The 70,905-nt window shown below is 37.9% G+C and overlaps 5 protein-coding genes across 8 annotated transcripts in view; 2 read left to right on the top strand and 3 right to left on the bottom strand.

Annotated features, from left to right (window-relative positions):
* Positions 1–19,602, bottom strand: part of tlk1a (tousled-like kinase 1a) — a 20,311-nt gene extending 709 nt beyond the window's left edge. Inside the window, exons 1-24 of the mRNA XM_056755058.1 lie at positions 19,528–19,602; positions 17,807–17,825; positions 17,247–17,368; positions 15,887–15,957; positions 13,078–13,096; positions 11,279–11,317; positions 10,391–10,466; positions 10,236–10,279; positions 9,034–9,129; positions 8,863–8,949; positions 8,344–8,436; positions 7,989–8,099; positions 7,690–7,826; positions 7,191–7,379; positions 6,233–6,299; positions 5,428–5,525; positions 5,162–5,243; positions 4,985–5,076; positions 4,746–4,835; positions 4,485–4,654; positions 3,983–4,118; positions 3,787–3,898; positions 1,098–1,205; positions 1–302 (exon numbers count right to left, since the gene is read on the bottom strand). The exon at positions 1–302 is cut by the window's left edge and continues 709 nt beyond it. Of these exons, the coding sequence (XP_056611036.1) occupies positions 159–302; positions 1,098–1,205; positions 3,787–3,898; positions 3,983–4,118; positions 4,485–4,654; positions 4,746–4,835; positions 4,985–5,076; positions 5,162–5,243; positions 5,428–5,525; positions 6,233–6,299; positions 7,191–7,379; positions 7,690–7,826; positions 7,989–8,099; positions 8,344–8,436; positions 8,863–8,949; positions 9,034–9,129; positions 10,236–10,279; positions 10,391–10,466; positions 11,279–11,317; positions 13,078–13,096; positions 15,887–15,957; positions 17,247–17,368; positions 17,807–17,825; positions 19,528–19,602 (2,277 nt within the window). The 3' untranslated portion in view covers positions 1–158. The remainder of the gene's footprint in view (positions 303–1,097; positions 1,206–3,786; positions 3,899–3,982; positions 4,119–4,484; positions 4,655–4,745; positions 4,836–4,984; positions 5,077–5,161; positions 5,244–5,427; positions 5,526–6,232; positions 6,300–7,190; positions 7,380–7,689; positions 7,827–7,988; positions 8,100–8,343; positions 8,437–8,862; positions 8,950–9,033; positions 9,130–10,235; positions 10,280–10,390; positions 10,467–11,278; positions 11,318–13,077; positions 13,097–15,886; positions 15,958–17,246; positions 17,369–17,806; positions 17,826–19,527) is intronic.
* Positions 19,603–27,274: 7,672 nt separating this feature from the next.
* mettl8 (methyltransferase 8, methylcytidine) lies at positions 27,275–33,172 on the bottom strand. The gene is made up of 10 exons (XM_056755829.1): positions 33,046–33,172; positions 32,389–32,544; positions 31,429–31,520; positions 31,127–31,338; positions 30,955–31,004; positions 30,726–30,786; positions 29,693–29,832; positions 28,406–28,512; positions 28,195–28,260; positions 27,275–28,108 (listed from the first exon to the last, which is right to left on the bottom strand). The coding sequence occupies exons 2-10, from the start codon at positions 32,523–32,525 to the stop codon at positions 27,951–27,953; spliced, it is 1,023 nt and encodes a 340-aa protein (XP_056611807.1). The 5' UTR covers positions 32,526–32,544; positions 33,046–33,172; the 3' UTR covers positions 27,275–27,950.
* dcaf17 (ddb1 and cul4 associated factor 17) lies at positions 32,214–38,470 on the top strand. 3 transcript variants are annotated; one of them, XM_056755827.1, is made up of 15 exons: positions 32,214–32,322; positions 33,162–33,296; positions 33,381–33,484; positions 33,619–33,700; positions 33,892–34,025; positions 35,125–35,203; positions 35,287–35,376; positions 35,460–35,567; positions 35,679–35,784; positions 35,933–36,075; positions 36,415–36,524; positions 36,687–36,774; positions 37,244–37,324; positions 37,706–37,861; positions 37,942–38,470. In XM_056755827.1, the coding sequence occupies exons 1-15, from the start codon at positions 32,305–32,307 to the stop codon at positions 38,056–38,058; spliced, it is 1,551 nt and encodes a 516-aa protein (XP_056611805.1). In that variant the 5' UTR covers positions 32,214–32,304; the 3' UTR covers positions 38,059–38,470. The 3 variants fall into 3 exon arrangements, with proteins under 3 accessions (XP_056611805.1, XP_056611804.1, XP_056611806.1); XM_056755828.1 differs by lacking the exon at positions 32,214–32,322 and adding an exon at positions 32,721–32,739; XM_056755826.1 differs by lacking the exon at positions 32,214–32,322 and having other exon boundaries at positions 32,582–33,296.
* Positions 38,471–38,971: 501 nt separating this feature from the next.
* LOC130427329 (plasma membrane ascorbate-dependent reductase CYBRD1) lies at positions 38,972–44,119 on the top strand. Its single transcript, XM_056754706.1, has 4 exons — positions 38,972–39,421; positions 41,239–41,447; positions 42,967–43,121; positions 43,264–44,119. The coding sequence occupies exons 1-4, from the start codon at positions 39,235–39,237 to the stop codon at positions 43,523–43,525; spliced, it is 813 nt and encodes a 270-aa protein (XP_056610684.1). The 5' UTR covers positions 38,972–39,234; the 3' UTR covers positions 43,526–44,119.
* On the bottom strand, positions 43,840–68,185 carry itga6a (integrin, alpha 6a). Of its 2 annotated transcripts, XM_056754705.1 has the most exons (26): positions 67,913–68,185; positions 57,792–57,919; positions 57,394–57,473; positions 56,954–57,215; positions 55,400–55,531; positions 54,734–54,947; positions 54,431–54,624; positions 53,663–53,757; positions 53,199–53,326; positions 53,039–53,128; positions 52,886–52,947; positions 52,401–52,570; positions 51,108–51,251; positions 50,888–51,003; positions 50,621–50,780; positions 50,226–50,309; positions 50,071–50,150; positions 49,630–49,707; positions 47,698–47,800; positions 47,417–47,593; positions 47,229–47,330; positions 46,983–47,093; positions 46,804–46,902; positions 46,384–46,509; positions 45,326–45,447; positions 44,881–45,021 (listed from the first exon to the last, which is right to left on the bottom strand). In XM_056754705.1, exons 1-25 carry the CDS (start codon positions 68,092–68,094, stop codon positions 45,340–45,342), a joined length of 3,225 nt encoding a protein of 1,074 aa, XP_056610683.1. In that variant the 5' UTR covers positions 68,095–68,185; the 3' UTR covers positions 44,881–45,021; positions 45,326–45,339. The 2 variants fall into 2 exon arrangements, with proteins under 2 accessions (XP_056610682.1, XP_056610683.1); XM_056754704.1 differs by lacking the exon at positions 45,326–45,447 and having other exon boundaries at positions 43,840–45,021.
* Between the last annotated feature and the right edge of the window lie 2,720 nt (positions 68,186–70,905).

The raw sequence follows: 70,905 nt of genomic DNA, 5'->3' as shown, positions 1-70,905 counted from the left end.
ACCCAAATCTGTGCTGCAGAAGCACAATAATGCAGACACAATCTTCATCCAGCAGCTTCTCTTCTTAATGGCCGCCTGAAGACAGTCGTGCCTTGCTTTAGGGAAGAGGGATCAGATAGCGGTGGGCTGCTTTCGGTTGGAGCGTTCAGTGCCGGCTGTCAGTAGGAGGCGTTGGAGTTTGGTGCCAGGGTTCCTGATGAACTGGCCCGTCTAATATGAGGCAGCAGGTAGGAGTCGCTGCCCAGCTGGTGCACATCAAACCGATCTTCTTTCCTATAGGCTAGACAACGGCGAATGAATCCCTGCAAAGAACAGAAATATGCCAACATTACAAACAACTTTACAAAACTAAACACAAGGTCATCCACAGGTTTCAGATAATACCACATACAGAGGTTTCAGCATCAGTTTTCACACTAAATCATATGAAGGTGATGCTTTAGCCAAAAATGAAAATTCTTCCATTGTTCTTTCATTTAAAAAATGTATGACTTTCTTTCTTCCGCAGAACACAAAAGAAGATATTTTGAAGAAAGTTGATAACCGAACAGCCCTGGACCCAATTCACTTCTATTGTATGGACACAAAGCCAACGCAAGAGAATGAGTGAACAACATTCTTCAAAATATCTTTGTTTAAAGATATTCATTTCTTTTTTTAGGGCAAGTAAATGTTGACAGAATTTTTATTTTTGGGTGAAGTAGTTGAAAGTTTAACAGAAAAAAGATGCACAAATTCTTTATATCAATAAAAAACAACTGTGCCAGTATTAACTAGTTTGACTTGATCTTTCAGTCGTTAACAATGAAAAGCTTAAAAGTGTTCAATGAAAACCACTTCTTGTGTTCTATACTAGAGGCGTTGTCTTCATCCTTAATGCAGATTACAATGTGACTTAATAAGGCTAATAAACATGTCTGTTTGTCAAACCACAGATCTTCAGATCAAAAGATTTTTAAGATAGGAAATACTTTATGGATGTGACCCTGAACTTTTGGACAGTTGTTCATGTTCGTAGTTGATGAACGACATGAACTGTTTTCTTCAAAGCGGTATCATCAAACATCTTTGACAAGTAAAATATATTGTAAAATGACCTTGGCTTCATTGCTGGCAACTGGTTTGGAAGGGAACTGAACCTCTGTAGCTTTTAGGATGGTGTTCTCCTGCAAGATGTCCTGTTGGGACTGGTTATGGCCAAATGGCTGGAGAAACACAAATCACAATCCTGACATCAAATCCAATGACATCAACTATTTTAATTTGACCAGTTTACACATTAACAGCGATCCCTCTGTAGCCATTGAAACTACTACAAAGTGTACGGAATAAACAATAGTACCAGTATATACACTAGGAATGCACCGATAGGATTTTTTGGGCCGATATCCATAGCAATTTGACAAACAATTATCGGCCGATATTGGTCAATTGCATACAGTAATTGATTGCAGAAAAACGATCTAGTATTGTATAGTAATTTCACTGAACATGAATTGGATCCATTTAATATTTTAAGAGAGGTGCAAGTGTAAATGTGCCTAAATGTAAATGTAAGTTAAGATGAAAATACAATAAGACAATATGACATTTATGCATTTGGCAGACGCTTTTATCCTTTACATTAATACTTAGGTATGTGCAATCCCCTGGGATGGAACCCACAACATTAAAAACATTAAACTTGAAACTTGAACAACTTGAACAGACATCCAATTCATTAACCACGATGTAGTGAATTAATAAACTAGGGCCCTTTGAAATCAGTTTTGTTTTTATATTTGATTTCATTTAATTTTTTCACAAATTCCATTTTTCCCGTCTGTATTTTCTGGATTCTGTGTTTTCTTTTATTTGTGACGTACAACTCTGTTAAAATGAACTAGTCTTACATCTTATGTTTTATTCTTTTGCTGTTTTAAGTCTTTTTAGTAGCCGTTTTGTTATGTGGTTAACTGGACTTTTATTTTGACGGCTTGCTGCAATATTTGACAGCAGCTTCTCTCAAATGAAACTGTAAAATGCGCCTGAGATCAACTCTTTTAGAGCGTCGCCGATTCAGGTTTTGTTTGCGTCCACCAGATGCTAAAAACTCCATTACAGTACACAAAACCACACCACTCATTCACACATAGAACAAGCAGATTGCATATTTAAACAGCAGCTGAATGATTATTAGCCCTATTCCTAGCACAATTTGAATTTCAAAAGCTGTTCAGGGCTACTTTCTGGGGTGTTTTCTACTTTACATCTGTGTTTTCCGCTTCACAGAAATCTTAGGGCCATAATAGACCATCCGTATCGGCCTTTTTCATGCAATTGCTGATATGCTGATGGTGTTATATTAATCTAATATCGGCTGATAAATATCGGTGGCACATACATCGGTGCATCCCTAGTACAGTCCTGCTCACCATTATTGGCTCCCTTGGTAAATATGAGCAGAGAAAATACAGCCTTATCCATTGTGATGAATTGGGCTTTGTGTTACTAATATTTATTCTCCTGTGCAACAAGAAATCATAACTGGACAACGTCGTGTTTCAAGTCCTTTGTGTGCCAAGAAAATGTAAATATCATTAGGATTATAGTTGGGAGGTATTTCACTTATAAGAACTTCTGGGGTACCAGAAATTGTGGTCAGGGTGTATTAGAGAAAAGAGGGAAAAACAAATTCTCAATGTGATATTCCCTCTACTTAAAATTGATTTACTTTAACGAAATGTTGGAATTTTGTACATTTTTTGAATAAAAGTTTAAAAGGATAATGGTGAATAATGGTGAGCAGGACTATTTATATACACACAATACAGTTCTTTAAAGCGATAGTTCATTTACTCACGCTCATGTAATTTCATACCTGTATAAATGACTTTGTTTCCAATGAACACAAACAAAGATATATGGAAGAATGTTAGTAATTTTCAGATCCGGGACATCATTGACAACCATAGTAGGAAGAATTAAATGGTAGTCAAAAGTGGACGAGAACTCTTTGCTTTCCAACATTTTTCAAAATATCCCATTATGTGCTCAACAGAACAAAACACATATTTTTCCCCCTACTGTGGTAGTGAATGATGTCCCAGAACTGAAAAATGATAACAATCTTCCAAATATCTTTCTCCGTGTTCATTTGAACAAAGAAATTGAAACCGATTTGAAACAACCTGAGGGTGAGTGAATGATTACAGATTTTTCATTTTTGGATGAACTAACCCTTTAAGATAGTTTTCCGAGTGAAGGTTTTAAACACCTGCAAATGGAGAGTGGAATGCACTTAACAGTGTAGACAGCATGTGCAACTCACTTTTGTTGTGGCTAACAAGTGAACATTAGGGAGTTGCAATCATCTCTGTGGGTGTTGTGTGCACACTGGGGGGTATATTTTTATTGGCAGTGATATAAACTGAACCAGGCTCTCGTTTTACAGACACACTAAATAATGCATTATTAAAGCCCTCAAAGAAACCACACATTAAGAGACACCGAGGACACTCTTTAATCTGGTATGAACATCTGTCTCTGACATCGTGTCTACACCGGATGTGACGCGACAAAAGACAATTAAACACATTAGAATTAAATTTGACCAAACTGGATGCGCATCCGATGTAGACACTGTGTCAGTCTACCTCTCAACCAACCGAGAAATCCCATGAAGGTTTGTGATTAAAAATTAATAATTTCTATATTCTGTGACATACAATGTGACACTGAGATGGATCTTAATTTCCAGAACAAGCACGGCCCCGATCACAGACCTTTCTAGGAATTCCTTCTCACCTTTCTTCCATAGAGGCACTGGAAAAATATGACCCCGACAGACCAAACGTCCACCTTATTGGAGATCTTTGGAGGTTCTTTGCCCACCACAAAACACTCGGGGGGTAGGTACCTTACAGCCACAAGATGATACAATTAATCTACACATGTGACTGGAAATCACTTGATAAAATGTGTGTTTGTATGTCTGTGTTACCAGTAAGTGCCCGCCCCCTGTGATGTCAGGTCCATTCCATCTACTCCATAGTTGTCATCATCCATGATTTTAGAAAGCCCAAAATCTGTGATCTTGATCTCTCCACATGCTGTTCCATCAACCAGTAAAATATTCCCTACGCACAATCACACAGACAGACATCATGACACAAACTCAACATGCTAAAAATGAGTTCTACAAACCATCAGAGTAGAGAGTGTGTGTGTGTGTGTGTTAAGGCCATTGCACATTGAGTCTGGAAATTTCCGCACGTAAAATAATAAATATGACCTCATGTTGTGTCAATCACATTTACACACTGCCTCCAAAATTTACATCCGGACTGGGCTTGATTTTCTGTGTTTTTCGCATCTGTACCAAGCATTTTGAGAGAGGTTCTGAAAATTTTAGAGACATTGTACAAACGAGTGCCAAATAAAAAAAAACGAATGCGAAAATTTCAGACTTTATGTGCAACGACCTTTAGAACGTGTGTATTCACCGGGTTTGAGGTCGTAGTGTATTATGGGGGGCTTGATCTCGTTCAGGTATCGTAAAGCGTTAACGATCTGCATAACGATCGACCGAGCTTCTTTCTCAGACATGAGCTTGTTTTGCTTCAAGTAGAAATCCAAATCGTTTCCTTCACAGTATTCCAAAACTGTACAAAACCTGCGGGGGAAAAAAAACATCACGTCATTCTAACTGTTGGCACGGAAATGTTTTGACGTTTTGTGGGTAAAACTAAAGCGGATGAACTCACGTGTCTGTGTCCAGTGAAAAGTAATCGTAGAGTTTTACTATTCTGGGATGATCCAGCTGTTTATGTATTCGGTATTCCCGACAGGCGTGTCTGTGCAGAAGAGAGATGCAGAGGTTACCATGGGCAACAGAGGTGAGACCCAGGCACCCAGCCTCATGAGAGACGGATGGACTAGATTTCCAGACATTTCTACTTCTGTGCAGAATATCAATCGACACGGAAACACTCTCACGACATACTTGTGATAATTCTCTTTCTTCTCCTCTCTCCAGTTTTTGTTGAGCTGATGAATTTTCACAGCAGCGTACCGTTGCTCGATTAAGTCAAATGCCTGAAGAGCAGAATGGTGAATGAGTCATACACCCGAGGGTCAGCATTCACTCCTCTCTGTTATGAATGTGGTGGATTTAAGATACCTTGTAGACCTCACTGAAGCCTCCTCTGCCCAGCAGGTGTAACAGCAGATAACGTTCATTCAAGGTGGGGTGGTCCTTAAACCTAAAAAACAATCAGATTACATGAAAAAATTACTGAATACTCCAACTAAAACTGAATTTATTTTAATTTTATGAAGTCACTATAGAACAACAATATATATATGTAACGGCTGTTACCTATATAAAACTGAACTAAACAAACAAAAAGGGGTCAAAGGTGATGTCATCATAGTGTCAGTACATACTGTGAACTGTCTTCATTGTTTATTCTCTTCAGCTCTCGAATGTGAAGATTTCGCACCCTTTCCAACCTCTCCAGCTCAGCCTGAATCTCTGCCTCCTCCTACAAACACAGGAACAAAACCAAAACGTTAAAACTTGTTTCACTCTGCAATTCTTAAAGGGATACTTCACCCAAAAAAGTTGTTCCGTATCTGTATGCATTTCTTCGTTCTGATGAACACAGAGGAAGATATTTGGAAGAATGCTTATAACCAAAGAGATTTTGCCCCCCATTGACTCCCATAGTAGGAAAATTACTTTATCATTTGTTGGTTCTGTTGAACACAAATGAAGACATTTCGAAGAATGTTGGCCAGCAAACAGTTCTGGTGAACTTTTGACTCCCTTTGTTTTTTCCTACTAAAAAAAAATCTGTCTGGATAAATGACTATTCCACAAACAAAATAGAAATTGATACAGATTTGGAACAACTCGAAGGCAAGGAAATGATGACAGAATTTTCATGTTTGGGTGAAGTATCCCTTTAATAGAGAGAGAAACGATGGAGAAGAGGCTGCAAAAATATAAAAGTCGAAGTGGTAAAAATATCAGGAGGTATTTCATTAAAAGGGTTTCATGGAACAAAATCATATTACAACTATATGCATATTACAACACTATATGCAAAATGTAAGTATAACTAATATTGGATACATGTTTTACTGCCAAATCAAAACTAGTAGTCCGTTACTAAAACAGGAAGTAGTATCATAGAAACACCCAACTTTTCATTTCAAATAAAATATGAAATCTTCGCTTTCAACTGACCTTTTTGAGATGTCCGAGTCTGAGTTTGAAGATCTCCTCCTGCTCATGATATTCAGCTAATGTTAACCTGCAGGACAGTCACGACAACAAGATAGGGTCAGGACTGCATTCTGAAATCACTTTGTCAACTGGACTTTCTTCCACCGTCAATTTAAAAAACATTATGTTTCATTTTTTTTGTTTTGGTAAGAAATTCACATGCAAGCAGAAAATCTGAAGGGAAGATGGGCTAAAGTTCCTCAAAATGAAGTGCTGGACTGATCAGATGTTACCAGAAAGGTTTAAACACAGTTACTGCTGCACAAGTTCTTTTCTGCCAAATTTATTTTAGTTTACTAAAATTAAATCTTTGAAAACTAATCTGATCGTTGAACTAAAAAAACATTGGCCTAAAAATGATTGGAAAAACGGAAACTAGATGAATAATTGAAGTGTTGCCTCTGAAATATGTTTAAGGCACTAAGATTATAATAATAAAAAACTAAAATAAAAACCGTAAAACAAAATAAATAAAATGAACATAAAAATAAAAGCTAATTTATAATATTAATAAAACTAAAATATAATAACTCTGCATATGCATAATATTATAAAATGGGTTTCTTTTTGTTTATTTTTCGGATTTGTGAAAATCTGATATTCTGGTTTTATTTATACAAGATAATAGAAAACTGTGCACACGTGTTCACAAACTTATTAGCACCACTGTTCATTTCTAATACGGCTAGTTAAAGAATTTTCATTAACAGACAGAAAGTTTTCATCGCATTCTGTCATGTGGATGCCAGCTTTACCTATAAAGACAAAAAATCATAACAGATGTGGTACCTTTACCGGTAAATTAATCTGGAAATTGTACAGCAAATTAATGTGATTTATGTATGGATATAGCTCATGTCTTGGAACAGTTCCACAAACAGCCAATAAAGGCCCGTGAAACAGTGCTGCAGGTACTCACAGCTGAGGAAGGCTGGGCTTGACAAACGGGTCGTTCTCAGAGCCGTTCACAGCTTTAGTCTTGCGTTGTTTTGGCTCAGAGTTTGTGCTGGGAGACTGTGAGCTACTGGCTGATGAAGGTTTTCTCTTGGCTAACAGTTTACGCTGCCTCTCGATTTCTTCACGCTGTTGAATGATCCATTCCTGCTGTCTATATACACACACAACAACAACAACATCAGTTTATATGTGCGAGAAACCAACTTAAAGAGTCCGTTCACCCACAAAATAAAAGCCCTGTCATCATTCACTCATTCTCACGCCTATCAAACTCATGTGACTTTACGCCGTAGAAAACACGTCTAAGGTTGAGGGTGAATGAGGATGTACAATAACATTAAAAACTCTAGTCCAGTCAACTTGTGCATCATATTAAAGCACTATATTCCCACAATAAATCAATTAAAAACATCCACACGAGACAGTATCAGATGCACACTGTGTTTCAGTTAGTGTCTTACTTGACAAGGTTCTGGAAGGCGTAGCCGTCTGTCCACTGTTCTGTAAATGAGGCTCCATGTCTCACAGTGGTGAAGTGACCCAAACGTAGTCGATCCTGCATGCTCTTCTCTCGACACGCTTGCTTCTCCTGCGTGCTCTGGACAAACAAACACATACCTTCACAAACAGCTTCATACTCTTTTAAAAGAGGTAAAAGATGAAATGCCTGTGGGTTAGTGTTTAAACGACACGCAATCGTTTTGAACAATGAGGTAAAACCCAAGTACGAGATCACATGTACAGGCACAGATTTCTTCACCTTCTCAATCAGCAGTTTCTTGCTCATGGTGATGCACTTGTTTAAACGCTCTTTGTACTTTTCTAGAAGCTTCTGTTGTTCGTCGATCTGTCTTCTAAGATCACAGTTTGCCTGCAGAGAAGAGGAGAAATTACTTTGGTAAAACCATTTGTGAAAAGCCAAGAAAAAGTCCCTGACATGTAAACAGTAACAGTGATCGGCTCTGGGTGTGGCACATGATTATAATAATATTGGCCAGGTAACGTTTGTTATGGTTTACTACGAATAAACGGCAACAGACTAAACAGAATTAAAGGCCAAACTATTTTTATAACATATCGTCAGTATTCCTCGACATCTTTTACTTTGATCTTACCCTCAAAAGGTCGTCTATCCTGCCCTCCTTCTTCTCCAGGTCCAGGTTCTTATTGCTCTCTATAGTGGCCAGTTTTACCAGTGTCATCTCGGTCTGGAGGAAACAAACCAGTATTCAAATACAAATGGGACAAAACTGGTAAAGCAAAGGTGGAATTTATATTTTTGTTCATAGTTCACACAAAAACAAAGAAAAACACAGCAGATAAACGTTCTTGCACTCAAGTAGAGAAACAAAACAAAGTTCTTAACTTATGTGAAAGCACAGTACATAGTTGAGCAGTAGTATGTGTAATATACTGTCACTGAATGTTTACTTTAAAGGTGTAGCAGTTTTAAAGTCACTGCTGTGTACCGATTCATTACACTGAACAGTGTGTAGCAATCTTGCCTTATTTCTCATCAAACCACTTTTCAGTGCAAATATCTTTCCTGTTTGTTGCCAGTGCTGTTTACAGATGCATTTGTGATCACTTCAGTAACAGTCTGGACTAGTGTGTTCTCGCTCATGGGTTCTCACCTGAACACTCTTGACTGCCATCTGTTTACAGGACATCACAGAGTCTCCAAAACACAGACTGGTGGGTGATGAGCTGCTTTGCCGCGTCTGAAACCAACGGTTAAAGAAAAACAACGTCATCAAAACAAAGTGTGAAGAAAAGGGAGACACAGAGGCGTGTGTGTGTCGTACACTGGATCCTGGTGTAGAATGGGAATGTGAGTTCTGGGGTGAACGGATGACAGGTGGTACACCTCTTACTGGACTGGACCCGTTACCACCCTGAAACTATACACACAGAACATGAATCATTAGGAATAATGAGACCGAACAAACCTGACAGAAGCTTATTTTCTTTATGTGACGGTTAACCCAGTGATACCTTGTATTTTATTCGTTAAAATTATGATATACAATATACACTAGAGATGCACCGAAGAACATTTCTCCACTGATACCTGATTATTTAAAGTGATATTTGCCGAAATCGATCCTTAACATTAATTCATAATTTATTTCTTGAATGTTATTAATTCATATAATGACTAATAATATTGAACATTAACTTACTTGGTCATTTAAAGCGGCAGTTCACCCACAAATGAAAATTCTGTCATCATTTACTCAACCTCTTGTTATTTCAAACCTGTACGACTTTCTTTCTTCTGCAGAACACAAAGAAGATATTTTGAAGAAAGTTGATGACCGGACACCCATTCACTTCCATTGTATGGACACAATGGGGGTCAGTTTACAACATTTTTCGAAATATCTTTTTTTGTGTTCTGCGGAGGAAAGAAAGTCATACAGATTCTACATGACACGAGGATTAAACGATGACAGATTTGCCATTTTTGGGTGAACTATAACATTTTCTATATACAGAGCACAAATTAATTGCATATTTTTTTTTAATGACAAGATATATCGACCGTAATCATTGGCTGTTTGAAAACTATCATACATGTGAAAAATTACTTTTGTCATCAGACACCGATTATTTGCCGATAAATCAGTCCATCTCTAATATAAACAGCACATTTTTATTTTTATATAGCCTGGATGGCAATATTACTTGTTTATTAAAGTCATTGATTTAAAAAAAATCATATATACATCATATATTTTCCCAGTGAATTTCAAGGGCTAATTATATTGTATTTGCATATTTCTCCTAAATAGGTGTTGAACCAAACTAAAGGTTTACGAAAACACAGATTTAAAGACAAGATAAAGGAGATGTATGCGGACAGTTTGTTCATTATGTTTTAAAAAAAAATGGGGGGGTCAGTTTTACCCTAACCATCATTTGTAGTGCCATTTTTATTTTCATAAATTTTAATACCACCGTCCACGTCAATGTGTAGGAGCAGCATACACTGACAGATACTCACGTCAAAATAATCACTAATTTTGGGTCCCCGAACGATAGTTTTCCCTGCAATAAAAGAGAAAATAAAAATATACAAAATGGTTAGATCATAAGATAAACTAAAGAACAATCCAGAAAGTGAAAGAGAGGGAGAGAATGGAAGAGAAGAGTATTTACCCTGACTGCTTTCTGATTGGTTGTCCGCTTTCCTCTTCCTGCTCCGTGATGATTCAGAGTGCTTCTTTTCGGGAGTCTACAAGAGAGAGATTACGAAAGGTTTATGAATTTATTCACGTCTTATTCTGCGCTCCGTGCAATGATGCTGGTCTCAGCAAGCAGCGAGCAGCAGATTTAAATTCATAGTCTTCGTACCATCTTTCAATATCAGACCGGAGTAAGACGATACACATTGTGTCCTCAACACTATTTAATGACTCTTCAGTGTAAATGACCGGCCTAATGTCACTGTGAGTGGATAATCTGGGGCCATAATCACGCTCTATTCTCTCTCTCGCTCTCACTAGGGAAAGGATGCAGAAATATCCTGCTCGCTTGCGCTCAGACAAAGAGAGCTGTGCTGCCAAGGGCATCTTTGCATTCTGATCAGACAGAACTTCTCCCGCTCACTTGCTTGGTTTGAAACCTCCACGTCTGCCAGCAAACTACAGATTTTCAATACAGTATAGAGTGTGTGAGATCAATGGTGTCCTACATACCAGCATCAGAACTTGCATGCGTGTTCTGATAACGTGTTCATTAACATGCAAATTTCTTTAAAACTTTGAAACACAATGTCAGGAAATAGATCGCTGGTCCAACCGCATCTCATATACAGTCTCTTCATATTCATTTCTTATATGTAAAGATTCGTGGGAAGCCACAAATGATAAAGTCTCATTTGGGCTCGACCAGTGTGTTTCTGGAAGCACATCACGTCTCTTATAATAGAGGACAGATGATGTGCCCGACCCGAGAGCCTCAGACATTATCATTATGTCTTATTTCATGACATGAGAGGCACAGAAAAAGAGACAGACAGAGACGGAGACAGACAGACAGACTTACTGAATACGCGGGAGAGCTTCCTCTTTTCCCATCTGATCCCTGCAACAGAGAGAGATGGACGAGAAAGGAAAAGGAAAAAGAAGAGAAGATGCTTTTAGATGCGAGTTGGCCAGGAGCCGAGGCGGCTGGTGTTTATAATTAGCCCTCGGTGACAATGACAGAATGACACAGCGGTCCAAACGTGTCGGCACGGGCTGATATTGATGCTTTGCGTGCTCCGATCTGGCACTATTGGGTCGCGATGACCAAGAGCTCAGAAAAAGCAACCCAAATGAAAGAGAACATCTACCACCGATGTGATGTAATTACTCGCAGCTAAAACTCTAGCTGCTACAAAAGAAAATATTCCAATGCAGAGATAAATAAATAAGCCACACAGACATCTGAATTTGCTGTTAGCATTTACTAAATGAAAAAAAAAGTTTCATATTCTCAGGGCTGTACGTTAACTTTTTTTGCACACAGCACCGGTGCTACAGAGGTTTCAATTATGTTGCACAAGTATACGTCTGTTATCATCTTTAAAAAGCACAAGTGCAGGTCATCACATAGATAGACAGGTAACTGAAAAAGTACATAAATTAGGGCCATATAACTTTTAATTTTCCCCAATTCGTTGTTTATTTTTCCGAGTACTGTATTTTCAATGCTTAAGTATATGACTTTATTTTGACGGGTTGCCGCAAAGGGGTGTTTGACGGAAGCTTCCTCGTTGTGAAACGCGGACGCTGAAAGCTCCACAAGCGCAACCATGCCACTCTTTCCCTCATAAACACACAAAACAAGCAGATTACAAATACATGTGGCCCTAGATCTCACATATGTCGAGCAAACTTCGGGCATTCGGTCATCATTCAGGCCAGGGATAGAAAATGACAGGCAGCAGCCTCTAATTCGCCATTTAACACCCGGATACACAGAGATAAAACAACGCAAGTATTGATAATAGTATTGTATGTCATGAAGCATATCGATACTTTGGTATCGACCGAATTATGTGCCGGTCCAAAAACAACCGGTTCTCGGTACCCATCCCTAGTCAAATTCCAGTGTACTATAATATTTACTATGGTAAGGTTAAAATTTATGAAGTATACTATAGTGTTTACTAGCGATGCATAAAAACAGCTCAGCCACGGTTCAATACGGACCTCTGTTTATGGCCCATGGATTTTGGTTCGGTTCTGATGGTTTCGTTACATTAATGTATTTTACTGAAATTCTCTTTATTTTTACTCTACTTATTTTATAATCTTTAAGCAAAAGACAACTTGTACAAATGACTGGTGTATTTAATAAATGTAAAGACTTACACTGGCAGCTCACAGCCGTTTTTGGTTTACTGTTCATAAACGCCAGTAAGTTTCTTGAAGAGGTTTTGTGCATCAGTGTAAAAGAAAATAACATAATGCAAAACTTGCGATTGCTGTAATCGAAGTAAACATGTGCTCAATGGGAAAGGCCAAAGATAATATATTAACAAGGTGCATCACTGCCATTGCAATAAATTAGAAGAAATGCAATGCTAAATAGCTGATTGGAGGCGCTCTTGCTAAGACGTTAATAGCTGTCCAAAAGGCCACAGAGTGGCATGACTTTCGTTAAACAGACTTTGGCATGGAGCTATAAGAGACCCCCGTGCCGAATATTTTTTTTTAAGGCAAACCGGAAAACCGCAATTCACTTGGACGTATTTAACCGTAGAGGTCGTACCAAAAGGTTAAATATTATATTGAGTATTGTGGCATCCCTAGTCTTTACTACAGTTCATACATTTACAAAGTTAGTTATTTTATCACCTGGTTCAAATTAAGCAGACTTTATTTTGGCAGATCCTCGCGAATTCTGCTTTCATCATTCCCTCCATGTTTTCCCACATCGTGCAGATCATACGACTCTAGATCAATGGACTCGATGCAGCCGGAGAACAAGTTTTAATTGCAAAAACTAAACAAAAACAAAAATAAATAGTAGTGCGGCATTAATTAACCTCACACATGAACAAGAACAAACGCACTTCACACAAACAAGCGGCACTGTCAAATGCACCTGCCAAACTGTATCGCACTCATGCTACACTATTACATTTATTCTCAGCACTTATTTAACCGTTTTTATTAGCATTTACCTTTTTTTTTTCGCAGCATGTGCGACATATGCACATATACAGCCCTGCGTATTCCCAATCTGCTATTCCTAAACATGTAGTATATTCGACATATAGATTCAAATCTACAACAGATATGCAGATGGTAATGCATCCAGTGAGTCCCATGCTTAAGGCTGCAGGTTTGTTGGGCTATGATTAATGTGCCGGGGATTATGGGCAATGTAGTTAATGCAGCCTGAGGAGCTGTTATAGAGGTTTTGCTGAGAGTCTGTTGTAATGGGAGTGTGTGAGTGTGTACGTTCTGATGCAGTGCAAGTATGTGTGTGACAGATGCGTGCATGTGTCTGAGGCATCTAGGAGTCTGACATGTGCCATAATAAGCAGCTCACAGCCACATGAAAGGAGTTTATTTGCAACCACCTCCTTCACTTCCTCTAAGTCGCTCCTTTGGCTTTCTCCTCCCGTGGTCTGATTTATGGCACAGCAGGTGTGTTGTGCAGGGGGAGGGGAGGACAATGTTCTTTACTATGACTCTTAACGAATGTGTGCACGTGCCCGTTGATGGTTTTACTATCGGGGATCACAACAGATGCCAACCCAGCTTGAGTCTGCTACTAAACCTGAACACACACACGGGTGACACAGCATCCTCTGTGAGGCAGACCCACAGCCTCCAGCACACGCGCACAATCACAGCTTCATTACAGAGAACATTTCCCATCGGCCTGAGTCACACTGACACTCCAGCATCGATTTCTTTATAACGCTTAGATTCAAAGGAAGCACAGCAGAATGTCGAAGCCCTCCGCTGAACTACGAACAGAGTTATTAACAGCTGGCATTAGGACTGAACCGTGAGCAGTTAGAAAGGTCACAGTCCATTACACATCTCAGTTTGGAGCTAATACTTCAGTCCATCTGCAGCAAGTCTTTATTTTATAATTAACCCTGCAGCCGCTTATTTAAACTTGGTTTTAATGTTTTAAGCTACAGAAGCTCAGTGTAGAAGCAGCAAAGCCAAAACTGTACGCATACAATGCAAACGAATGAACCAGAGATAAAATATCTATGTGGAAATGAGTCTAAACAGCGAGCATACATTTTGTGTGGGAGCAATCTGAATTTGCATCTTCTATTTGGTGAGAAAGTGCAAACTTACAGCGAGACAGAGAAATTGATTCTGCTAAAAAGAGGCTTTCCTTCTTTCATGTGTATTGTTTATTGGACTCTTTGTTTTTAAGCGGAGCCATTACATTCATTATACTTGTCCTTTAAGTCCCAGTAAAAAAACATTACAATGCATGTTTATTCATGAAATATTGCAGCGTTTATTGTAAATAGTTTATCAATGTGGATCATTGTCTTTTTAAAATTAGCGTAACATCATTATTTTCATAAAATCCTTATAAAATCTGAAAATGCATCTTCTTAAAAGACATATGTGAGAGGGCTTCTGTGTCACTCTGCTGCCAGTTCCATTTAAAAATGTTACGGCTGTTTTATACATCCTATCAAAATCGCAGAGAAAGATGAAAGCCCTGTCCACTGTTTTTCGCATTCAAAATTATATATATATTTAAATGATAAATAAAAATAAATCAAAAGGGTTAAAACGGTGACAATATGCTGCTGAGTTTGCTTCAGTTTGTGATGACAGAGCGCATTCTGAATGTGTTCTTTATATTGCAAAATCGCAATGTTCTGTTTTAGTGCCAGTGTGTAGACGATTAGCTAAAAGTAGGATAGTTAACTTTGCAATATTTAATGACATTTCGTAATCATATCTGTTTGACCATAAATCATCACAAAGTTTTTATATTGTTTCTACCGTAACAGCTCAAGCATTGGGCCTTAAAATAATTATTCGCAATATAATTATTATATGTTCTTTTAATGAAATATATGGACGCATCAGGTCAGCAAGAACGTTTTCAATTAGCGCTTGAGGAGCGGCATCTGCCAAATGAGGTGCCGGATCGGATTTCGGAGGTGCGGCCGCAATTTAAGACAATTAACCATGATGTGAACTGTTCATACCATAACATCTCTAGTGTGATCTTTGTTATTTGAAAAAATAAAAATACTTCCATTAATACGACTTCAGATTTTAAATGACTTAATTTCAGTGGCTAGTCAAGTTATCTCCACTGCTGATAATCTTAAACAGTCAAATAAACCGCACCACTAACCTGCCTGATTAATATACTCCTCTAAACTTATAGTGATGCAACATGATGTAAGAAACAGAAACAAACAACCGTGATGTGTATCATACTATCAGGAACTTGCTAATCCAGCTCTTTGTTTTACTTTGAACGTTCTATCTGAAGATGTTACATTATAGCATTGAAATGCAAGGTACCTCGATCAAGTCTTCAATTATAAAGTCTGTAATAACACAACAAGACCTCTTCTATGGTAAAGGCTGATTTAATGTTTCCAATTACGTCCGATTCTAATGAAAGTGCTTTAGAAAAGAGAACTGAGCGTTAACTCACCTCGACTCTTTATCACTGGAGGAGCCCAGACTGCCAAAACTGTGATTGGAGCATTCGTTGTTTGTCAAGGTCTGCACAGAAGACAGACATAACATTGCTTACACATTCATTTACATGAATCAATGCAAATGAGTAAAGACAGAAAAATACAAGCAATAATTAAGGCACCAGGTGCTAAATATGAATGAATTATTTGACAACTTAAAGGCCGTTTGTATAATCACAAAAACCTCACATCGCCGATGACCACTGACTTCATCAGAATGTCAAATCTGACTCGGAATGTAAAAGCAAATGTGTAAATTGCTGTTCAAGACTAAACTTACAATTAGGGCTGTCACGATAAACCTCAAAAAATATCACACGATTTATGCACAGCTTTTAAAATGCGGCTTCATCCGAAAGCCAGAGGGCACTCTTGTGTGGAATACTCCAAATAAACACTGCAGAACAAGACCATAACACGTCGAGAATCTAGGGCCGTGTCAGAAATCGCCCACTATACCCTCATTCATTATTCCTTACATTAGTTCACTAATATAGTCCACTTTAAGGAGCAGGTGAAAACGAGTGAGTAAATTCGGACACTCTGTGCACTGGAAATGCTTCGAGCACCATTTTTTGTCAAGACGTGGGTATTCATTTAGCGCGAGCATCACGATAGACGGCTTCCAGCTAGCTGTGAATGTACATCGGTTGTACACCCGTTATTATGACGCATCATTGGATTGGATGCATACACTCAATAATGTCCGCTATGAGTTCTATGAATTCGAACACCAATAAAAAAGGATGTCCCCTCAAATAGTGCACTATATTAGGGTACAGGGGGCTATTTCGGACACAGCCTAGGAAATGCCTATGGACATCTTTTTATCACTGTTACTTAAGCCTAATCGGGTATTTTTATGATAATAAAGAATTTATAATGATCATGTTTGACGGGTGTTACTTTTTCAAATGCACATCATAAGTGACTCAAATTCGCACTGCTTTTAGATCGAGCAGCATTTCCTATTGATCCTAGAGCCGTACAGACAAGCTATGCATTAAAAAAATATCGGCAAATTGCGTATCGCAGCCAGCTAGATTTCAACAGGATTTAGTGGTGTCGCGATAATTTATCGTGCAGCCCTACTTACAATGTTAAATTCTTGGGTAAATGGTGCTTTGAATGTTATGGGGTTTTGCTCTTAAAACTTTAGTGCTCCACTGACTGTACACCTGCCCCATAGACTTCTGCTAAAGACACGTTTTTTGTTTTAACAAACTAAAACACACTGAAATTCTTTTCTGCTGCTCCAACTATGTATGTCTTTAAAAAGCTGGTGTACGTTTGATAATAAACTTGGCCACCAACTTTGGTTCCTCCACTGGCGCTGCCGGTGCTGCCCACTGTGTTGCCACTGACTCCACCCAGAAATCTGGCCTCCAGCAACTCCTGCCGGCGCGGATCCAAACTGTGCAGCTCCTCCATAGCACCTGAGCAATAAAACAAAGAGTCCTCAATATGTGCGGTGCCGCCACCCAATGTCGAATACACACAATACATTTATATATTGTGTTAATATACAGAGCTCACTTCGAACAGGAAAAGATAAAGATCATGATGTCATTTTATCGGTCTCCTGGGTCATGTGCTCTCACAAGCACACATACACCATCCCCAGAGCTAATATATATCTACTGCACAGATCACAAACAGGTCAAGGTTGAGTATGGCTTTAAGCACATCACGTAATCTTGCATCACCATAAGCACACTGGGATTTCATTTGTAAAACCTTATGCCATCCTGTAATGCAAGAAACACAGCAAATTTTTTCACATTTTTAACCTTCATTAGTTTCTCTTTTCAAAGTAAATGGACAATATTTCCACCTCTTTAAACAAAACAAACCTTTCACACATCTGCACATACATGCATTCAGTCCGTTCACCTATAGATACGAGAGTGCACACAGACGTCATGTTGTTGTCATTGACCATCATATATCATTTACATTTTTTCGCAGTTTAATAGACAGTTTAAATGCAGGTGTTATTGTTGGAACACAATTAAGTATCTGATGCAGTAACACACATTTATGAGCAGCACACCTTAGGAAAAGAACAACCGTTTTCTGTATTCTTGTGGTCGATAATGCCTTCTGCGTTCTGTTTATTCATTGCAAACTCTATATTATTCACTGGTCACATGTGCAGGGCGTTTTCCTGCCAAGTGCCAACAGACCGAGATATGCTGGGATAGTTTCCAGCATCCCTGCAACCTTATTTACACAGGATAACCCATAAAGAAAAAGGATCGTTTTATGTATGTCTTACACACATCACATCATTAAAGCCACTCGCCTCTGTGTGCATGCTCTGGTAATATTGGGTCTCATTCATAAGACAAGAGCAAAATGATTTTTTGTGTACATCGTTCGTTGTTTTGGCATACATTTTTCGTATTTTCAAAATGTTAGTTGGTTTGAAAGAAACGTAAACCTGCTCCAGACCACCTGTAAATAGAGCATAAAACCGCACGTAACATTCTGTATTCTTTTAGACGAACTGATGACACAGCAGGTCGTTTTCAGAAAAGCACCAGGTATTATTATTCTAGCTGGCTTAAAACGCTTTGGTGGACACGGTTGAATTGATCAAATTTTTGGTAAACATCTAACGTATTAGTATCTTATGCATTTATGCAATATATGTAGCCAAGGCAGATAATGAAGTCCAGAGGATTCCAGCATTTCTAGATATGCAATTTGTGTAGCTGTATTTTATAGGCGGGGATAATGCTAATTGTGAATGATCGTGCATGCGCCCCTTGTTTACGAATGACTGGAATTCATTAACATACACACATTTTACTACGAACTCTGACGTATACGAAGTATTTGTGAATCTGGAGGAAAGTTTTCAGGAAGGTCTGTTTTACACGCAAATTACCCGGAATTTACTCATATATTTACGAATGTTTTATGAACGAGGCCCACTGTGTGTAAAATCAAAACATTTTAAAACTGAATGGTAGGGCTGTCGCCATTATGAAATCTAGCAGATGATAAATTGTTTACTAAATAATTGCCATTATGGTGATTAATTGTCTGTTTTACAGCTTTGTCGATATATAATGACAATAAATGTTTTCAATGAAGGAAATATATACTTTAGAAATGTGAACTTTTTGTAAATAACTAATAATATTAACTGTTGAGTGATCTTAATAGAGAAGACTGAGTCTTGAGCGATACAACTAGACATGAGGGTCTGGAAACAAAACAAAACATATCAACAACAACAACCACAACAACAACAAAAAATACAAAGCTAACACAATTCAGATAATGGCGAAATGTCATTTGAATGTATCAGTGAGTGCAGATCAACGACAAAGAACGTAAAATGGAGCAGATACTGCAAATCACACTTGTTTTCACAATTGCGGTTATCTAAAATAATTGCGATGACGTCAAATAATTGTGATGAGAGATGACAATTATTTAATAATTGTGACAGCCCTACTGAATGGTTAACATGCAGTGAGTATGACTACGGTGCAATACTGCAGTACACCCAAACACAAGCATATTAAAACTGACATTTGAACAGAAATACCACTGTTCACATGATTACAGCCCCTCAGCACACCTGCCTCATCTCTCTACAACCTCCCTGACTCTCCTCCGCTTCAGACTGCCTTTTCTCTCCCTCCTTCACATTCATGTTCCATCATCATCATCTCTATCAGGCCCTAAAGCATGAGGCTGTGAGGGTCCTCTCTCTCTGGGTGTTGTCGACCAGGCGGTCTCCTCCAGATTCACCCTGCTGTCATTAGCTCTCTGTAATGAGCGGCCATTACGGCTCTACACATGTCACTGCTACACCAGCAGAGCGCTGCCCTAATAATAGAAGAGAATACAGCACGAGGAGTCTTTCCAAAAACATGTTAAAATAACAATATAATAATTAACTTTTTAAAAAAGTGGGTTCATGTTTTGTCGAGAGTAGGGCTATCCTCATGTCAAAAGTCGTTGAAATTGACGTTTTGTGGCTTTTAAGGAGTTAGTCTTAACATAATAAGCCAGCGTCCTCTAAAACAAAGACAACATTCTAATTTGATATATATACATAGGATGAACAGGTCTAGCCTGAAGTTCAGTTAGGATGCCACAATTCTCAACACATTATTGAACCGTTCGGTACGACCTCCACTGTTCAATACGTGTAAGTGAATTCCGTTTTCCAGGTTTTGCATTTAAATGATTTCCGTGTGCTTTATTGCACTCTGAACGGTCTCTGTCCGTGTTTGTCTGTTTTTATGTGTGCATAGATAGATAAACGCATCCCCACGAGTAATATCTTATAGCAAGTGGTGGTCGGGCGCTGAAGCGAGACTGCCTGCAACACGAGAAGCAATGTGCTGTTGAGTATAATGCTGACGAACAGATGCGGGCTGGCTTTATTGTTTGCCCGTTGTACTTAAGTGGTAATGTCTGATTTGGCACATCAAGAATGTTTTCATAGATTACATACGAAAGCAGCAGGTTTGCGTTGCTCTCACCCAGCACCTGCAGAAAGAGCGTCTACACCACCATGTCAAAGTCTGTTTAACGGAAGTCATGCCACTCGGTGGCCTTTCAGACAGCTATTTATGTCATAGAAAGAGGACCTCCAAGCATTTCTTCCAACTTATTGCAATTGTACAGGCGCACCTTGTTAATATATTATCTTTGGACTTTTCCATTGAGCACTAGTGTTTGCACTGTTACACGCACCGCACATTTCCTTCCATTACAGCAATCGCAAGTTTTGCATTACGTAGGGCTGGGCGATATACCGGTTCATACCGAATATCTGTGTTTACTTTTGTTATGGTATGAATTTTTAATATACCGCATTACCGGTGTATGTCGCTTAAACAACGTGCGGAACGCGGCACAGCACTACACTGTTTCAGTGGAGTCCCTTTTCACTGTTGCACTGTGACCGGCCAGTCACACAGACAACGTACTATGCCGAGGCACTAAATTATCTTCTTTCCCGTCGCAATGGTAGCGCGCACCTTGCGGCTGAACAGCTGCAGATGTATAGCAATTGGAAGTTATGTTATATTAAATAAACTCACAAACAAACATTTTCAAAAAACGAATGTCTGCCTCTCATATCTGCTCAATATCAGCATATAATATGATGTGTTTTTAGTTGGAACTTTTTAATCTATATGCTAGAATGAGAAATAAGGGTCAGTAAGGAGGTTTGACAGCATGATCCGATCGCTTTCCTCTCACATATCTAATTTAAGCCATTGTTCTAGAATTAAAAAATATGATTTCAAGAAATCATGAATCCATTGTGACTATGTAAAACACAACAGACATCAAATGCATGTTATAATGGTACAAATATTATCATCTTGTTTTAAACTATTAATTTCTAGGTGGATGCTACTAACTCATGAAGTTGGGAGCACCAGAGCTTCTAAGGAAAAAAGTTAATTTTGAGCCCTGGTCTCTATTTATTTGCTTAAATTTTATGTGTAAAAGTTTGCCTGCTATTCACTTGTTAAAGAATTCAAAACTTCGTAGTTATGATAGGGGATACTGTTACCATGACAGTATAAAAAGGCATTTTAAGTCCATAAACAGCACCACGTTTCCTCTCTCAATCAGTAGAAAATGTGGAAAAAAATACCGCCATGTACCGGGAAACCGGTACAAATCTGGAAAGCATTGTTATATAAGCATTACGTTACTTGAAATACTCTGATGTGCAAAACCTCTTCAAGAAACTTATTTTACTGGCATGTTGATGAACAGTTAACCAAAACGTGTTGTGAGCTGCCGGTGTAAATCTTTACATTTATTCAACACACAAGGAAATTTTACAAGTTGATTTTTGCCTGAAGTTAACAAAATAAGTAAAATAGTTTTTTCTTCTTAACTTTTTAGTGTTCCTGTCAAATAAGCATAGAACAATGAAAATACACTTTAATGTGCCAGGCCATCCAACCGAACCGAAACCCATGGGTGAAAAACCGAGGTTCATATTGAACCGTGGGTCAGCTGTACTGTTGCATCACTATTTAAAATATATTTTACGTGTAGAAAAACCCATGAAATGTTATGACGCGAATATGAAGAACAGGACGTCCCACTTCACTTCTTGTCAATCAAAATAATCTTCACAAATAAAATCTTCCTGAATGTGGAAAAGTGGAAGCATATCGATGAAGAACAGGATGTCCCACATGAAGAATGTCCATCAAGATAGTCTTAAAAAAAAAAATCTGAATGTGGAACAGTGGAAGCCTAAATACAATTGCCAGCGATAGAGCTAACCTTAGGCTAAAAGACCATGGTCGCTCAACATCAATGACACCACCAACAGTTTTCTAAGACACATGTTCCCCGATAAGGAACCATTTGGTGGAATTTCACAAATTCAATTCTGGGGGGCATTAGGCATTACTGTATTGAAAAAAACATGGAAGTATCTTGAGCGTGTGTTAACCACAGACCTTATTTCTGGCATCACCAAAACCCATTCAAAAAACCCACCTGACTTTATAGGTGCTAAAATTCTAACGGTCATGATGAAACCAATACTGTAGAATCATGTGAATGTTATGAAGAAAAATGACACAGCAAAGCAATGAATGCTTAATGCATTCTGGCGTATTCACTATGGGCCACTGTACATGCATATAGTTCCAAGAAACTCTGATGTTTCAGAATGCACCTATTCTTGCACAATCAGACATTGGACTAAAAGCATGACCAACATTACTGCATATTCAGGTCAAGCCTGAAGAATCTGATTGGCTTATACTGTCTATAATCGAAAACTGTCTGTATGTATTTTTATTTTAGGTTAAATCTTGTCATCTATGTTTGCAATTTGCATCAGGCAGTCTAAAGGTAAGTGACCATGTACAGGACATAAAGCTCCAAAAGAATACCATATTTTACCTGTCAAATCGAGCGATGACCTACCTCCCATAAAATCTCAGACAGCTCTGTTACAACCGGCACACGTCCAAAAACACATAGTGTACTGTACGAAATATGTTATATTGATTACATTTTAAATATTATACTGTACATCACTGGCTCGGTTGGAAGTACATCATCACCACATATAAAAATACCCCATTTCTACACAGCAGAGGTTTATTATGCTTTTTCAGTGTTCACTGTTTAAACACATACAATTGTGGTAAATGTTTTTATTGTGCCTTTGATAACTGTTGAGGGAAAAGAGAATCCTATTCACTTAGTCATTATATTAAATCAGAGCAGTCACAGACAGCGTTGTGCTCAGTTACATCGTATACAGTATATGAAGCACTATTTAATCAGTGTCACTTACTAAGAGAGAGAAAACAAATAGAGAGAGAGAGAGAGAGAGAGAGAGAGAGAGAATAGCACATTAACACATGAATCTCTCAACTGCCTGTTAAATTGAAAAGATGAAGAGTATTTTCATTCTTGCATGTCACATCACTTACGTCACATTCAGAATGTCTGGATGATGACACTAGTTAACAACTCCAAGTGACTTGTTTGAAGGAAAGTAAACTTTCCAAGCAAAACATTTGAGAAAGATTATTTCAATAATTTATGTTGTAGTAAAAAGGAAACATTTGGGCAGTTATATATTTCCTAGGGTAGTAGCAATACACATTTCAGGATTCGGTACATATTTTGAATCAGAGTTCACTAGGGCTGCCCTCAACAAGTGATTTCTTTAGTTGACTAGTAGTTGTTCATTTCGACCACTAGACGACTATTCACACGTTTATGATATTAATTCAAATATTTCAATATACACAAGGACATCAGATGGTGGTTTAAACTTCATGTATGAAAATTTTATTTTATGTAACATTGCTAACATCGTTCTAAATTACAGAGCTATTCAAAACCCTTATAATGAGCCTTTAAAATATAAACGAAGTGCTCATATAAATTTTAGGCAAACAAACCAAAACAGCTAACTTTAAAAAATAAAAAGGTCAACGGTAGCCTATAGTGCGAGTTATTTTCTTCAAAAACAAAATTCACTTGTAGCAATATTTTAAAAGTAGATTATAAAGTAAATAGTTTGATATATCTCGATATTTTGAACAAAATATTGGTCCGAGTGACTCCGCCCACTGACAATTTACCCACTGGTGTATTTCGACATCTTGGTTGCCAGTTGGCGACAATAACTGCATATTGCAGCTATCAAACGATATGGGTCAGAGCAGAAAAGATTACTGTATTATTTTACAACCTCATCCCGATCGTTTAGTGTTAGTATATAATATAATCGACGCATCCCGTCGATTGGCTCGTGGGCGGGCTCTTTCTTTCGCCTTGCCGTACTTTTCCGAGAGAATGGCCAGTAAAAGGAATAGGATCCCTTTGACGACACAAGGATCCAGAATTATATAAAAAAAAAAACTTTCCTATGTCATACGTACAACTCGTCTTTTAACAAGTTGACCATGTTAAGCATGAGAAGCCAGCACGTTTAACAGTGTAAAGAATTCAGAATGCATGACATAGCATGACGTCTCAACCGACTTCAATCATCGCATATTACAATCGATTTTCAACATGCTCATGGCGATTCGTTTTATCTCTAGTATCCAGTGCCCAAACACACTGCCGAAACGCACGGAAATTAGCACAAATTGACCTCTGTAATTGAGGCTTTTGGCGATTATTTAATTGTTTCACCTGTTATTATAATCCTGATTAGTTTTTCCATTAATTGTGCAGAGCAGACCTAGTCAGGGTTTAAAAAAGACGTTCCAGGGTTCCCACTTGTCATTTTTAACATGGTGGCGGCACCCATAATCATGACCCAAAATGAGCTAACAAAGTAGTGTCTGGCTGCAGTCCATTGACTAGAATTATTCTCTCTCTCTCTCTCTCAAGGACCAAGAGCCAATATGGATGCTCAGTGCATTCTCACTGACACAAAATGGCAGTGCAAAGATCAGTGGTGTTATCAGGCCAGTGCATAAACATGTCTGCAGTGCAAATGTATCATTGGAGTGTATAATCTAGGCCAAAAGGAAAAGGTGAGGCTATTTCGAGCAGCCTCAGATTCAATGGACAAGCTTCAAAAGTGCCAATTAATTCATTTATAGGTACTTCAAAACAACATATCTGTTGGTTCTAGGTACAACAAACAGATGCTTGCAAAAAAGCATCACCAAGGCTTCATTAATTACACTTTGACATCTTAGAAAACAACTCGGCCACACAAGCGCACTGCAAAGGAGTGATACTCAATCCTTGCCTCTTTGTCCTTTCACTCGCTCTCTGTGGTGAAGAGACATCATTTCCTTGACATTCTGCATGGGTCTCCTGCTCTCTCAGGCCCCTGAAAAGGCAGGAGGTTGAACCCTTACAAAGCAGGGATGTCATTTTAGCTCTGCTCCTCACAGGCACCATGTCCACCTGTTTCTGACACATACTTGCGCTGTCAATCAAAAACCCTTCTTTGGGTCTTATGAATCCAGTTTCGCAGATACATCTCACAACTGAAACTCCTGTATTACTCACTGCCGTATAAAATAAGTGTTCCACAACTGTGATGTGAAACAACAATCATTTTGCAAAACAGTCGGGGAGAGCAAAACCTTTAATGACAAGCAGAAATTAACTCCAATGATCGACTGGCCATGTTCTCCAATACTTGCAGGGCTGCTCTTTAGAGATGGTTACGAGCATGTATTCCTTCTTTAAAACAGGTCCTGAGAGGTTAAACATCTCCCTGGAGGAACATAGACTATGCAATATGCGTTGAAAGAAGAACAGCACATCCATGCAGTCTCTTTAGGTTTGCTGACACACAGACACATTAGTGTTAGGGATATAATGCCCGATGACAGGATGAACTGTCAAATGTATTGACTGATGCAAGTTGACAACTGGACAAGTCCAAATATATGCTAAAATTCACTTCACCATGCCAGACGTACAGAATTAAGACACAGAAATGGCTAACAGCTTGCCAAGTAAATGTATCGCACATCACAAAAGTATAACACATATCAGTATGACACTGTGAGAGTGATACATCACATAAACATAGTTATATTTACAGACTACACTTAAATATATGTTTAATATATGGGTTAACAGGGAAAGTTAATTAAACTCGGCTATAAACAACAAAACAAGTGCATTTGCACATGGGACTATTAGCGCACTGTTTATCACAAGACATCTTTAATTACATAAACCAGAGTCTTCAAGACTCACTCCTCTTCACCAAACCCTTAAAATTAAATCCCTAAATCAACATATTTCGACATAAGCATAAAATGCAATAATCACATCGGCAAATATAACTGACAAACACATAAACTGTCACTTGGTAATTTCTTTTTGGACTTCAGAGGGCATATACACAACAGATACACTGAAGTACAGTTTAAGTTTAGCAAGCTAATCAGCAAAGAGGCTAACAGGCTATACATATACAACTGCACTTCATGATATTAGCATGCTACTGTACAAGCTATCTATGCTAGTCAAGTCTGTGGTCATTACATGCTAGCGCTATGGGAGGCTAGCTAGCCAAGACGCTAACATGCTAGTCAGCCGCCACGGCTAGCACAACCGACCAATTAAGGCAGACAAGCTAAGAAGCTAATGCGTTAGCATGCTAAAAAAGCTATACCGATCGAAGCCTGCTAAGCTCATACTGTAAATGGTAACTCAAATTGTAAGCTGATTTTAAGGCACTTATCAACACCTTATACCAACACCCGTCCAATATACAAACCGCCACACTTACGCGAATAAAATAAGCACACTTTACCTTCTTTAGCTGGTGCGAGTGGTGCGCCGTGCGTGAGTGAAAGCGGCGCCGGGGACGCGCTCGGGAGCCGCTGCTGCTGCTGTTGGAGCCAAGATGGCGCCCCTTCCAAACTTCCACTGTTACTTTGCGCACTCATCCAGCCTCTTTGGAGAACCGTGGTCCAAAAACATCAATCAGCTGTCCACGCAAACGACATCAGACGAAATGTGGGTGGTTAAATGAATGATGATGTTGTTTTTTCATCAGGTGGAGGAGGGGCTGTCAACACTTGGGACAGACACACAAACCTTCATCGCCCTCTGCAGTGCGTCTCGAGTCGCCTGCTGCTACTACTTCTGAAGGAAAATATGAAATGATGGACACGAAACTCCTGGGGATATTATCGCGATACTTGCCACTCATTTTAATGTCCTATAGGGGCTTCTCAAAATTATAATACCTAAACATAATTTCCAGCACACATGGATGTTGGTCTGAACAGTGACAGACGGACATAAATACAGCATTGTGAGATAAATACTCCACAAGCACATGTTTGTGTTTTAAACAATGTATTTACTTGTATTTCAAGCGGACAGTACACACAATTAAATCATTACAAATAAAACAGATAGCAATACACCACGGCAATACATCCCCTCATGAAAGTATAAACATTTAGAGTTACCCCAGCTGGCACATGTACGTCTGCTAAAGATCTGGAAAACATCTACTAAACATCTTAGAAAGAGCAGTTTTACATCCATTGTAAATCATAAACATCTTACAGACATCTCACAGATGTCGTGTGCAATCAGGGACAGAATAAAAAATATTTTTTTAACAATACTACTTATGTATACATAGTTTCCCTTTAAATTGCTCTTTTTACTTGTGTTGCAATAAAAACCAACGAAATACAATGGTAGCATTGTGTACTCCGAAGTACTTTATACTAGAATGGTCTACAAGGTGTATTGCGTACATGTAGTCTTTAGGTCATACTTGGGATGTCAGTTCTTTCTCAAAAACAATGTCTCTGACATCCATAAAGACATGGCAGCAATTAAAAAAATACTTTTATATCGTTTTATCAACATCTGTAATATTTTCAGGAAGTTTTTATAAGGTCTGCTAGATCATTTGTTATGCTTGACAAATCACAAAGAAGATTCCGTTCAGTCTTGAAAAGTCTTCATGACAAGTGTTCTCACTGTTTTCATAACAAGGCATAGGTTTTTTTATGCCAGAAAGCTCATCAATGTCTGCTAGACAGATGATGAAAGCCGATAAGGTTTCCGGTATTTGCTCTGCATCCACACTCTGTGCATTACCACCTTCTTTCCTCTGTTAACCTGCAGTCTTCTGTCTTCTAAGTTCTGAATCTCTTCCAAACCAGCATTAGAGAACAAATCATGAACCTCATCTGTCAAACAAAACAGAGCTTTAGGGCAGGGCTTAACAACCAACATGCCATACGAATATAAGAAACACGTGCTAAAACATTTCTACCTTTTGTGAAGAAATACACACAGGTTCCATCTTGACGTGTATAGAAATTGTCAGACAAACACTGACCTACAGAAACGAGGCATTCATGTTTATAAAAGCATTAAAAACATCAATCAAATTCGATCACACAGACCCTCCATATTAACACCAAACATTGGGTCGAAAAACAGGGACAATGACATTTTTTTTGAAGCAGTTAAGACAAAATCACCTTTTTTAAATCTTAGTTGCGACAGATCATATCTGCCATAGTCTCTGAACAGCATGATTCCCCCCTGCTTCAAGCATCCAGCCAAACTATTCACCACACCTTGAGCTCTGAAAAAGGAAACCAGAGTTAAGCTTTTAAAGCGGGTTAATCTTATTAAAGGGAAAGTTCACCCAAAAATGAAAATTCTGTCATCATTTATCCACCCTCTGGTCATTTCAAAGCAGTCTTTCTTCCGCAGAACCCAAAAGAAGATATTTTGAAGAATGTTGTTAAATAGCCCCCATTCACTAGCATGGTTTTGAGTCTGTGCAAAAGAAGTGATCCAGTGGAGTTCAGGGCTGTTCGGTAACCAACTTTCTTTAAAATATCTTCTTTCATGTATTGTGGAAAAAAGAAAGTCATAAAGGTTTGAAATGACAAGAGAATTTAAATTTTTGGGTGAATTATCACTAAGTATGATTGTCATTTACTATTCAAAAGCATTTATAAGTGGTTTTGTAATACGTTTTTTCTATAAAACGTGCTTTTCAAATATTGTGAAAAGCACAAAACAACAGATAGTAAAAACTCAATAAAATCATGTGAAAACATTTGTTGAATTTCTAACAGGACGGACACAGGTAGCAAGACTTTTCACATCTGCCATAGCAAGACAATATAGTTACAAAGAGCAGACAGACTAAAATTCCAGCTCAATGGAATTATGTCTGCACTTAATTCCCTTGGAGGAAAATATGCAAACTGACAATGTCAAACACTTGCACATGGTTAATTTTCCATGGCACCTTTCAAAGAGCTGGCTTAGTGTTCTTGGCCCAGTGTTTATATTTGAAGAGATCTCCAGTAATCCCAAATTGACCCGGAATCACAACTTGCAAAGCTACAATTCATGTTTTTGACATTTGTTTGCAGTTAAATGAAGTCAGAAGAGATCTCCATCATGTTTTAATTTATCAAAGACCTTGTTTTTTTGATGAATTAAAATGAATCCCACAATAAAGAAACACAATAATAAAATTATAACGCTTCATTTTTATTATTAAAAAAGGCAATATCATGTTTCTGTTTATTTAAAGTGAGAATGAATTACACTATGTGATGTATTCCTGCCTGGCTAAAGAATACCACAGTAAGATAAATGTGAAACGGTTGCTATAACAAAGGCAGTAACAGTAGTAGTAATGGACTGTGTGAACAGTTGTGTGGGTTCTGTATTAGGTGCATGCTGGGAGAGTGCTTTCTGCTGTTGCGTAAGTTAATAAATAAGTGTGTGTGACTTTAACATACCGTGCTGGGTGGATGGCAGAGAGCACAAAGACCACCAAAATAATGTCCAGACTTCCAGGAGGGAAGGGAAACGGGGATGTTGTGTCACAAATGTCCCGCACAAAAGCGTGACACACTGCAGGGTCATAGTCTTGGTGCCCCTATAAGGAAAAAAACATGCCATTGTTATAACACCTTGAATAAATAGTTCACCCGTTCTTATATTTGCACGGTATCTGTGATGATGTAAAACTGAATTGTTTGAATAAGACATTATATAACAATTTTGTGCTACAATAGAGAGGAAGGTTTTTAATGAATACTGGGGCAGTATGGTGGATGCCTTGGTGGAAAAAATTGTGGATGTTGTATCATGATATTACGATGCCGTTTTATTTTATTTTTATTTTCATTTTTATTTATTTTTAAAGATGTTAACACTTTGGTTGATGATTATTGAAATACAATCACATTTCATGTAAATTAAAATTAATTAAAAATTATCTCATTTATTTTTGCTTAACCTAAAAGATAAATAGTTTGATATATAATATAGTTAATATATAACATAATTTCGAAATCAAGGGATCTTTTTGCTGTTGGTATAAGTATTGCGTGCTTAGACAAGCCCATTTATTCTGACTTTATTTCTTTCAGAAAATGTAAAAAACTAGAATATAAAAAAAAGTATGTCAAGTATAAACAGAATCAGACGCTTTTAATCAATTTTAAAGAACATACTGATGGTGGCGAAATTACTTTTGTATGGATAGCTGTCAGCATGCAATGAATGTCACTTCCCCTTCATCATCATGCAGCTACTGGCATTTGAAGAAGGTCTCTGCATACCAAAAAGCATCAAGCACCACAAGACAGATCCACCCCCCACACGACTAATCAGCTGCCATTAAAACGGATCCTCATCTTCGTACATTCCCAAAGCTTTCACTAATGTCTGTGATGCGTGTCAGCGTGTGGGCTATGTGTGATGTACTGGCAGGTTGGTGACGGTACAATTTTTCATTTAGAGCAGAAACGTGTGACAGTGATTTACCTGGACAAGCTCAATAGCTCGAGATGAAAAGTCACAACAGTACAGGAATGCCTTACTGCCCCTGCAGATTGACAACAAAACTGAGTGAACACAATGTCAACACAACAACGAAAAACTTTTCAAGCATTTTATTTAGCATTTTTATTTGAAGTCTACTAAGAAAGAAAACTCGAGCTACACTCTTGAATTGAAAAAAACTGTCTTCCCTAAAAATAAATTCTAAACGTACCTGATGGTGTTGATGATGGGATGAACACTGTTACCTGCACCGCAGCCTACCTGCACAAAACACAATGCCTATCAACCCGAGTCTTTTCACCGCACAAGAAGGAAAATATTACATTTGTGTAACTTATGATTATATTTGTGGGAGTAAAGAAATGGCATATAGGTTACAGCACCTCTAGTATTCTTAAATCAGCGTGCTGTCCGGGGAATGAGGCAGAGATTGGAGGACTGGAACAGCTTTTCTCTGAGCTACAAATGCCTCCAACGTCTGGAGGAAGTAACTCTGGGAACTCTGTGAAGAGCCAGCTCCGGTTTCGGAAGAAATTGCCGTGATGCATCTCATAAAATCTGTCCCAATATTTATTCGCGTCTCTGTCATATTTGGCTGATGGGACAAACCAAACGTGAGTAAAAAAAAAGGATTATGAGTGACATGCTTACTTCTTCTTCATTTGTTGGGGTTTTGAATACATACTTTGCTCCTCTACAGGGATCTTATGTTTAGAGTTTTCCTCTGCCTTCTGCTGGGCCATCTCTGTCTCCTCCTCAGTCCACTGCACGTGATCCCTGAAGCACAGCGGAAGAACAAGCATTCATTTCACTTCGCCACTGATTCAATACTTTTCCATTTATTTTGTTGTAGATGTTGTCTAAGTGAACAATAAATGCTGTAATTTCTGAGTGATTTTAGGCACAGACAAGATATATTTAGATATATTTTACATGCACTGGGCACTGTTATTCACTGTTACTTAGTTATTATATTTCTAAGACATACCTAAGCAGTATTAAGAAGTATCCATAGGAAAATTTGTATACATGAGTGTATAAGTAGAATGATCTGAAATCACATTTAACCAAAGATATTTACATTCTAACTAATTATAAGATGATTTGATGATTAAATGTTACAATATACCTAGCAATGACTATTCAGATAAATGCACTTTATATCATTTTAAGCATGTTTAAGAGACCTCATTTCATGAAGTTGAGACACGAAAAACCTAGGTACTTTCCTCTGGCCTTGTTTACAGATAAGACACAGACATGGTCCACCAGTTTTTAATAATTTCATATGAGGTGACCTTGTATGCTACTTTTAATACGTACCTTGTTGCCTTGACTTTTTTTCAAATCATCTTTCAAAAGTTATACTATAAATACAGGCTTAAAAACACTTGGCTTTAAGATGACTTGGAATCATCTTAACTTTGTTTGACTCGAGCAAATAAAGTTAACTTTTTCACACCTGGACCTCCTTTGTCTGAGAGATTTTTTGAACTGCAAGATCAACTTTTTTCCCCATCAGTGTCTATAAACTTTTCCCTATGGCACATCCTCTGCCTCCATGGTATTAACAACCAAGGTAAGACAATGTATTTTTGGTAAATGTTAAACAAAATCTTGTCATGTGTCAATGATAACCCTGTACCACATGTTATGCTGAAAGACGTCATCAGGGTTAGTGAGGATCCTTCCACCTAAGGGGGCCGGTGGTCTTCCTCCACTGTAAAGCCTGGAGGCAATGCATCCCACCGCTCGGACAGTCAGCTTCAAGAACGTTCTCATCCCTCCACATTTAACGAAACTGGCCGTATGAGAGAAATAAAACTAATAAAGCCACCTTTAAACCGTTATACCGCGATGTAAAGTACAAAAACTACATATCCCAGCATGCAATAGTTGCATCGCTGAACGTTAACCCGGACGCTTATGTAAAAACAGATGGAAAACGTGTGCTTGACTTGCAAACAAAACAGCAACAACAGGAGGCAGAATTTTTGTGTGTGAATTTAACACAAAAGCGGGGTTGCGGAAGTAGCTGACATCATGATTTATACAATCTATGGAAAAGAGCAGTTAGCATTGTAGCAAAACTTCACGCTAAACTGTACATTATGCTTTGTTTATACATACAGTAGGCGGCTTGCATATGCAACAATGTGTGCAAAGTTTGATTATTTATTAGTACTTAATCCACAAGAGGCGAATATTCTGCATTATACTAGTTAACTGTCTACTGTTGTGTTGGATAAGATATTTCACAACATCAAAGTCTGTATTTAAGAGAGAAAAGATTTTGTGTTACCCTGAATCCGATTAGATGATATTTGTGAAGATTGTTCCGCTCAGGTTTATGGTAGTTAGTGTAATTTAGATGTTGTATCTTCCTCCATGTGTGCGCTCCCGGCTCGACGCGTGCAGCGCCACCACGCGGGCATCCGCACCAGTAAGAACAGCTGCTGTCTCCTGTTCTCGAGATCAAATGGCACCTCTTCCAATGACATTGGCAAATTACTTGGTTCCAATCTCAAGATACTTAGAAATATTATGCTTCAGGTTGGTATTAAACGGTGTTTAATGCAATTTACAGTTGATTTGTTAATGTTGTCGGTGTTAATTCATACAAATGTTACATTATAGGATGACACAGAATTTATAAAGGTTTGGAGAAAGACGTCCAAGTCCCTCATTTTCTATGAAAGTGGATGGATATACTTTGACAATTACAGGTGTTGTTACAGCAGGTACAGTTCGCCGCCTGATCTCTTACTCTGATCGGTCACTTTCTTAACCAACAACTTACAACAGAGCACTTTTTCATTTTAAAATGTTACAATTTGTTTCCAGTCATTGTTTGCATTTTTCCTTCAAATCACAGTCTTTTGCCTCAGCCGGAACTTCTGTTTAAGCTCCCCAAAACAGAAAAGATTGAAGATGCATTGTTGTGCCAGTGTCCTCTGGTGAGTCTGTTACTTTCCTTGTAATATAAATCTGATATTTAACTGCATATTGGGAATGTAAAAAGAAGGCACACACTACACCTAGGTGTACTAATACAGACTTTTCTGAATATACAATAATGGCAGACACATAAACCGTTCACACACTTTAATTGAGAAATATCTGCAATGATGACTTTTTATTTTTGCAGGACACTGTTTTGCCCAAAGCATCAGACCAGAAGCCATTTCTTTTGGCTCTAACAAAAGACTGGTTATATCGGCTCTCGGCAGAAACGGGGAAATACCTAGAGCATGTCTTCCTCTCCTCTCGTTTGAAATTCAGGTGATTTAATAGAACTAGATATATCACATCCAATTACAATCCCACAGAAAATGATTTATTTATAGTTATTATTGTCACTACATGTACATCTTATGAAAAATGAGAAATAATACAATGTAAGCTGTATTAACAGGTATTCCGTATATTTACCTGCTTTCTTTCAGTTCTTTCCTAATGTCTACACTGCTTTTTTACTCTCTAGTATTAAATGCATTTTCTGTAAGCTTACTATTGCTAAATTGTGAAAAGCGCTATGTGAAAAACCAAAAATGTAATTAACGGTATAAATCTAGAATGTAGAAATAGAAGAGTTTACAATAAAATTTATATATATATATATATATATATATATAGAAACAATTTATAAAAATGAATTATAATAATATCTGCAATAAAATGCTGCCGTAAATGTTCAAGCAGAATATGATGAACGTTTGCCTAATCGCACTAGAGAAATATGAAGGAACATTCTGTAAAGGGCTGTTCACATTATAACGATAACTATAAAAAATAACTATTTAAAAATCTTTATTATTTCAGGATACTATTGGAATTGTGGGGTTCACACCATAACTGTCATGATAATATACAGAGAACGATGACGTTGGTATTACATTCAGAACGATTTTTTTCCTGCCGACCAATGATAAGACATACTGTCAGACAGTTTCTGGTGGATAACCAATGACTATTGGTAATTGCAATTCGGGTTTATGTCTGAATTAAAGACTGTAGTGGTTGGAAAGCGGTATGTTTACGGTGTGATATTATATATGTAATGCTTATAAGTCAGCAAGCTGGCTGAATATATGCTTTACATCCCGGACACGAGTGCACCTTCAGAGAGAGCATCCAGCCTGTGCGGTCATATTTTGGAGAAAAGACGTTTAGGAATGAAAACGAAAGTATCAGCAACAGGTCATCTACGTTCAGTTTAGTGACTGGGTACAAAATAAAGGTTATTGTTACTGTCCGCTGGTGTGTTAATATAGTTATTGTTATAATTATAATTATATCGTTATAATGTGAACGGCCCTTAATGCTGCTATCTGTGAAAAAGTGTCTTTTGATTGTTTTAATTTAAGTTGTCTCTTCACAGATCTTTGGGTTGGGACTCATGCCAGGAGACTTTCTATGTCAAATCCATTAAAAACAAACAGACAGTTCTGGAACGACAGGTCAGGCATTTATGGCTGCTCATCTCTGCGCATTATGTTTCATTCCATGTAACTCACACTCAGTCTTCCTCTCTTCTGCGTAGGCGTGTGTTGATAATGACATCCTGATGCGCCTGGCCATATTTCGGGTCTTTCCTCTGGATTTTGTGGGAATGTTGGAGATTAGTAAAAAAGTAATATGTGCATTAACACTTCAATAGACAGCTTTGCATTCTTTTTTAAATAAAAATGAATACAAGGGACGTGTTATGTGTAGATCTTTGGGAAAACAGCTGTGGATGTCCTGCTGTCACAGGGAGTGTTGGCTATATCACACAGCTCCAAACACGTCAAGCTTTACAGTTTCGAGTACATTCTTGAGAAGGTAAATGCACCGAATTGAGTCTTTCTTTTTGTAGGACTGACTTTAACACTGTTTTTTGCGTAGACAATGTCAAATCATTATTTCACATGTAATGTTCTGTTGTCTGTTCAGTTTAGAGTTGAGAAACTGTCTCTGGGACAGCAGTGGGACATAAACGGCGTGAGAGGAATCGTTGGTGAAGCTCCCTTTGGCGTTCCAGTCAACATTCACATTCATGGTAAGTATGTTATACTGCTGTTATATTATACTAAAAACAATTACAAAAACACGTTTATATGACACATCAATATGACGTCTGCCAAACAGTGTGTAGTGCATATTATAATGTTCATTTAAAGTGAGCTGTCACATGTTCTTCTCTACAGAATGTCCTCCTGTTTTGTTTGAGATGTCATATTTGGAGAGCGGGGTTCAGATCGGAGGTCATCCCTGGCACTACATCTACACCCCTAACCATAAGAGACACTCAGGAACCCATCATATCTGCTCTATCACAGATGGAACGCTGGTGATTACTCTCTTTAGATACAAATATAGATTTGTTAATGTAAAGGAGTTTGACTCCTCAAAGAATCCCACGCTGTTTGTTTTCTAAAGCCTGGATAGGCAGTGACAGACCTAACATTTCATCACAGGAACATTGTCCTTTTAAAAAGAATTATGGGTATAGTGGTGTTATCGAACCCGCTTACTTTTGTGTAATTGCTAATGGCCTAAAGTCCATATTTGAACCCTGTGATTTGGCACTGAAAAGGAAAACTTTAAAGATACACTTTGTACATGAAAAGAAAAGAAAGTACTTTTCCAATGTTCTCAGTTTAATCCACTGATGTCATCTGTTCACCAGGCAAAAAACGGTGTCCAAGAGATGAGGTTTGACTCTTTGGAGGCCGACTGGATCTTTTTTCACCCAGATGACTCCGGCAGGATTGTTCATGCTGGGCCCAGCACAATAAAGTGAGTCGATCATAAAACAACGTTTTGTCCGGAGTTATAAGCCTTGCCAATATTCACAATATAGCACAGCCTTAATTGTATAAATTATATTGATTATAGTTTTAATCTAACCTAAACCTTTGAACAGGTCAAATAAAACTGTTTTTTTCCTCAATTTTTCAGTGTGCTAAAGATCACGGCCGACCCAGGATGTGACTGGAAATATGAGATAGTCGCAGACTTCTCTATCACTGCAGCTCGTGACAATAATGTGATTGTTTTCTCTGGCTTCATTGGCAGTTCTGTTTAACGTAGCAGCATTAGAACGCTGTTGGAATATTCTGAGACTTTTCATTTAGGCTTCATGTTTACATCATAATTGTATTATTTTAAAACCTCTTAGTTAGCATAAAAAATAACCTACCTGATATTAGGTATTTGCTTGTTGCACAAGATCGCGCTGGTGACCTTTTGGGACGCCAGAGTCGGCAAGGTAATTTCTGGTCGCATAACACTATTGCAGAAGAGGAGTTTTGGCCGGAAAATATGGGTGTTTTTAGATAAAAAATAAGAAGTAATATATAAGCGATATGACAGATCCTCTTTGTTAAGCCAAAACAACTTGATAGTGATATATGACAGGAAATTCAACTGCGGACTCTGCGTTGCAAAAGCTCATCGGCGCCATCTTGTGCAATTAGCCCATTGGAGGTGACTTTTGGATGATTTCTTTCTCACAGGTCCCTGAGGTGACCGTGACCTCTTCTGGACGCACAGTAAGGAGGAGATTCCAACTTCTGGATGATGACCCTGGACAAGAGGTCAGTCTACCACACACTAATAGCGAAAAAATCTCTCATGTTGTTTATTAGCTTTCAAATTTTCACCCATTATTTTCTTTCCTTACAACATAACGAGACGTAGTGTAATGTCACTATAACTGAGGAAAAGACTTAAATTTAGAGGAACCTGTATACATTTCTTTGCTGTGCTGAACACAAATGAAAACATTTTAATGAAAGTTTGTAACTAAGCCGCATAGGTCACCATTGACTCCCATAGTAGGACAATAGACTACTTGATCTCCCATTGTGAAGATCTCCCATATAGTCTCACTATATGACTAAACTGTAATAAAATCAATCAAATGAAAATTAAATAAAGTTAATATTTTAAAATATTTTTTTACTCTTTATTTTTAGACTTTCAGGATGGTTAAATATGAAGATGAAATCGATCTGTTGGCTGTAGTAGAAATCACTGACACTGAGAGTGAAGGCCAGGCTTATCTTCGTCTCCATGACAACAAGAATGGCCTTCTCATGAAGAGAGTTCCCCTAAAGGAACCCTGGGATGTGGTATGTGTAACACATGAAATGTTGTAGACACCATTTATTTGAATGACTATTGAATTTGACATCTTCTTTATTTTTTCTAGACTTACAGTCACGAGGTGTACTTTGATAGAGACACTATTATTCACACGGTCCAAGATAAGGGCAATACTTTCAGCTGCGATGTTTATAAAATGAAAAGACGTTCAGATGAATCTTGATTTCAATTTTTATTGTACTGTACTGCAAAAAAAATTGTACTAAATGGTTTATTTTTCTGTGTTTTGAAAGGAACCTGTTTCTGTGACAATAATATATTTTTGTTAATTTTACACTTTTTTTTATCACAAAATTGTAAAACGATATAATCTACAAAATTATGATTAACCAACAGCACCTTCATGTTTGTTGGAAAAGGTCTTTGAGAAATAATGTTTAAATATATGAAATATTTCCATGCTTCCATTATGATTTCAGAATGACTGAACATTGTAAAAACACATTTATGAACTTGATATGTTTTCCCTTTAATTTTTACTTTGAAACCTTTACATGTAACTACACAGCCTCCTTGTCATTGTTGTGTAAGTGATTCTCTTGTTGCATAAAGTGAATTGAAGTGAGTTACAAAACTGAAAAGGAATGTCTGTCTGTGTTTTAAAACCTAAGCTATGTCTGAATTCGCCCCCTATCTCCTATATAGGGCACTATCAGGTGTCCTCCATTTTGTAGTGTTGTCCCAATGAGTGAAAATCTTATTCCCTATATTCGTCCACTACTTTTTACCCACAATGCATTCTGATTTTGAGTGTACATCCAATGCGCCCTCGTTCACTCATAGTGGGAGTGTGCGTTAATGCCATAGATATCAGGTTAATGCCACGAATGCACGTTTATACTTTCTTGTTTACAGATATTTTCTACTTTTTGCGAATGAACAGATTAAATGAATGAAAAACGAGTGCAAAATCATGACACATAAGGTAACATTTACTTTTTAACCACTTTATTAAACAATCCATCATGCCACACAGGTGCATTATAAGCGTAATGACGAATGTCCTCGAGGTTATATGACGTCATTGTACGAAAGAGTTCACTCATTTTCATTCACTTCATCCCAACTTTGTGGACTTTTTAGCATTCGCTTTATAGGGAATAGTGAACAAATAAGCGAATTGAGACGCACATCTAGTGTGTTGTCTGTCTACTCGAGACATCCACAGGCTTCCCGTGTCTCTCCAATGCTGCCAAGTAGTCTGCGAACTAAGATTTGAGACAGAATCACTCTTGTTCGGGTATGAAAGTGCAGAAGAGGATCCATACGGTCTGACCGTGTGTCGTAACTTCAAGCTGCGCTTCCGAATCCCGATACTTTGTGTCATACGCCGCTTGCGATGATGGAGAACAAGCGTTTTCTCGTTTTCTTCTCTCTGGCTTTAGCTGTTGGTTTTCTGTCGATTGTGTGTGTTTTATTATGGGTTTTACACTTCAGAGAGGGGCTCGGCTGGGATGGAGGATCGGCGGAGTTTAACTGGCACCCGTTGTTAATGATCATCGGCTTTGTTTTTCTTCAGGGAATCGGTAAGAAGTTTGCCGTTTCCGAGCCGTTGCAACCTGTAACACTGCGGACACGTTTTTTACTTTGTAAAGGAACAATAACTTGTATCATCTCATGCGACAAACAAAAACGGCACCTAGATGTTTAACTTACGTAAGAACGTAACGCTAAAATGAGATGGGTACGTTCGATGTGGATATTGTGTTATTCTCACATCTTTGCGTAACACTTATGCAGTCTAAATAAAGTTTTCTTCGGTCGTTATTAGATAAGTTTTGACATAAGATCCGTGTCTTAAAGTTTAGTGAGCTGACTCAGTTTTACATAGTAGTCGCACTCACTTTGACAACATTTTGAAGATGCACGCTGTTTTGGCTGGAAGGATGCAGCTCCACAGCGCATGCGCACTTCAATACACGATTATTTTGGTCACGCTGACAACAGTTCATTACTATGTTTTTATTATTGTAAGGCTAGGTTTAGGGTGTAAGTGTAGACGTTAGCTAATGCAATTTATTGTAATTTTATGGCCAGATTTTGCATCACTTCCGGTCGTAGCTGTATTCCTTCGATCCACAACAGATGCACGCGCATGTCTCGAGAGTAACTTCAGGAAGTTCAGTGGGCAGTTGCATAAACATAAATAGCCGCTTGTCTTAACAGATATTCTCACAAACTAGCAATTAGTGAGGACTAGTCAGTCTTACTTTTCATATTTTAATAAGACCAATGTTCGTTTTATTTACCTGACATGAAAAAGTTAGGTGACTAACTTGTAAGAAGTTCATGCAACCCCCCCTAGGTCTTTGTTTATTGGTCTGGCTATGGCTAATAATAACTATTTATATTGTAATGGATTTGTAAAAAATATGTAAATTATTCTATGTTAATTTTATTAAACTAAAAAAATTGTTGAAAGGGTCCTTTAACTTTGTAGCATCTAATTTTAGCTGTAAAGGTTCTACTGGTAACCCAAAACAACTTTTTTATAAAACTTTTATATAAATTTTATACTTTTTACTCGTTAGCTATTGTAAATTACTTATTTCTTTTGCTTGTTATCAGAAATAATCAACAGGGACTCTAGTCTTTCGGATGTGTACCGGAAGTTAAATTTGGACTACAAAAGCATGCATGCATAGTAATGTTGGTTTACGTTATCTTAAAGTTATTTAAAGTTTGTTTTGTTAAATAATTTTTTCATAAGATGGACGTGTGTTACACATGGACGTGTGTTACACGCGTACTGTAAGAACACTCTGTTTGACAGTAATCCAAAATAAATCCATTTTATGTAGGGATGCACGATAAATTATCGGTCATATTGGTATCGGCCGATAAACGGTCATTTTTAATGTTATCGTATCGGCCGATTATAAAACTTAGGGCGCTCAGGACGAACATCTGTAATTTGTTTATTGAATAAAAAATAAACCAGAAAAGTTTGAAGGTTACCGTTAACTAGTGTAAAGTAGTCTTGGTACATGATTTTCAGGGCGAAAAAAGAAAACTAATGGTTACCTTGTTTTCTCCAGACAGACATTTCAAATAAAAGCAGTTGTCCTCTTTTTGACTTTTGGTTCAGTATTAGGGAATTTTATATTAATATTTAGAGACTGTTTATCCGCTTTATATCGGTTATCGGCTTCCTATGTTAAAGAATTATCAGTTATCTTTAACGGCCAACAATGTACATATCGCGCATCCCTAATTTTATGTTTTGTAAATTCAGAGAAAGACACCTGTCAAAAACAACAATTCTTATAAAGTGGACGCGTCACACCCTAAAGCATTGATATGAGCATTTAGTTGTTTAACTAAGCCTGACTTTATTCTTCAGCGATTGTGGTGTACCGGCTGCCATGGACCTGGAAGTGCAGTAAGCAGATGATGAAGTTTATTCACGCCGGGCTCAATGTTCTGGCTTTCATTCTGGCTGTCATTTCTCTGGTGGCCGTGTTTGATTTTCACAATGCACAGAATATCCCCAACATGTACAGTCTGCACAGTTGGGTGGGACTGGCTGCGGTTATACTTTATTCAGTACAGGTAAGATTTCACACATGCACCACCACACAAACACATGAGAGCTTGTCCTACACTTTTGTAGCATTCTTTTTGCATTTAGTCTGTTGTCACTGTTTGTCTTTGTTGCATATGTCGGAAAATATGTGTCCTACTAAAACCCTGTAGGTCCAAATTGGCTGTTTTTCAGGAAATGCAAAAACCACTTTAGTTTTTAAATGAATACTGTGTTGTCAAAGTGGACAAGCATTTACTTTGTATACTACCCAAGTATAAATTATTAAACAAATAAATGCAGAAATAAATAATTAAATAAATAAATGCATGCAAAAATTGATTAGATACATTCAGTAATGTGTAAATGATTAAATCAATAAATAAATGAATACAAAATGCAAGATTTTTTTAAATTAATTTATCATTTTTGTACTACTACATTTATTTCTGTATTTCTACATTTATTCTACATTTATTTATTTATTTATTTCTGTCTCCGTATGTTAACAAGGTTGGCGGTTCTTCTCAATGCGGGATAGGTTGTTTGCACATGACCTCACGTTACTACTTATGAGTAGCGCTAAGTGCATATTGCGAACAATATGTTATACAGTTAATTATTATATTATGTGAATATCATGTACATAAAACAAAGTGTGCCTTATGTAAACCAAACATTTTACGTTTTATCAATCATTTTTGGATAACAAAAAAAGCAATGTAAACATGTAATAATTTAAAAGCACTTAAAAATCCTTTCTTTCTTTATCTCTGGCAAAGTAATGTAGCACTGTTGTATTGTATCTGTGGCAATAAAAAAAAGTGCAGATGGCGGCCATGAAGTGTTTTCTACTCTACTTAGGAATTTCACAAACTCATAACGCCTCTTTTGCATTTTTTATGGTTGCGTAAATCGATCACGCCTTGAAACCACAATGCATTTCTGTTCATAAGGGGAAAGTACAAGTATTGAAAAAAGACAGAAGTAAATGTAGTATTACAAAAATGATACAAAGTTGATATTTTTGACATATTTATTTATGAATTTATTTACTTATTGATTTAATTATTTATACATTTCTGCATGTATTTATCTATTTATTTATTTATTTATTTCTGTGTCAAATTAATTTATTTCTTCATTTATGCACGTATTTATTTATTCATTAATGTATTTATGCATGTATTCATTCATTCATTCATTAATTTATTTATACTTATTTATGCATGTATTCATTCATTTATTAATTAACTTATTTATACTTAAGTCATTTTTAGTCCTTCATAAACATAAAGAGCGACTAGTAATAATGGCAAAAAAATTAAACCACGCAATATGGAGATACAAGGGTTCAGCAGTGATATGTAAATGATCTCTGGGCAGTCATGTTTTGATGAGAAAGTAAGTTCTGTCTTTTCTGACTTAAAAGGGTCAAAAAGACACAGAACTGTGTTCATTGTGTGGTTTGCAATATATTACATTGTAACTGTTGTTGTTGTGAGAGGTCTCTCATGTGTGATGATTTTTTACTCTTTCATGAAACAGATAGTTATGGGCATCACTGTCTTCCTGATACCTGCGACTCCAGTGTATGTGCGTGCTGCTCTAATGCCTGTTCACATCTATACTGGTCTGTTCATCTTTACCAGCGTCATCGCCACCGCTCTCATGGGCTTCACAGAGAAACTCATATTTGCCCTGTAAGTGGAGCACCAGAGAGCTGGTCTGTCACAACCCGTTGAAAGATAATGTTATCATGGGCTACAGTGTTGCTTAAAAAAGTATGTTGTGTTTTTTGTAACGGTCATAATTGCCAGTAACCACAGTTTTCTTTTCTCACAGGAAAAGTCCCGCTTATAAAGACTCTCCACCAGAAGCCATTTTGGTTAATGTTCTTGGCCTGCTGACTGTGGCTTTTGGTGGTCTGGTACTTTGGATCGCTAGTCGGCCCTCCTGGAAAAGGCCAAAAGAACAGGTCACGCAAGCCCTGAGCGATTCCAGCATAAGTCCAGAGGACATGAAAGTGGGCGCTGCCACAAGATCCGACCCCGAGTCCAGTGTTGAGACTCGCAGACGTAACGGAAAAACAGAAGAATCTGAATAATACAAAACAAGCGAACACAAAATATTTTTTGCAAACTATACTCTTTTATGTAGAATACAGAAGAGCTCTTATACTACACTAAGTATTTCCATTTAAACAGTGCTGAAATCTTTGTTATTGCAAAAGAATGTATTTTGAGTTTCTGAAGGGCATTTCAATCTGACATCTGTGTTTGTTTGATAGAGATCCATCTGTGTATGTACTGCTGTTTTTAGAGCTTGCATTTGATCTAGAAGTTGTTAAATATTTGCACTATATCAAGACTCAACACATTTTTTTAATCAGTGTTAAGAACGTCATTGCAGCAGTCAAAACCAGTTCATTTGTTTATTTAAAACACATAACACTTAGTTTGTTAGGTTTGCAAATGTGTTCAAGTGTTTTTATTATCATTTCTGTTAGAAGAAACATTTTCCATTATATAAAATGATCTGTATATTTAGGATTTATGCTTTATTTACAGAAAAATGTTTATTTGACGTGATGTTCTTTGTATAAAAGGTCTAAATCATTCCTTACTTTTGCATTTTTTGGTGTTTTCCTCTTAAATAATGATGGTGTCATTATTTCAATAAAATGTTTTGTACCTTGTCATACTGTATCTTCATCTGTTTGTTTGTATGCCCTATATCTTTAACAAATGTGCCGATCTTTCATCCAAATGTCAATAAAACGAAGACAGTAGGTTCAAAGAATCAGCTAAAGAAAATTGTGAAAATGGGGGAAGAAATAGATTTAAGAGTAGATTTGTCTCCAAATTCCAACGGAGTTCAAAGACAACAGATATTTGGAAGCATTTTATGCTGTCACAAATCTCTGAACTTAGTAGTAAACCACTGCAATAGCGACAGCTGATGCATTTTAGCCTAAACTAAATAATCAATGTATGTTTTTACCAGTAGTGACTTTCTGATTATTTCCACTTCCTGCCTGAGATTCCCATTTACAGTTACTGAAAGGCATCCAAAAATAGTCTTTGGCCAGTCCATGCACCGTAGGCATCTTACAACAAAATTGCGAGAAAAAATAAATAAACTGCATTGTAAAATATTTACAAACAAAAGCAAGACAATTCAGTCTCGGTATCCCATGCATCTTTCAAAAATATACAAAAATTGTTTTAAGGGAGAGGTTTCAGGCCCAGAGATAATCCAAGAGTTGACGCTCTGTTATTTCTCTGTCTTCAGAAACACATGGCTGTGTAAAAAGTCATCTCCATGTCCATCATATATTATGTGATGTCTCTATTCAACAGTCACAAGCCGTCTCCGAAACCTTCCCAATCAGAGATGCCTGATGCAAAATGGTCCACAGCGGATGCAGAGACGGTCTCAAGAGTAACTCTCGTTCTCATCCCATGAAGTCATCCACTGCTTCTTCTCCAAGGGATCTAACATGACCTTCCCGTCCTTCAAGAGACGCGTCTCCTTACGAATCCTCACCGCGTGATATTTCGGAACGCTGTCTTCATATTTCGAGCGTTTGAAAAATCCACACTGATGGGAAAAGAACAAAAAGACACATTAAAAACCAAGCGTCACTTTCAAATGAAAAGCGAAAAAATCACGCTGCGTTTGTGAGCTTTGCGCAAAAGGCGGTGAAGGACAAGACATGCTTGACAGATCAGCACATTTAAAAGCACATCCATCCACTGGCGAAAATACACAACAAAAGTCAGCGACGCGTGGTCTGGAAAGAGGGTGTCTTTCCCGTCCTTTTGTCAAAGCAAAAGATGAGTTAGTGAATAGTTAGGCCACACGTCATGCAGACACGAGCTCTGCTGCAGCGGTCGTGTTTTACCCGGGTGAGGAGAACTAGGCCTCAGTGGACATTTTGTCTTTATCTGAAGGCTGAGCGTGAATCTCAGCTTTCTGAAATGCGGCGTCATACTCGTCCTTCTTGGCCCGCTTGAAGAAACCGCACTACAGAGGGGGCAAATTCAGGGGTCATTGCAGACAGGTCACGGTAAGGTTTGATCTAAAGACACTGATACACATAGAACACTAAACCAGCGCCAGGAGGTGAAACCACCGGAAGTGTTTGAGCCGCCATGTTTGTAACCAAGGCACCAAGGCAACTCTAAAAGCGTCTAAATGTCACTATATTACACTCAAGTACATAACACTCAAATCAAGTATCAAGTAGCAAAGATTTCAAATCAATTAGAAATTACGTAAAACCACTAGTGTTAAGGTTCTTTCAAGATTATTAAAGGGATAGTTTTACCCAAAAATGAAAATTCTGTCTCAAACTTGTTTGTTCCAAAGCGGCAAAAATGTCTTTGTTCTGCCGAACACAAAAGAAGATATTTAGAAGAATGTCAGTAAACCAAACAAATCTCATCCCCCAATACTGCCATGGTAAAGAAAATGAATACTATGATATCTGTTTGTTAGCTGACATCCTTGCAAACATTTTCCTTTTTGTTCAGCAGAATATTCTGGTATATTTTGTTCACTTTCATTATACCAGAAAGTGTTCAAATTTCCCTTTATTTTAAAAAGCATACTATCTGTTGTTTATTAATGCTAAACCTATTATGCTGAAACATACTTATGCTAACTTAAAAATAAATCAGCAATTGTATTTTAGATATTTTGTTGCCTTATACAGTGACATCAACTCAAAATGTGTCCAAAGGTAAGTAGCACCTAAATATCTTATTGGCTCTCTAAAGCGTAATGGATAAAAATATCAAACTATATAAGAGTAACCAACATCGTCTGATTATTCCAGTATTACAACTTTACAACAATCAGAACAGACAAGAGCAATGTGAAAAATCCTTTTTCCACCAGAAATTTCTCCCCGGTAGATCACAGCATGTAACTGACTTGTTTAATCTGTCTTAAATTTACCTTCCAGAGTAAGAGAACCAGGAGAGCCAGCATTAAGATTCCAGCTAAGACGGCCACAAGAATGATCCACCAAGGAACTCCACCGAACGGAGCCACCGTTGCCTCGGGAAACACGGTCAGTTTCACCTGAGCATGTACAGTAAAAACTTATTAGCGATGGGAAAATACTCTGACACGGTGAGCACTCAGCACAACTATATATTGCTATAATAATAATCATATTTTTTTGCATATAGTGAGACGATTCGCATACAATCTGATTCAGGGAAGAACTGCCGAAGCAAAAGAGTGACCGGCTCCACGCACATCACAATATAACAAATATGTAACATTTTAACCCATTTTCTATAAAAAACATACAGTATGCAAGTATCATTGTTCATAAAATCTGTGTTGTAGTAAGAAAGGTGACGGCAGTACCTGTGTCGCAGGATTCTTCAACACAATGTTGGTGGCAGAAACATCCAGACTGATGGAAGCTTTCACCATGATTTCAATGTAATTGTAGTTTGAATAATCCTGTTTAACAGAGAACATTTTATAACACACTTGGAGAAATATCACTTCAAGTAAACCAAACGGTACTTCTTTATCCTCACTTCAAGAAAAGTTGAATTCCACAGGCGTGACTTTAAAATGATGGCCGCGCTGCTGTCCAAGCCCTGTAGGGGGCATTTGATCTCCACGCATTTGGCATCTCCTGTGCATGACTAGATAATAAAGACAAGTTCAGTCCAGAATTCGTTTTGGTCATGTTGTTTCTAAGAATCCAGTTCTTAGCAATGACAATAAATTCAAATGAATTCATTGATTCATTAGAAATCCAAAGGACTAAATCTCATTACCAGCGTCTTATGCTTGCGTTTGTCAGCAAAAAGAGATATTTTACTCCCTTCCGATGCTTTCCTCTCCTCAAGCTCTCGCTTTCTTCTGGTTGTTGTGGACTCCTGAAAGTACGGCAGATATTTGTGACCTCATTTTGTTAAAGTTGCATTTGATTGAGCAAAAAAAACGCTCTGGAATGACAGGTTACCTCACTGAGTCCGAGGGGGTTTATCTCTTTCTCAGGTGAACAGGTGACTAACTGCAGGCCTCTGGTGTTGATCTTCATCAGATACAGCACCCATTTCCCCAAAGAGCTGTCTCTGGGCCACTGGATGTTCAGAGAAGCCGTTCCAAAGGACTTCAGCGGCTTCCCCAAGTTGATCACCTGCAAAACCCAAAATCATCTCATTCGGGGTTTTAAGTTTAAAGCTTAGATTTTATAAATCATTGAATAAAGTAGAGATTTCTCGGGTATATTTCAGCATTTACTCTGAATTCATATTCAATCGCGCTGCCAATGTCCTGCTCTGACTTCATGGCACTCTCTCCTCTGATTTGACCTCCGAAATTGACCTGAGATGGTCTGGCCAACCTGAACAGCAGCAAGAAGACACAAATAACAATCAGACATAAACATTTCTTACACACTAGTAATATTTTTTTAATTTGAGAAATTTATATATATCCACTCTTTCAAAAAAGTGCACAAAAACTTTGATCAAAATGACTTTAATCAGTCCCCACAGGATTTTGCGGAGATTTTTTGTCATTTCTGCGGCCAAAAATGCTTCATTTTGCACAAATTGCAGGGTTCTTTTACCGAAAAAAGTACAAAAGTACTTCTTGAATTGGCAAATAGGGTTCTTCTTTTAAACTACTACCTGTGAAAACATAATCTGTGGATTTCCATTGATTAAAAGGCATGGAGCAGATTCATACTGAAGGTCAGGAAACCTTAAGTTTAAGGCCGCCCAAGAGGCCATTTTAACTGACAGGTCAAGCAACCAATCACGTTTCCTTTAATGCCCGCTTCATGTTTATGGTTGTGGAAATGTCTCTGCGATAACGTTTATGGGTTCATGTAGGGCTGTTTGATTCAGAATTTTTTGAAGTCGATTCCAATTCCTGTTTTGGGAATCAAAGGATTGATTCCAAGAATCGATTTCTAGCAGCTGTTTTCGATTCCTGCTCAATTCCCTGTTTTACTACAGATTTTTATTTATTATTAAAGAAATGAACACATTTTTAATGCGATACAGCTTTCTAAGCTGTCACTTTTTACATGTATTAATTGTTTATTGTTTCTATAACAAAAACCTTAACCAAATATGTCGATCTTGTCCTGCAATTCCAATGTATCAATAATAACATCATTAATAATCAAATTTACCAGCTGTTTCCAAAAATAAAGCACTATTTTTAAAGTTTCAGCAGTGTACACAAAAATACTGGAGGAATATAGATAGACAAATCGACAATCAGTAAATTGTATTAAAAATATGTAAGCAATATTAATATGAAATGCAAGTAGTGCAGACAGGTGTTGAAAAAGTTCTTTTTGTTTATCTATGAGACTGTGCTTTATATACATGTAATTCTCTTCACCCACATACTGAGCTCATCGGTAGAGAGTAAGAGAAGACGGTCCGTTTATAGTCAGTCTGAAAAGCAAACGTACTTATATGATTTGTTAAATGTGTGTAATTATATCTGCATTGTGTGTGCAAACAAAGCTTTTGCTTTTATGGATGCAGAATATTTTAAGTCATTCCTCAAACTAATGTGAATTAGTTGTCCAATGACATCAGCTAAGGGGCGGGGCTTGTGCTTATAAAGTCTTTTAAAGAGGAGTCGATACCTTTAATGGAATCCATTCCACTCTCGGTTCTCAACGCCTTGGAATTGAGGAATCGATTAATTGACAACAAAATAAATTTGACAGATTTTTTCATAGATCAGATGGCTTTGTGTTGTTTCCATGTGTGTTGTTTAAGAATTGGGTGTTGTTTAACTGCTAATTCTACGCCTTCAGCTGACTTTTTTATAGATGGCAATGGATGTTGTTAGCATATCTGAAGTGTTACAGGGCCTTCTATCTCCCTTCTATAGCATGTCTGCTTGAACTTTGAAGCAGGTTTTGACAGAATGTGCGATGTGATGACGTCACATGGTGCGTCTTCTTCTGTCAAATTATATGGAAAAGGAGTTTGTTTGACCATGCGTTCAATTCTGCAGGGACTGTTTAATAATCTTGTGTCTCTTTAGAGTTACAGATGAAATGCAATCTCAATATAAGATTAAAGAATAATTAAATTCTTCTCAGATCCATTAGAAGAGTGCTGCTTTCTCCTGAGCCATTACGATTATCATCTGAAGTCATATAAAGCATTTCCAGAAGATAAGATGTCAAAAAGTGCCTACCCTTGCACAGACAGCAGAAGTTCAATCACAACTCTTGCTTTTGCCTTCACTTTTCTCATCCCTTCCTGTGAACTCGTCCTGCGTGAGAACAGTCATATCAATACACATTCGGCACTCGGTTACTTCCACTCTTAAAAATAAAGCTGTTAAAAGGTTATTCACAGCGATGCCAAGAACAACCATTTTTAGTTCTCTCTTTCTTACCTCTTTAAAATACGAAAGCTACCAAGAACCTTTTGTGAAACAGAAAGGTTCTTCGGACGTTACAGGTTCTTTATGGAAGCATTTAGACAAAAAAGGTTCTTCTGTGGCATCATAAAGCACCTTTATTTTTAAGAGTGTGAACGGGCTCATGCTACTGTAGCAGTTACATGAAAACATCAGTGTAAGCTTAAAACGAACAGTGATTTATATCATATCGTCATGTGACATCAGACTTACGTTTCCAGCTGAAGGTCGATCTCAACCTCTTTGGTGTCGAGGGATATCTGGCCGGTGCTCAGAATGATGTAGAACGTTACCTACAAAGACATTTACACATGAACATAAATATAAACAAAACACAGGTTTATGGCATGTGTGGGACCTTGACTGACCTCTGAATCTCGTTTGAATGGGTTTCCCAGCTCACAGTCTGCCAGAGACCCGTTCTGATTGGCCACACAGATCACATGCTTATCCTATAGAAAAACAGGCATAGTAGCACATCACAGTCTCCAGAATGAGGAAAACCACCTGTCATTTCATCGAAAGGCATGTTTTTTTATGACTGGGGTCTTCAACGTTTTTCGGGGCAAGGACCCCTTAGATGAGAGATACATGGAGCAGGGACCCCCTTATACTAAATGTGTACACGAAGCTATTTAAATATTGAAACAACCTTATTGTCACAGCAATATTATGTTAAGACATTAAATTAGCAAAGTTATGTTATTTAGTTAGGCTAAATACTTTTCTGTGTATTATATTTGTTTAAAATATATATACTCACTGTAGTTCGAAGAGATCGGAATCCAGAGTACGACAGAGATTCGTCAAAATGCGCCAGCAGTTTGGCTTCATGAGCGTCATCTCCATTCCGGTTCTTCACTTTGACCTCCAGAGCGATGTCCTTCTGATCGCTTAAAGAGATCACTGGAACGCCGTTCTCTCTGAGTGACCAATCAAACATTTCTCATCATCACACTTTTAATCGACACGAAAACCAGTTGATGCATCATACAGGGTTTGTTCGGGGCGTTGATTTACGGCTACGCACAGCGGCAGTGGAGGGAACACATCCTGGTTGGTCTCTCTGTAGCAGAATCTGTACTGCAGGTGTAAGTTACTCTGACAGATGTTATCGATGCCACAGCCCTCCTTCAAGAAGTTCACCTGGACCACAAATCTTTCCTTTAAAAACCAGCCCAATGCTTCCTTAACATACATCATTGTTCAACGCAATGCATTTTAGCAATAGAGTTCAAAACTGTACGCACCTCAGTTATGCTCTTATTTGACACGGTGGAGTCCAGTATCGGCACTAGTTGTGGCAGGGAGCTCTGTCTTTTCCCTCTCTTGGCACTTTGAATGGACACAAAGACCTCGATAGGAACTGCTCTCAGCTTATCTCTGATGCCTTCCTGAAACCATCACATACAGATCCCACTCATCACTCCAAAATACACGTCGCTAATAATAGCTCAGAGAAAGTCTCTTAAACACAACATAAAAAGAAAAACACAGTTCACTTTAAAATTAAAATGTCGTGATAATTCACTCAACCACATCTCATACAAGTCGTGTGTGTGTTTATTGCTTCTGTCGAAAAACAAATTGAGGCTCATGTGGAAAGCTTTCCTGGGTTCTTATCTATATAAGGACTTCAACGGGGGGGCTTTTGGTTAAGGTCCAAATTTCCCTTTCATCACAGCTTCAGAAGACTCTACACCACACCAGGCGATGAATAAGGGTGTTGTCGAGCGAAACGATAAGTCATTTTCCAAGATAACCCAAAAATTCCCTATTACGCAATCACGTTGGAAAAGGTACGTGTGACGTAGATTGCAAAAGATTAAAACATCTCTGACATGCACATGAACTGACCATTTTAAACAATATCAATGCATTCAACATCCAAGAACTCTTGAACGGTCTTCTTTCTCCACACTGGTAAATACTGAGTCGGAACTTTCCGCTTACACGCATGACCTTTCCAACGTGATTATACAGAGTACGTGAAGTCGTGGACGAGCTACATGGAGGCACTCCGTGGCAGAGCAAGCCATATAGACCAGTGGTTCTCAAACTGGGGGCCCCAAGAGGAATCCAGGGGGCGGGCACAGATTTTGTGGCACTTTATGAAATATCGAAATTTATAATAGATTTTATGCAACCAAAAATCTGAAAAATAAGACCACCATCCAAAAGAATTGACATTTAAGCATTGTATCACTGAGTAGGTTCTTGGTTTAATTAAAATTCTAAAATTAAGATTAATATTTGGTTGGGGGACGCAAACCACTCACAAAAGGGCCTTACAATGAAAAGTTTGAGAGGTTGGTGTCATGTAGAGCCTTGTCAAAGCTGCAATGAAATGGAAATTTGGACCTTAGCCAACAGTTAAACCCCATTATGTAGATAAGAACCCTGGAAAGCTTTCCTCATAAGCCTCAATTTGTTTCCGACAGAACTGCTGGATGGCTTGAATGACATGTGGGTGAGTGATTTATCATGACATTTGTATTATATAGCGAACTACTCCTTTAAAGACGCAAACAAGCTTTATTTACTTGTAGTCTGAGTTTGGTCTTGTAACAAGCTTTTTTGTTCTGTCCCCGTAGCTCCAAAGTGCCAGATGACTGGAAGTCCTGATCCATTTCGCTCTTCTCCAGAAACACAACTCTAGGTGGGAGTCCCAGCTTTCTGCGGTACCACTCTGCCTCGAATGTGTAGGCAATGGCTGGAAGACAAATAAATACGTAGAATTTGTGAGCTTTAGATCTTTTTGTTCACAGCAACCATTTAAACTGTGTTAGTCGACCAGGGGGTCGGGTCCAGCTAGGGAGTCTCCACTTCCAAGGGGACCTCACGATGGATTTAAGTGATTTAAAACAAGATAATCAAGCTTTACAATAAGCTAAAACAACTAACATTAACATTTGAGGATTTTAGACTTTGTTTCCTACACAAAAGCGTTGGTTAGCTTTTATTGGAGCGATACAGGACGGCCTCTCCATCAATAGAATAACTTTAAAGAGATTGTAAACAGACTTACTGAGTTTGGGGTTATAGGTGGGGAGGTTTGCTTTGTATGAGAAACAAGCTTCCACAGTCAAGCTGTTTGAAAATACAACAAGATGAAAATGAATGTTCATGATGTTCAAAGTTAACGGCACATGATTCAAAAAAATGTCTAAGCTCCACATACCAAATACTGTTGCCGCATGTTTTCTGCATCAAGTCGATTTCTTTCGGTGTGACCTTGACGTCTGTTTTGATGCTAATGACCGGTTTGGACCTGCAGACGACAGGGATGTTACTACACATCAGATTAAAGGACCTAGACACGAGAAATGAACGTTCAGTACCTGTATATGAAAACGGCATCAGAGAGAGAGCCTACAGCAAGATCAGGATAATAGTTTTGATCAAGGTCCATATTTCCGGCCAGAGAATAGCCAAACATCTTAATGTTGTGCTTTCTGCCCTCCAGTATCTGCAAAGGTGTAAGTATCTATGAAGTACAACTGTATCATATCTGTGACTACTTATAAACACTGTTCATTTATTTGACCACAAAAATAGACAATAGGAGAAAGTTATTTAATAAGAATGTCATATACAAAGACTAGACTTTAGACACTCGTTTTAATGGCTGTGTGTAATGCTATGTACCAAATGGAATTGATCAAACATTTCAGAAGTATTTCTTCGCCAGTATTCGATCTCACATATGGAAAACCTTTTAGACGGTACGATTTTGGTTTGTTCGAAAATAGATTTGATAAAGCCCTTTACAGATTTCAGCTCAACCCAAGTGATTTCCACTAACCTGAGCTGGTTTAGTATTGATGCCGTCAGCAGATCCGTGATAGATGTACACACTTCCAAACCCTGAGTCTGCATATGGAGCACCTACCGCAATATCTAACGGACAAAAGAAAACACAAAAATCATATTGATAAATATTACATCACAGGTGATACTTCACCCAAAAATGAAAATTCTGTCATCATTTACCAAGCCTCTTGTCATTTCAACTATGTTTGACTTTTTTCTTCTGTAGAACACAAAAGGAGATATTTTGAAGAAAGTTGGTAACCATACAGCCCTGGACCCCAATCACTTCTGTTGTAGGTACACAAAATCAACACAAGTGAAGGGGTGCCTGTTAACAACATCCTTCAAAATATCTTCTTTTGTTTTCTGAGGAAGAAAGAACGTCACACAGCTTAGAAATGACATGCGGATGAGTTAATGATTTCAGAATTTCTATTTTTGAGTGAACTATCACTTCAATTAAGATAAATTAGCATTTTAAACTACACAATACGTCGCCTTGGACTTAAACGTTCCTATCTGACATTTTTTGTAAAAATTGAGCTATTCACATATTTTATTCTGTGACAACGTATTTACATTTTGTGATGTTATTTTTCTTTAAGTTGTGTACATATTGTGACTATTTAAGAAAAAGTTTCATCCACAATTTCAAACGGTGTGCAAAAAATTTGAAGCTCAATCTCTCAAAATTGCTAAGTATGAAGATAGAACCATTCCAGGGTGACAAATGATCAAAAACAGTTTTTGTGCAATCAACCTTCAAAGGAATCCAGATTAATGTCTCCAATGTTTTCTACAGTCAGTCCAAACATGGAGTCTTTAGTTCCGTTCAGCCGTGTAGCACTGACGTCCTTCCACTTGCCAGCCTTATTGATGTAAACATACACAGCCCCGCCCACTTCCTCATCTTTCTGGAAGAACTGCGGAGCACCGACCACAACATCCTGCCATCTGTAAGGACAATCCACACAATTAAGCTGCCCGCTCCCAATGGAGGAAACGTACCCTCGCATAATAAACATCACTCATTTTCCATATAAAGCATCAAGAGCTGACTCACCCGTCTCCATTCAGGTCCACCACGGCGACATCATATCCAAATGAGGATGCAAGACCTGGTCCTTCCAGAATGTGTTCAGGTGTGAGCATGGTGGACATTTCCCCTCCCTTCCGGAGAAACACTACGGCTCCGCTGTGATTGGCTCTCGGCGCTCCAGACACAACGGTGAGCTTTCCTTTCTCTGTGATGCTGTGACCGGAATCCAGAGAGAATCCTGCGTACAGAGAGATATCAGAGTTTAAACAGACTGGGTGCTTTAAAATGAACTAATTGTTCATGAAAGGAAATGACTCAAATATGCCGCTGAGTAACACAGACAAACAAGCACTGGAAATACTACACCTGATAAAGTACAGAAATGTGTTTTTCTATTACGGTTCTATCGTGTCCACCATGGGCTTAGTTTTTAAAATATGTCATAAAATAGCTCAAATATGCGATTATATTTAAACAAGAACAAAGTCTGACAGACCATGCGGAACCTAAATTCGTTACACATTATCTTTAAGACATTATGTAGTAAGTTATTTATTCAAATTAATAATAAATATTCCACTTTTTTGCACACAGGAACCAAAGGCATGTTTCTACAATGTACAGGAAATCAGGTTTTTATCAAGACCCTCTACCCACCCATACTCAAGAGTAATGTAAACATGGACTCACCCAAGTAACTGTTGGCTGGTACTGGCACTAGATTTGGATCTAAGCGGTTTTCATCCCCGACCTCAAAGGGACCATCATCAAAAAAGCCCATTTCTAGCAGAGTGTTGTTCTTCTGCTCAACACGCACTATACCTGCAGATAAACAGATGAGACAGCTTAGTGCCCAACCCCACCGGCACAATTGATGTATGAAGTATTGGAGTAATGGTCTTGTGAGCATCCATTGAATACTCATAAGCAGCCAGTATAGGAATTACAGTGGAAGATGCTCCACTGCTATTCCTCACCAACAGGGGTCACGGTGTACTTAGGTCGGCCCATTAAAACAAAAATCAGAATGCTATCTATGAGGTCCGATATTGTCAAAGCGGTGACTTTCAGTTGCGTATTGAACATAAATCTGGCACATTTGGTTGGAAGTTTTACAGTGTTCCTGCAGTTCAACTGCATTAGCATCACAAAGGCCGAGTTTGCTTTCCAGAGAAGACATAACTAAACAAATAACTAAATGCTGTGTTTTGCACAGTTTCTGCTTTAGCTGCTGTGGTGTTCATTCACATTGTTTAAAGATGATTATACAAGGTGATCCGATGCATTTTAAATAACTGCAAAAAAAGCACAACTTCTCACCTTCGAGTTTTTCCAAATCCGTATACATTTCTTACTTCTGATAAACACGGAAAAAAGATATTCGGAAGAATGCTTATAACCAGACAGATTTTGCCCCCCTTTGACTCCATTGTAGCAAAAATTACTTTATCATTTTTTTTGTTCTGTTGAACACAAAATAAGATATTTTGAAGAACATAGGACAGCAAACAGTTCTGGGGCACTTTTGACTACCGATGTATTTTTTTCCTACTATGGTAGTCAATGGGGGCAAAATCATTTTAGGGTGAAGTATCACTTTAAGATTTTCAGTATACCATAGAAAAATGTGGGAAAATCATCTAAAAATACAGAAGCAGCAAACTTTGCAAAACACAAAATGTATGTCAATGTCAATACTTTTGGCCACACTGTATACCTGAAATTCACTTTAAGTCACTTTAAGTGGAAAAACCATCTGCAAAATGAGGTTCTGAGGTAAATGTTGATCCTTGCGCAAAGAAAATAGCCTATATTTCCTAATCTGTACAGTAAACGATTATTATATTACAAGGAATTATACAGAACAATATTCTGTGTTAATATATACAAATATACTGAATAATACATAAGGAATTGCCGTTTTCAAATTCTGAAAAACATGTAATAATTTAATTACTTACATATTATAATATATGTCATTTCATATTTAGTAATTACATTGGTTGTTTTACTTGTCAATCAGACATTTAACATTCATGTTACATTTATGTAGATAAGTGAACACTCTGTATGCTTTTGTCATATTCAATATTTTGTGATACACCCAAGCACCAATCAAACTCCTGCACAAAAACATTATTGTGTGATTGTGTATGTATGTCTATACCATGCGCTGAAACATGTCAAATACAAACATTAAAACATGTAAAATAATTGTGGACACATTATCCTGTTATATTCTACCTTTCCAGTTGTAGGCGCCCGGTGCTCCAAAGATAACATAATGGTAATCTTTGGTGAAGGTGGCAGCCACGCCCTGCTGACAGGACCCGAAGCGTTCATGCCCCCTGGTGCGTCCATCACAGAATTTCCAGTTTCCTCCATCCTCGTCTGATTGGATGTCGATGCTCAGGTCCTGACTGAGCATGTAACAGCGTCCAGTGATGTCACGTGCCTCCTGGGCTGTGTTTGCAAACAACAAGCGCTGATAACGATGGGCACATGTCTGAGAGAAAAAGGAATGACTGCATGTAATAGAGTTACAGATGAACTGAGTATACAAGCAACATCAGTATACATTAAGATTTATAGAGGATAAAAGAAATGTAAAGTTCAGGGGTGATAACACTGTAAACGGAAGTCAATTATTGGGCCATTAACATTAACGGATGTTCCTGACGTACCACAATCTTGCCTCCAGGTCCCTGACTCTGAACTGTTACACCCATCCACTGGTTCTCCTTATTCTCCGCACCATCCTCCACTGTGAGAAAAGACAAACAGCGATACTAAATGCAAATAATACAATGTTACTATATCCGTTTCAATTGTACATATAAATCAAATTAGGAAAAGAACAGGTATGTATATAAGGTTCATGGCAATTGGAAAAAATCCATGCTTGATTTTGAAGAACGTTTGTAAGAGCTTTCCAAAATGAAATCTGGACTTACAAATACAACTACTAGGTAAACATTTAATTGTTTGAATTGGATATTTAGTATACTACTATTCTTTCATTTCTGAACAACAGATTTTAAAAGCTGTAATCACATTTTCTGTTTGTGATAGTTAAACTCACCATCATTGTCAAAATCCACCCGTCTACAATCATTGGGGTGTGTTGTGATGTCACAGCTATACAGCCCACCGGTGATGTTTGCATTCTGATTGGATAAAGCCCTGGCCCTGGGAGCACCAATCAACAATCTGCAAAAAAACATGTTTTACATAAAATGTGTATTCATGTACTAAATAAAAAAATAACAAATACAATTCTACACTTTTAACTATAGTTATAATATTCGAATCTTTTATAATACTTAAAATAGTATCAGTATTCAAAAGGTTACCTTAAAAGGTATCAGTATTCACTGTTTTAAAGAACAAAATCAAGTACATTAAAATAATTTCTAATTTATGGAATTAATGTGAGTAAACTCTTGGAAAATCTTAGTGAACTATATATTTGTGCTTATAAATGTCATCTGTACACAAATGATGGTTTGTACATCGAAATGCTTCACTTTACAGAAATAATTCAAAAACGGTTTGCCGGAAGCTCCCACCAGCGGGTCTCGTGGCGTACAGGAAGAAAGTATCAAGTATAACATTGTAAACGTAACAACATTCATATGAAATGTAATGGATGCAGTGGTCCCTGTAGGCAGTAGACAGCAGAACACACCTTAGGTTTTTAAAAACACGCCCACAGACTGATGGAAAGACCAAAAAAAGAAAATGTCCTTGTAAATTACCAGGCTATTGTAAATATTACTGGTGCTGTTTGATGAAAAGGATTTGACAGATTTTGTCATCGCTGAGTGTCTTCCTGCATTTGCCAGCTGCACCTAACCAATAAATTATTTACATACACACAGCTGTCAACACAACAAAACTGACCTATACACACATCACACCACATTTCCAGTTACAATTCCCACCTACATTACTAGAAATAGAACATGTAAAGGCCATTCTACTCGCACCAAACACCAAGTGAATCTTCAAAAGACGGTCTGTTCGCACCAACAGCAAAACAAATATTTGACGGGATAAACGAAAAGCAAACCTTTCAATTTACTCTAGCTCTCACAGACAGGGCGGGCAAACTCGAAAGGTTTTAAATATGTGACCCTGGACAACAAAACCTTGCAAAAGTCTTATGGGGCAATTGAGATTTTTACATAATCTAAAAGCTGAATAAATATGCTTTCTATTGATGTATGAGTTGTTAGAGTACAAAAAATCTAAATATTGAGAAAATCCCCTTTGAAGTTTTTAATCTGTGGCACTGTGGAAGGCCATCCACTCACAAAAATAAAGTTTTTATATATTTAAGGTTGGAAATTTACAAAATATCTTCATGGAACATGATCTTTACTTAATATCCTAATGATTTTTGCCATAAAAGAAATATTGATAATTTTGACCCATGCAATTTTCTTTGTCCTTTACGAAAAATGTTCCCGTGCTACTTAAGACCGGTTTTGTGATCCAGGGTCAATATTCTCTTCTGAGTCAGGCTCTTACATGCAATCGAAGTAATTCAACGTAAAAATAACGGATAAAAGATTGTGTTTTACTTTACCGCATCATATTTAAAGTGATAGTTCATCCAAAATTTCTGACATTTTGTACTCATAATTTGATTTAATGTGAAGAAAGTTGATAACTGAACATTCACTTCTACGTATGGACACAAAACCTATGCAAGTGAATGGGGGGCAGTTACCAACATTCTTTAAAATATCTTCTTTTGTGTTCTGCCGTAGTAAGAAAGTCGTACAAGTTCGAAATGACAAGTAAATGAAACATTTTTAACACTCTAAAGCATTCATTTCATCTGGCGTGGCTAAAAAGCTCCAAAGAAATGTGTTGTTTATATTCCAAATCCAGTTGGCCGTAATACATGGTCACACCTGAAACTAAATCTTTTTTGTAAAAGTAAAAGCACATTTCCAAAACTGCATTTGTCGTGCTTCTGAAGAACATGAGGGAATCTTTACAACCTATCCCATTTTCCACAGTTCATTCCAGACACGCCTTTCCCGAGAGAAGAGATTCCTTCATTGCCTACTACTAACATCCAATGTATCTGTTTCGATTGGCCGATTTCAATTTACTAGACAGGTTCCAAAAAGCATGACAGTGAGACAAACTGAACTTCACACACAGCAGTTCACGACAGGCGGCACAGCGCAGCTGTTATTCCGATGAAACATTTCCAGAACGCTTTCTTGTTTGGCAGTCCGCATGAATTAACTGTTCAGAGCACTTCGGTAAATGAAAAACTGAAAGGCTTCAGTCTGCCAGACTTACATGCAACACAGGGAACGTATTGTGAGACAAATTAAATAAAGAAAGATCAGGGTCACATTTTTTCCAGCCCTGAATGTTTGATTCTCTGCGTGGGGGTTTCTGACTGAGCTGTAGTTTTAAAGACAAAATGACTGATAAATGTCCTCAGAAGCCACAAGATTTAAGGATATCCTCAAAAGCTAATTGGAAGTCCATATGTGACCCTGGACAACAAAACCAGTCCTAAGTAGCACGGGAACATTTTAGTATCAGCAAAAATACAGGGTTATGGGTAAAAATTAAAGAATTTTCTTTTATGCCAAAAAATAAAAAACGTAAATGTATATAAACGTTATTTTTGTGAGTGGATGGCCTGCTACATTGCCTATGATTAACAACTTCAAAGGCGATTTTCTTAATATTTAGATTTTTTTGCACCCTCAGATTCTAGCTTTGCAAACAGTTGTTTTTGCGTCAGATATTGTCCTTTCCTAACAATCCATATATCAATAGAAAGCTTATTTATTCAGCTTCCAGATTATCTTAAAATCTCAATTTCGAAAAATTGACCCTTAAGACTGGTTTTGTCGTCCATGGTCACATGTAGACTCAATTGTGTCTTTATACACTGTATAAAATAAAATTACATCAAGGTAAAAAAAATTACCAATGCCGGAAAAATCTGAAGGCTGTCCATCCTTTTGTCGGATAACAATAAGGGCGGTTTGTAACTCCCCGTTTTATCATTTCCCTTCATTAGAGCCTGATGGTAGGCTAACCCTGCCCTGAACACGATCGCGAAGGGACGTGTGATTCCCGTTCATAAGTTTATTAAAATGTTCGTTTTGGAAAACGCGGACGGTCAGCGGAGTGTATACCGAGTTTTTTCCGTGAGAAAAGCGACATTTGTCTCTGTGTCACTATAAAACATCATCGTACGTCTATAAATATTTGGACCTCGACTCATTCCTACAAAAAACTAAAAAGTTTGGAAAGCACTAGAATGACAGCAGCCTTCAGTACTAGTTGGTAAAAGTGAATTAAACAACACATGTCTGATAGACACTGTTGGGTTTGTCAAACAATAAACTCACATTCCTAGATGGGACAGATCAACCGTTAAAGTATTGAGAGTTTTGTCATCATTTCATAATCATCTTTGCACCCAGTGCCCCTTCAACGATGAGTCCATTCAGATCAGCACAAAGGCAGCGGTGGGAAAACAGAAGACCTCCAATGGGTCACATTCTCTGTCATAGACATGAATGAGATGTTTCCTTGTGAGCATGAGATAATAGGCACAGTCAATCATGTACATATTAAGCCCTACTACTCAGGATCTAAACCCACCCATGGTGATTCATGGTCCCAACTCAAATTTAAGCACAGTTGCCAAAATCCAGTTACTTCTGTTATTGTAAGTGCTATAAAACTAATAGCGCACAGATTCCACTTCAGCCTTGAGTCATTAATGGACTGAGGGACTAATGCAAGACAAATCATTAAAATTGAATGTGGAGAATGTGAGCATTCACCCTGACACACCCGGTTAAGGAAGGACAAAAGATCTCATAAGAGAAATAATAGGAAAACAGCATTTTACTTTCAGAAGTCAAAGAATGTTGCCCTGCCTTCTTTCAGGCATAAAGAGAATATTATTCAGCTCAAATAGTTGAGGTTGATTTATCGAAGCTTCTCATTTTTTACAGAATGAGGGTTTATTTAGTCACCACCAGATTTAAAGGGGTCATATGGCACGAATACGTGTTTATACAGTTTGTGTCTTTGGTGTGTTATAAGTTGCCTGTACATGTATTAGACATGTAAAATAGAAAAAATGTAAGTGTCGCAACAAAAGATCCATTCTGAAAGCAAATGCTCACCAGACCTGCTTTAAATGACTCATGTAACCACACCGGGGGCACGGTGGCTTAGTGGTTAGCACGTTCGCCTCACACCTCCAGGGTTGGGGGTTCGATTCCCGCTTCCGATCTGAGTGTGTGGAGTTTGCATGTTCTCCCCGTGCCTCGGGTGTTTCCTCCGGGTACTCCGGTTTCCTCCCCTGGTCCAAAGACATGCATGGTAGGTTGATTGGCATCTCTGGAAAAATTGTCCGGAGTGCGTGAGTGAATGAATGAGTGAGTGTGTGTGCCCTGCGATGGGTTGGCACTCCATCCAGGGTGTATCCTGCCTTGATGCCCGATGACTCCTGAGATAGGCGCAGGCTCCCCGTGACCCGAGGTAATTCGGATAAGCGGTAGAAAATGGATGGATGGATGTAACCACACCCCCACAATTCTACGTCAGTTCGTGGTATGATTTGACTTAGACAACCCAAATGTATACACAAGTGAGGTTCAGTACAATTGAAGAGGCGTTACATTTCCGTCACATGCTTGCAGTTTTTGACCAATCATTACGCACTGGTTAACTGGCCAATCATAGCACACCTCGCTTTTCAGAGCGATGAGCTCCGTAAAAAATCTTATCCTTAAAAACAATGCAAATTTCTAAAAGTGTAAGTACATTTAGACACGTACAGTACACAGGTTTGGTTCTGTGGAAAAGGGTGAGTAAGGACTAATTTGAGTGGAGATGGTGGTCTAGTGGGTTAAACCACTGAACTGGTAAATCAAAGGTTGCTGGTTCGATCCCAGCAGCCACCACCAGTGTGTCCTTGAGCAAGACACTTTACTCCATGTTGCTCCAGGGGGATTGTCCCTGTAATAAGTGCACTGTAAGTCGCTTTGGATAAAAGCGTCTGCCAAATGACTAAATGTAATGTAAATGTAAAAATTTCTCGCTTGTGATGATGGGCAATTCCCCTGATGACAACTTCAGCCACAACCTAGTCATCCAGAACCAGAATAATATTGGAGGGAACTAAATATTTGTTTTTTCTACCCTCACTAGTTCTTTCCTCTTTTCAACCAACCAGCCTGGCGAACTATTTCTGATGAATCTCACAGTTTAGAGTAATTATTCTCTCTGTAGATGCAGCAGTGCTATTTTAATATGGCAGAGGAGAAGGTTTTTTTCTCCACTCTTATACACAAATACATCTATAGTGGAGTTTTGGTTCCTTGCCACCGTTACACACTGGGAGACTGCTGATTTAGTTTAATCCATAAATATAAACAACCTGTAACATATAACACACCACATGCAGGGTAACATATTTTAACAAATATAGTCTTTCTGCACGTTTTGGTATTTTTGCAAATTGTTCTGGTATATTGTAATTTTAGGCTCCTAGTCCTGAAAACAATATTTTAAATAATAATATAGCTAAATGAAATATACTTCGATTGAATCCATTGACATCTGTGTACATTTCATAGAGAAAAACTTGCAATAATACCATGTATCTTAATAACATATATTATACCGTATAAACAGTATTATCTTGATTAAAAAATTATGTATGTATGTAAACTTTGCAATAATTAAAATTGTGAAAAGGGCTGTAAATAAAAAATTAATTGAATTGACAAAATTTTAAATCCATTTTTGATTTTGATGAACAGACTTACGCTGTCATTATAAACAATATTAAACAACATATATATACAACAATATAGTGCTGAAGAGTGAAATGAAAAGTGGTCAGTGTGGGCACATTGTTTGTCTTTATACCCACAGCTGTTTCATAGCAGCTGGCTTCAATCTATCACTTGCACACTGTAAAATCTCTCCAAATTTGACCCTTTTTTCCTACAAAACCTGCTTCTAAACAGTTTACAATGACCATGAGTCATCGGAGTGATTCACCTATTTCGGTGTGCTGCGTCATCAGAGAACGGGAAAAATGACCAGACCCAGCTGTCAGCTCTCCTCACTCCACTCGTGCAGAAGTTTCCCTCTTTTCATCAGAAAATACACCAGTGGCATAAGCTCTCACTAATACACGGTGTGTTACACAGGCCAAAACCATCCGTGCCAAAGCTGGAACAGCTGTTTGGAGCTTCTAAGTAGCACACAACTGGGCACAATCTGTGCAAATGTGTTACGGATGATGTTTTATCTCCACTACTGAAGCCACTACAGTTAAGCTTGACAAAAATATCCTAAAAATTAATTGAATTCTTGGCTTGGTTTTAACCATGGGTTAGGTCGTCATGTGTGATTTGGAACTGGAAGAGTGATGATGAATGTGTTATGTATACTTGCTTTAGGTTGTGTTGAGTTGCGAAGTGGGTGTTGGGTTATATTGTGTTACAGTTCATGTTCTCTAGAGGTTGAATCCAGTTGGGTTATGTTGGGTATGATCCATTTGTATGATGCAAACAAAACCTCAAACAAAGGCATCAAACCCCAACATTACCCGTGCGTTGGGGAAATTTGATGTATCTGTTTGGGGTTGTGTTGGGTTATGATGTGTGTTTTGGGTTATGTTGCGTATGACGCATAGTTTGAGGTTTCGTTTGGTTTGACGGTTGTGTTGGGCGATGCTGGCTGTGTTGGGTTATGTGTGTTTTAGGTTATGTTGAGGTGTGATGCATTTGTTTTTGGCTGTGTTAAGTTATGATGTGTGTGTTGAGTCATGTTGAGAATGATGCATTTGTTTGAGGTTATATAGGGTTTGATGGGTGTGTTGAGTCATTTTGAGAATGATGCATTTGTTTGAGGTTATATAGGGTTTGATGGGTGTGTTGGGCAATGTTGGCGTATAATGTATTCGTTTGGGTTGCATTAGGTTATTATTTGTGTGTTTTGGGGTTATGTTGACATGTGAAGCATTGATTTTGGTTGTGTTGGGTTAAGATGTGTTTTGGGTTTATGCTAGGGTGCAATGCATTTGTTTCAGATTGTGTTGTGAAATTTTGGGGTTTGATGCATTTGTTTGGGGTTGTGTTGGATTTTGGGTTATTTTATAATGTGATCATTTTGTTTTAGGTTGTTGTGTGTTTGCTGGGTTATGTGGGTATGACTAAATTGTAAAAGGCCTGGTCCTGCATTGGATTCAATCCGTGTGTTGTTCATTTTAATACTTCAGAAAATGACGTATACTTTAGAAAATGTCCACAATGACACAATACCCCTCCGACCAATAACTACACCTGAGAGAAGACACAATTGATTTGTTCAGTCTTAGAATCCGAAAAGAAAAGAGGCCTCCAGAGAAAAGTCTCTCATGTTACAGGAGCGCAGATGGCCTGGTGTACATATTCCCTGATTCCTCCTGTTCCAGTGTAAACAAATGCCAACCTGTTCAGTCGCTCACAATATTCACAGCAGCACAAACACGTCCATCTGAGTGTTTTGAGGATTATTTGGCTTCCTTCTCTAAGATGACAAAAGAAGATCAGCACTGGTTACTTTTGGACCACAGGAAACTATATGAATGTCAGGAAGGAAGACCGCCTGTGTGCCATTAAAAAGAAGCAGCTACTGAAATCTAGGTGAAGTGAATGGCATCTGCCAGGAGAGCCAGAGACTCAGTTACACAGCGATTGTTCACCTCTTTCATGCAGGAAACACAATTCCCTAAAGTCTGCAGTGGCTCACACAGTTCACTGAGTTGAAATCTGGAATCTGGTAAACAAGCAACTCAAACTCACAAGAAATGATCTTATGTTTTAAAAAAGTTTAACTTTTTCTCATAACCTATGTGAAACATTGGACTAACAGTCTAGCGGCAGTCAGTCATGCAGCGCAAATGGGCTTTCAGCACTATTCACACACATGAGACTAATGGCAGGAATGACCCATGAAACAAAATCACACATGAAATGAATCCCTTCTAAATATATTTTTTCTCATAGACGAGGTTAAATGAAGAGCTCCTATATCTCACATACAGTATATTACTTGAGAAAAAAGGAATTAGACAAATGTCTCCATTTGAGTTTGGGAAAAGTTCTCAACCATGTCACAGATTTGCAACGTCTGCAAAGTCAGTTTTATTGAAGATTTTATTACATTATGAACTTCACAACCAATTGATCCAGATCCAGATTATTTAACTCTGTACAATCCACATTGATTTTACAGCTCATCATGTATTTGAACAATCTTCCCATGTGTTTCTAGTTTCATTCGCCCTCCACATTTTGAAGAGACACATCCAAGATAGCTCAGGTATGTCTGTTAGATTCCTGCTAAAGATCTAGAGATCTGGAAAACATCTGCTGTGCAGAAGCATCTGATAGAAAGGGCGGTGTTACTCATAAACAGTTTACTGACATCTTCTACATATTAAAATGACATCTGACAGCAGACATATTGCAGATAAGCAAACAATCAAATAGACGTCTTGCAGATGTAAACGCAGACATTAAATAGATCAGATAGATCAAGGATTAGAGACTAAATTGATAAAAACACAACATAGAACTCCATCAAATCTCCTGAGCTATGAGATGTCGCTGTACAGCATTCAGATCGCAAAATAATATTTAATCGTTAAAAACATTTTCTCATCCTTCACTTTCACATATAGACCCTCCTTTCCAGCCCTCGATAGGCTCCTCTCAACTTTAAACCTTAACCCCTCAGACGTAATCCTCTTTTAGGAGTAAACTGAGAAAATCCCACCAAACTGCTGAGGAATTCCAAGCAGCTCATGAATCAGACAGACCGAATAACCTTTAGAATCCTTGTATGGTTGTATTGTGTTATCGGTTACAATGTGTCTGAATCCAACAAGCACGAAAAATGCAGCTGCATCTATCTTTAGCAACTGAAAAATAAAAATGACACACTTGATTCACACTGCAGTGATATGAGAATATTAACTGTATCACACTACTATTACTTTCACAGGACAGCAAGCCTGTTCACAGGTGCTGTGCACTTTTTTGGCAGCATAGATGCTGTAAACAGGTGTCTTCCACCTCACTTGTTCATTGAATACAACTGTTTAAACACACTCACAAATGAACAAACAGCCACACACACACAAAACCCTGTGTGTCCTTTCAGCCAATGACCCCCTTCACACTAAGAGTAAATCATTCAGCATTCCCGTTAATCACAAATCTCAAACTGATCTCACCAACACTTCCATTTCACTCTGACATCATTTGACTCACTTAACCGAAACTCTAGAAACTCCTTCCAGTTGGCATTTACTACGAGAAAGTTATCAACATTAAATATATCAGGTTGGATTTCATTTGCCCTAGAAGTTTACCATCTGGGTGAAAATATGGTGCCAAGCCTTTTCTCAGATTTCACATTAAGGGTCCCTGGATCCCATCCTGACAGATGTTAGTTAGCCTCAGATAGACCCCACCCGCACCAGGCAGAGTACAGGTCTGACATAAAAGAAAACTTGATAAGACGTAGAGAGAGCAAAGTCATCGCAGCAGCTAAAACACAGGCCATCACTATAATAAACCTCTATCTAAATATTCTGCAAAAAAAGGGAAGTGACTCATTTGTGTGGCTTCAGTAGATCTCATCCAAGGTAACTTAAGAACAGGTACTGTCAAAAAAAAGCACACTGAAATCTGTACAAACACAAAATCCCAGAGCTCCCACAACTTCATAGTGTTTCTAGACTTTTTGAAAGAGTGTAAACTGTGTGGAAGCGCTCTTTGAATGAGAAAAGCCATTGTCTACTGGTGACATGTCACATCACGTTGCGCATTGTTAACTTCAAGTAAAGCACTGTGCCTTCCCCCAACATGCCGCAACTCAATACCATCGACTACAGACTGCATTAATTCCGACTAATCACCCTTCGGCCACACTATTACCAACATTTCACCCAAAAAGTGTTTCTTTCTTTTAAAAAGACACGTATTCCCATGCAACTGCAGAAGAAAGTCTCACAACAGTTTTAAATGAAGGGGCGCAGGTGCACGACGGACGGAAGATGATCGGAGCGCCAATAGCGCATCTGATCACTCGCCGCAAATAATCGCATTATAATCGACGCGCAAAAAGTCTACTCACATTCTTTTATCGGTAGGTTGAAGCTGTCGGTGCAAAGCTAGAGAGAATCCAAAGAGGCTGCCCGGGTGACCGTTCTTCCTCAGGACGTTTTGCGTGTCCAGGTTAAACGCACTCGCAGACGTCAATAAAAGCAATGTAAAAATCCAAAGGTTCGGAGAGAGCCCCTCTGCAGAGAGCTCCATTGCATGTAAATAACGATGCTGGATGATTAAAGAACTTGTTTGCAGTAGTTTGCGGTGCGCGGAGAGGAGAGAAGATGTAAGCTTCGCTGCAGTGCGCTGAATACGAGAGAGAGAGAAAGCGACAGAGAGAGAGAGAGAGAGAGAGAGAGAAACGACTAGCCCCTCCTCCCTGTCGCACTACGTCATTTAAATAGATGGACGAGTATCTCAAGGTCCCAACCTTTTCGTTTGAATTGTACCTCTTTATTTCATCCTACGTCGTTTTTTTTGTAATTATTATATTGTTTACTCATTATAACAAGCACGTCTACTGTACACTGCTCTAGTTTGTTAGGGTATATGTGACCCTGGACAACAGAACCAGTCTTATGGGTCAATTATTCCAAATTGATATGTTTACATAATCTGTTAACTGAATAAATAAGATTTATATTGATGTGTTGATAGGATAGGCCAATATCTGGATGAGATACAACCGTTTACAACTCTGGAATCTGAGAGTGCAAAAAACTAAATATTGAGAAAATTGCCTTTGAAGTTGTTAATCTAAGACACTGTGGCAGGCCGTCCACTCACAAAAATAAAGTTTTTATATATTCAAGGTAGGAAATTTACAAATTATTTTCATGAAACGTGATCTTTGCTTAATACTCTAATGATTTTTGGCATAAAAGAAAAATCGATAATTCCATACGAATAATTGTTCGATTTTTTTTTCAAAAGTACCAAAAATGTCAAATGTTTTCTACTAAACCTACAGGAAACCACAAAATAAATCCGTGTAGCCTATTTTCCGAGCATATACTGTATCGACTGATTTATAGATTCAAGGGGCTCGTCACCTCCAGAGAATGATCGATCTCGTGCTGTCCGAACGATCGATGAAGAGAGAAGCGATAATCTGATCCTGGTTAAGGGGCTCACGCAAATACAACTGAAGTTAAAACGTGAAAAAAATTCAACAGAAACTCTGGTTTAGAGTGTTTTACACCGGCAAACTTGTAAAAAACGTGATGCATCATTAACGAACAATAAAATAAAGCATCGCTTAAAGGGACAGTCCACCCAAAAATAAATATTCTGTCATCATTTACACAATCTCATGTTATTTCATATCCGTATAAATGAATTTGGTCTGATGAAAACAAAGATATTTGGAAGCAATTTTCTGTTCTGGGACATCACTGAACACCCCAGAACTGTTTTCCTAAATTCTTCAAAATATCCCATTTTGCGTTCAACAGTACAAAAAATAGACTATATATTTTTTTAATATATGGTAGCGGATGATGTCTTGGAATTGAAAATTGCTATCATTCTTTCAAATATCTTTCTCTGTGTTCCTCAGCACAAAGGCACTTGTACAGATTTGAATAAGAATGGGAGTGAATAGATGATGACAGAATTTTAATTATTGGGTGAACTATCCCTTAATTGGTTTACTCTTTAAAATGCAGGTGTTCTTGACGTGAATTAAGTTACTTTAATAAAAAATAACCTTAAGTGAGAGATACATGCAATAAAGAAAATGCTGAATATAAGAGTCCTGCATAAATAATAATTTAATAACAGCTTAAATGCATTTGGTCATCTATGCTTAAACGACATCGGTAGGCCAATGTGATGCAGCTACATAGATTGATTTGCTCAAATCTTTACTGCGTCTCTTCCTGGTAATGACACAACATGAGGTCACACGCAGCCTTCACTTTTCATCGAGGGTGCGTAAAGTGCATCATCATCATCATTTTACCACACAGGGTATTACTGCATTGCTCTTTTAGAAAATTAATACCGATCATCCTTTACAGAAAAGCAACGGCTTCACCTCTGACGATCAATACGGTATCATCTCCCTGTGGTGTAACTGTGTGGTTTGCTGGTTGGTGTTCTTGTTGTTCAGTATGAAGAGTGCAGCACTACAGCAATGCCAAGATCATTGATTCGATTCCCAGGGAACACAGAAATTGAGAAAATGCATACCTCTGAAGGTTTGTAAATTGTTTTGGACAGTTGTTCCCAGTGTAATGTTGCTTTTTTATGCAAAAAATATTGTACATGACAATCAGAACACAACAAAAGAGAATTATTTATCAGCAATAAGATATTTAAGGTATATCTGGCAACGAAGAGATGCTGTGGCTTGCTTTAAGGGTGGAAAGAGAATGCATCATTCTTTATGAGTGTGACATTGGCACAACCTTAAAGTGAAAAAAAACACATCTCTGCCAGCAAGTAGCTTATCTTTTTAAACATACTACATCCAGCAATTCCAAACTGTCTTACGCACCATAATTCTCTCGGGGAGAAGAAAGATAGAAAGGCTCTTGTAGGGGTTGAGTGGCAGGGCACATGTGTCCATGATGACCCGTCAGCCCACACTCTTGTCTGATAACAGGAAGAATGTGAATGGCACTGTTGTGTGGTCACCAGTGAGTCACACTGTGGGTACTGACATTCTCTCGACATGACAAAAGCCCAAACTCATCGTTCAAAAGAGTTTAGGAAGACTGCCGATGTGACTTATGATGGGAATTTGCCATTTATAAATAAGCGTGTCTGTTGTAAATTGTGACTAAAATGGCAAGATGAATGTGTTTTTCACTGGATTATATTTTGTCTTTGACCAATGTTGGATATTTGGGCTTGAATATATTTATATTTCCAAAACATTCACATTTTCACTTTAAAAAAAGAAACACATAGGCCTTTTGATTACATGAAACTAATTACCATTAAAGGATGAAATGAACAAATACAATATCTTAAAAGGAAAGAGACTCTGATGTAATTTTATATTTACTAATTGAT

The sequence above is a fragment of the Triplophysa dalaica genome, chromosome 8, assembly GCF_015846415.1.
Source record: "Triplophysa dalaica isolate WHDGS20190420 chromosome 8, ASM1584641v1, whole genome shotgun sequence".
Taxonomy (NCBI): domain Eukaryota; kingdom Metazoa; phylum Chordata; class Actinopteri; order Cypriniformes; family Nemacheilidae; genus Triplophysa; species Triplophysa dalaica.
Note: the sequence above shows the minus strand (reverse complement) of the source record. Positions and strands in the feature narration are given on the sequence as shown.

Bases quoted from the DNA above. Each gene is read 5' to 3' on its own strand.
- mettl8 (XM_056755829.1), bottom strand. From the start codon at position 32,525: ATGAGAACGTTCTTGAAGCTGACTGTCCGAGCGGTGGGATGCATTGCC. The intron at 28,513-29,692 runs GTATGTTAAAGT...TTCCTTTTTCAG, and splicing joins TCTGCCATCCACCCAGCACG to AGCTCAAGGTGTGGTGAATA. The intron at 28,261-28,405 runs GTGATTTTGTCT...TCGTTTCTGTAG, and splicing joins GCAACTAAGATTTAAAAAAG to GTCAGTGTTTGTCTGACAAT.
- dcaf17 (XM_056755826.1), top strand. From the start codon at position 33,132: ATGTGTGCGCTCCCGGCTCGACGCGTGCAGCGCCACCACGCGGGCATC. The intron at 36,775-37,243 runs GTGATTGTTTTC...TCTTTCTCACAG, and splicing joins CTGCAGCTCGTGACAATAAT to GTCCCTGAGGTGACCGTGAC. The intron at 37,862-37,941 runs GTATGTGTAACA...TATTTTTTCTAG, and splicing joins TAAAGGAACCCTGGGATGTG to ACTTACAGTCACGAGGTGTA.
- LOC130427329 (XM_056754706.1), top strand. From the start codon at position 39,235: ATGATGGAGAACAAGCGTTTTCTCGTTTTCTTCTCTCTGGCTTTAGCT. The intron at 39,422-41,238 runs GTAAGAAGTTTG...TTTATTCTTCAG, and splicing joins TGTTTTTCTTCAGGGAATCG to CGATTGTGGTGTACCGGCTG. The intron at 41,448-42,966 runs GTAAGATTTCAC...TTCATGAAACAG, and splicing joins TTATACTTTATTCAGTACAG to ATAGTTATGGGCATCACTGT.
- itga6a (XM_056754704.1), bottom strand. From the start codon at position 68,094: ATGGAGCTCTCTGCAGAGGGGCTCTCTCCGAACCTTTGGATTTTTACA. The intron at 54,948-55,399 runs GTGAGTCCATGT...CTCTGTACGCAG, and splicing joins ACCAGCCAACAGTTACTTGG to GATTCTCTCTGGATTCCGGT. The intron at 47,801-49,629 runs GTAGGCACTTTT...GCTGCTGTTCAG, and splicing joins CTTCTGCTGTCTGTGCAAGG to GTTGGCCAGACCATCTCAGG.